The sequence below is a fragment of the Peromyscus leucopus genome, chromosome 3 (genome assembly GCF_004664715.2).
Source record: "Peromyscus leucopus breed LL Stock chromosome 3, UCI_PerLeu_2.1, whole genome shotgun sequence".
NCBI lineage: Eukaryota > Metazoa > Chordata > Mammalia > Rodentia > Cricetidae > Peromyscus > Peromyscus leucopus.
Window position 1 is genome coordinate 142,312,075 of NC_051065.1, and position 72,089 is coordinate 142,384,163.

The following is a 72,089-nucleotide window of genomic DNA, read 5'->3' on the forward strand; positions in this document are numbered from 1 at the left end:
GGGAACTTAGAACAGCTACAAAAAAAAACCCTTCACTAATGGGGGGAGTCATTTCTGATATTTAATATTTCTTATCAAGTCATATGTCTCCTGGAACTCACTAGACCTTTGAAAGAGCAGTGCATTCATTCTTACCTGTTAAAGTAAAAAATAGGTAAAGTTATAAGATGTCTATTATTCTTCTAAACTGTCCTCTGAAACCTTGTGACATTAAGAGCTTCACACACACACACACACACACACACACACACACACATTCATATGTGTGTGTATACATACATACATAATCACCTAATTATAATAGACTCAGATGAATACATCATACAGCTCGATTAACACAGCCAATCCAACACTTGCTGAGTCGCACACTCAGGTATCTTACCTAACTTCCATACAGTTAGGCTAGCCACTCAGAAGCTGTGGAGATTCAGGTGTGGTTTTAGACTTTATATGTCAGTTAAATGAACTGTGGCAGAGTTTAATCTAGAAAAACAATTCTCTTTGTAACCCTTTTTCACAACTTATGTGCCCTTTGCTGCATCCTGTCCTTCCTCATCACCTTACATCACTCTTCCTTGTTCTCCTTTCTAAAGTCTTACACCATGCTCACACTCAAATCTGTTTACACTGTACATCACAGGCTGGGACTGCATGTGACAAAGTACATGGGTCTCTTTCCTTCTAAATTTGGGTGACCTCATTTAATATCATACTTTTCCAATCCACCCACTTTCCTACAAAAATTTCATTTTTCTTTACGGCTGAAATATTATTCAGTTTTGTTGTGTTCCATATTATTATGAATTCTTCAGTAGATGAGCATCCAGGTTAGGTCCATTTCCTTCTATTGTAAATAAGGCAGCAATAAACATGGATGTGCAAAACTCTCCATGGTAGGATGTGTTCTCTTCATATATATCGAGGAGTGGCATAGCTAAGTCACACAGCAGGTCTATTTTTAATTTCTTTGAGGAACTTGCATATTGGCTGTATCAGTTTGTACTCCCACCAGCAGGAAATAAACGTCCTTATTTCTGCATATGTTTCTAACATCTGTTGTCATGTTTCTTCATAACAGCCATCCTGACTGGCTCTAACAAGAGCCAGCATATGTTTATATATAAGCTTAATGGTTGTGGTAGAATTATAAGAAGGTCTTGACCTAAGTTTTGGTATACAAGATCTATTTTGACCATGTCATGTTTTGCAAACTGGCATTTCTCTATAGTAAAATCCAGGCAAGTAAGGAGTTTTCTTTCTTTTGTCAAGAGAAAAGCTGGATATGAAGGAGGATTATAGGAAAGGAAGCTATAGAATTCCAGGAATCAGGAACAGTCCTAAGGGGCTGATGGCCTAGAAATGATTTCCTCACAGGGTATGGTGTCTTTAGTCCTTACACTCAGGAGACACAGCCAGGAAGATTACTACAAGCTCTGGATAAGTGCAGGCCACATGAGATCCAGGCCAGGCAGGGTTCCATCTCAAAACATAAAATACAAAGAAGGAAAAAGAAAGCTGTTCCTCGTAGTCCCACCGGAAGTCTCTGGATTGGTGAGCCTCATACTAGGAGGGGTCTTCTAATGATCACTTACACAAGTACAGTCCAAGAACACACCTCACTGGGATTTGGGTGGAGCCAAAGGGAATTGCTTCTTTATTATGTTTCATGGCACTGTCTGCATTTCAGAGAGACCAGTCAATAAGACCTGTGGGCCTTGCCATACCACCTGCCCAAGAGACTGGATTGGATTTGGAAGTAAATGTTTTTATTTTTCCGAAGACGTGAGAAGCTGGACGTTTAGCCAGACTTCCTGCATGGCACAAGAGGCCCATCTAGCTCGATTTGACAGCCTGGAGGAGCTGGTAAGAAAGGATCAGGAAATGGTTTGTTGTTCATTACACTGAGTGTGCAATTCCTTGAAATGGGGAGCTTAAGGCTGAAACACGAGGCAGGATCCTACCCTAGGCACCGGGGGACATGGGAACAGTGTGTGCCATTTGCTGATGTTATTGCTTCTGACTGGAACCCTGAGACATTTCAGAGACATGGTTCATGCAGTGTTCACAGTCAATATGTAACATCAGGCATGCAGTCTACTGAGATACCTGATGGTCATGTAAGTCTTCATCCATGCTGGCAGGTGTTGCACACTGAAGGTGACAACTGTTAAGAGCTGCAAGAACAGGCTTAGCAAGGGACTTTCCCAGCCACAATCAGATGGGGAGTCATCAGTGTACTTGATTATGGACATAAATTACATCCACTGAGAACTGAAGGCATTCATGCCTCCAAAGTCAGTAACCCCCTGTTACATCTGCTGCTTTCCATAAAGAAGGCTGTAAGGCAGAGACTCAAAGGTCATCTGAAGCTGAGAGATACACGTATTTGCTTTCTGTGTTTTATGACAGAATTTCCTGAAGAGACACAAGGGGGATTCTGACCACTGGATAGACCTGTACAGAGAGTCACCAGAGCACTCTTGGAGGTGGACAAACAACACTGAATATAACAACTTGTATGTTTGTAAACCACTTTTCCTCTGCTGCATTCATGTATTGTGTTTATGTGAGTTATGACTATAAGAGAGGAAAGACTGAGTCATGTGAAGCCAACTGTGCCACAAAGGTAGAAAAATAAACCTTAAGTTGGAGGTGTGCCTCAGAGGTAGGCCATGTGCTTATATGTAATAGATAATCCCCAGGAAATCCCACATCCCTGCCAATTTAAATTCTTCTGTGTGTTCCCATTTATTGACCATTATTTTCAAAGCATTCATTAGTGTGATTTCACTCAAGATCTTTAACATGATAATGGCATCTGGGGTAGATGTTGTCTGCTCATCACTAATTGAAAACTTTTCATTGATGATAGACACCTTTCTGAGATGTAGACAGAATCTAGGATGGGCAGTGAGGGATCTGAAACCCCAGGAAGCCACTGCAGAACAGCTGGGGTAAGACTTGTCAGACAGCTGTTTGCACAGCTGCACCTGTCACAGAAGCAGAGACTCCAGGGGCTTTGGGAACCTCCTCTCAAGTCTCATCATCAAAGAGCACCCCAGACAGCTCCTGGATGTGAGCATAGCTAGCCATTTTGAATGGAGCCATTTCACTGGAACAGTAAAGCACAGAGTCAGTCATGTCCATCATTAAATATCTTTCAGAAATTTACTAAGAATTGGATTTTTCCCACTTTCATACATGTGCAAAAATACTTGAAGACAGAATTGAAAAAATCACCCTTGTGAGGCCACCCATGGCAGAAGTTCATTTGAACATAACATCAAGCACCAGTCCAATGCCTTTTACATACTTTATAAGGTCAATATGGAGGAATGACAAAGATGTGGTGCTCAAACTGAACCCCAAGCACATAAAGGATGCTAGGTCCAACAAGTACAGGTGATTCCTCATGGACTCTGCCTTTCTTTGATTCTTATTACAAATAAGCAATGGAGATGGGCAAGATTACACTGCTGGACTGAGTCAGTATGAGCCTGTGCTGAAATTTTGTTTGTTTGTTGTTTTAGGGTTCCTATCCGCGGAGAAGGAGAATGTGTCTACCTGAGTGACAATGGGATCAGCAGCGGCAGAAGCTACACATACAGGAAGTGGATTTGTAGCAAGCCTCAGCTATCCTTTACAAGGGCCAATGGTTTTTAAATGCAGGGTAGGGAATGTGCCAAAGCATGCCTGAGAAACAGATGTCTGACCTGTTATCTACAGTTGCTACTCCACTCCTGATCTGCTAAAATCATCATCAAAATCCAATGATAATGTGTGTTGACAGCAAAGATGAAAACTCACTTAGAGGATTATACGTGAGGGTTCTTGGGAAAGCATGGATGATTCTAAACTAAATCAGTGTTTGAGCAAGAACCTAAATTATAGTCATATCTGTATTAGTTAGCTCCACTTTTATGACCAGATATGAAATTTGTTTCTTTGGTCCTTGCTTTGAATGCAGGGGACCTAAAAATACAAGGTGACTAAACCCATGGAAATGATTCAGTAATCACAAGAAAAGTGATAGTTGATCTGTGAACTCTAAGTATTTTTGTATGCATGGTTGATATTCTTTTGCAAAGTTCAACGACCAACACGAAGTGATATCTAGCCAGTATTGAAACCAATACTGTATACTCTGTGATTAACACATTGTGAACATTGTCAAAATGTTTTTACATGTTACTCCTCAGCACTCCTATTTTAATTACAGTGGACTAAGAGCATGATCCAAGCAAAGGCCATTTTACTTTCTTAATTCAACTTTTTTTGAGACTTTCGTGCATGAGTATGTCATTTGAACTTTATTCTTTATTAGCTTCACTTAAAACCAGCCTAGTTTGAAATGAAGCTAATGAAGAATAAGACAGTTAATTACTGGACATTTTAAAAAGCATTAGCTGCCTAATTTTGCAATCATTTACACACAGTTGAGTTTTAAGGACAAAATAATTTAATTTTTTGGTTATATGCTATACTGTACTGATGAGTCCTAAAAAGGACGAAATAAGAGGTCAAAGCATGTCTTCAGTCAATTCTATCTTCTTACTTTATTGACATATAGACTAAGCCTGATGATTTGAGTTCAACCTGGACCCACATGGCGGGACTGTGCTTGTTATGTTTGTTTTTGCTGTTTTTGCTGTTGCTGCTGTTGCTTCTGTTGCTTGGTTTTTGTTTTTTTGTTTTTTTTTTTTTTGAGACAGGATCTTACTGTGTAGCTCTGGCTGTCCTAGCTCTCACTATGTAGACCAGGCTGGCCTCAAACTCACAGAGGTCTGTCTGCCTCTGCCTCTCCAGTGCTTGGATTAAAGGTGTGGGTCACCATATCTGGCAATGACTATGCCTGTTTAGAGTCTGTATTTTTATTATTAGATAAATAAAAGCATATTTCATTCAGGAAAATACTTTTCTCAGTGGTTCTTGTCCTACTTCATTTAGCTCTTTTGCTTTGCAGTCCATTTTGTTTCCAATAAACTAACAGAAAAGTCCTATGTGTAACTTATTTTTGTATTCTCAAGAACAGCACAGTGTGTCAAACACATGAATGTTCAAACCATATGCATAAGGAAGGCAGGGTCTCAGGACTGTGATTGTGAGGTTTCTCTATTGGGTTGTATTCAATTAAGTTCTTCATGCAGAAACCTACTTTTCTACAAAAAAAATCAGAAAAACAGATAACTTTATACTATTAAACTATGTATGGTTGTTGTGTGACAGACTTTTCTGGGGAGATTCAAGACACACACACATGTACTCACCTAAGATAGGGAGGGAATGACAGACCAAAGTACAGATACCATCAAACTCCAACTTGGTGAATTTATAGTTTTATTAGGATTATTTCTAGAAATATAGGTGAGGAGTGAGGAGTTTTGTCTAAGATCAGAATTGACACAGAGATGCTATATCACCAAAATCCACTCTAGCATGAATGACCCCTCATAAAAGCTGGAACCCTTGAACATAATGAACAGATTTCTGGCTTCTCTGCTTCTCCCAGGCAGCTGGGCTTGTCTGAGGGTGACTCTCAGCAGTCACGTACTGCATATACATTCTTGAAGAGGAGGGGACTTGGAAATCTGGTCAGGTTGAGGGACCCCCTGAAACTATTTTGAGTGGTTTAACTTTTTGGTTTTTTTCAAGGTTGGAATGTTCTCAGAGGAAATTGTGACACTAGAAGATTAACTCAAAAAGGAATTTGATTGACACTGTGACCCTAGCTGGTATAATATTCATGTATAAACTGGCTTCTAAATCACATACCAAGAAAATTAGATTCTCCTATTTACAATCCAATACCTTGACAAATTTTATAACTCTTATTGCAGGATTTCTTCATATGCAAAATGGGCCAAAAGAGGCAGCATTACAAGCTTATCCAAAATGTGTCTCACTAGGCTCTGTAAATCTGTAAGGCCTAGTTCATCCCCTGTTGAATTATGGAGATGAAAATGAGAATAGCAGTAGTCTTCACTAGACTGTAGCCTCTGAGTGACACTACTGTCACTTACAGAGGACTGCTGTTCAAGCCATCTCATAGTCACTGGAATTTACCACTAGTTGAAGGAAATTATAGATGAGTTTTACTGTTTCCTGGCTGGTATTAACAGTATGTATGCTTCTGTCATACAAGGCAACAGCAGTGAGCCACAGAACCCAGACATCCACATATTCACACTGTTTCCTGTGTCTAGCATTGTTTAGATACAGTTATTGGACAAATTACAAAAGATATAAAAATTTATAATATAATGGTTTTAGGCTGAATGAATGCTTTTTATTTCAGCACCTGAGAGGCAGAACCACAAATATGAGTTTGAGGCCAGCCTGGTCTACATAGTGAGTTCTAAGACAGCCAGGGCTATATAGGGAGACCCTGTCTCTAAAATAAAAACCACAGCAAACAACCAAACCTAGTTTTGTATTAGCATTCTGACTTAAAGGCAAAATCTCACGGATGGTCTGGAGATGTGGCTCAGTGGTTTAAAACACTGACTGCTCTTGCAGAGTACTCAGGTTTTGTTCCTAACTCTCTGTAGGGGCCCATAACCATCCCTAACTCAAGTGTCAGGTGATCTAGTGCCCTCTTCTCACCTCTACAGGCACCAGGTATGCACATGATGAACATACATATCCAACGGGTAAACAATTATACACAAGAATATAAATAAATAATTCTTAAAAATGTATAAGTAAGCTTAAAACAACAACAACATGAATCTCTATTAGAGTTATGAAGACCAGAGGTTCAGGAGAGATCTTATTGGACTAAAATTTACAGTAGAGCCACATTCCTTTTGGAGGGTTAAGGGCAAACTCTTCCTTGACCTAACAGTCTCTAGAGACTACCTGCTTTCCATGGCAAGGGCCCTGTCCTTCCTCCATCTTCATAACCAATAGTGTAGCATCTTCAACTTTTTCTCTGGTGACCTGTCTTCTCTATTGAGGAACCCCATGATTAGGTTAAAACACCAGCTTGATTCAGAAAAATTCTCCATCTCAAGGTCTTTAATCACATCTGAAAAGTTGTTTTTCATATAAAGCACTCAGTACACAGGATGCAGGTGATAGCAAGTATGTCTGTGGGACCATCGCTCTTGTAACTACACATGTATGAATTTAAACAACCATCGGACTTCAAGGGTCATATTGAATGTGGTCGGCTTTTGCTCCAAAAGCTGTGGCCTTTTGCCTCATAGTACACTTTCCTTTATGTTCCTCATTCATCCAGTCTCTGTACCATGTCAGGTTGTCAAAAGCAGAGGATCCAAGGGCAGTGAGGCAGAGGTAACCTGGGCTGATAGTTTTCATGACATTTTGCTATTTTTGTATCTTTCCAACACAGTTTTTATGAGTCATCACTCACATATGTGTCCAGGACTTTTCTATAATGTATGGACCCAAAAGTCAACTGTATCCCTTGAGAAACCACATTCAACTCACTAGTTCTCTAAGCTGAACTGGGATGTACCTGTTTCTTTCATTTGCAGCTGACCATTCTGTGTGCAAAAAATAGAAATAGACTCCTGGGAAAGGTCACCTCTCCATTTAAGGTGAAATTGATCAAAAATGCATTTTTAAATGTCTGTACCAAAAGAAATACTGAAGAAAATTCTTCAAGCAGAAGAAAATAATTCCACATAGAAATTCAGCAAATAAAAGGGGGAAGGAGAAAGAGGATGAGAAGTAGCCATGGGAAGAATATTGTGAATCATGGTTTACTGTAGAAAACAACAATGAAGAATTACCATTGGTAAGAGGATGGAGATAGAAGACAGAAAACCAGGCAGTCATGGGGCATGGTAACAAGTCTCTTCATTCATATTTTAAGAAGGAGGAGAGAGAGAGAGAGAGAGAGAGAGAGAGAGAGAGAGAGAGAGAGAGAGAGAGAATATGAAGAATGATCGAATGATTTCTGCCCCCTACTCCTAGTAACTGTCAATTGTTACTCCGCAGTGAAGGGTGGAGCCTGGAGACCTCCTCCCCAAAGTATCAGATATTATGCTGGATATATCTTATGCAGCCTTATGCAGTTAAACCCAGCTGATGTGAGTCCATAAGATCTATAGCCATGTCAAGCCTTTGGGGAGCCAGATACACCCAAGACTTTCTCAGAGGCCCTTATGAGAGTACAAACAGAACTTGGGTTCTGTGTCCTTGTTCAAGAACACATTTGACAAGGCTTGTCTGATACCAGAGTCAATGTCTTGTAGGAGTCAAGGATGTTGTTTCTAGGGACCTGACATTTCCCCCTGAGCAGTGGTTATCAGTCCTTAGGCAGCTGTGCTTGTGGTGTCCTGTGTTCTCTTTGTTAACATTACCTGACTTAGCTCTCTACTGACCTTGACAAATTTTCCCCTTAAAATAGTAGATAAGATATTATACTTCTTAATAAACTTGCTTGGAATAAGTCGGTTGGGCTGGAGAGATGACTCAGTGGTTAGGAGCACTGGTTGTTCTTCCAGAGGACTCAGGTTCAATTCCCAGCACCCACATAGCAGCTCACAACTGTCTGTAACTCCAGTAAGCACACACTACCAGACTCAGTTGTGTGTCATTGAAGTTATAGAACCAGTGCTTGCTGCAATGTTCATAAAACTACTGCCACTTAGGATTTTGCTGAAGATGTTTTTAGCTTTCCAAATTTAATTATAAAAGTGTGAAACTTTAAAAAAATATTTTTGTAAGTGCCTACAATGAATTCCTTTGACTGATGAAAATGACTAGGCCTTTTCAGTTAAATAGTGGAATTCAAAATATCCCACCAAACCAGACACAGTGAAACATGTCTTTAATACCAACACTCAGGAGGAAGAGGCAGGCAGGTCCTTGATATCAAGGCCAGTGTGCTCGTCATAGCAAGTTCAGGGACAACCATGGCTACAAAGAAACCTTGTCTTGAAAACAAGTGTCCAAAATATTTTGGGATTAAAATAAATTTTTATATAATAATTCTTGTCCTAAAAATAAAAATAACAGATGAGGACAAAATTATAACAAAAGGTTTATAAAAGATAAGATTTAAAAACAACATATGTGTGATGAGTAAGATATTAAAGCTATACCTGCATACATTTAATATGCAAAAATTAAAAAATTAAAAGGCTCTACAAATGGGAAAATATAAGCAATTCTCTCTTTTACCTTTATGCTGTTCTTTGTAAAAGTGCCTGAGGAACCAAAACAAATTTGGGAAGCAACACTAAAGAGCTATAATAATTAAGAGCATGAATAAAAGCCTTTAACAATTTTTATTTCTCAATTAAGATAACATATGATATTATTTGTTTAATTAGTTTTATTTTAGCATTTAAATGGTTGGTCAATTTGAGTGCCAAGATAAAAGCTTTAGAAAAACCTGTCAAAGGAATTATAGAGATATTCAGACCCAGACAGAAGAATTTAAAGGCAAATTTATCTCAACTGTATTGAATAATACAGTTACAGAAAAACAGCCTTAGATTACCAAACAGCAGACTTTAATCTACCAGGTAACCTTACAGGGACTACCAAAAGCTCATGTACAAGCTATCTGGACTCCAGTGGAAATGTTAGATTTAAGGAGATTTAAAGAAGCTATAGTATCATATGGCATGCATTCTCCATTTGTTAAGCAATGTTAAACTTGTGGTCAACTTGTAATAGAATTATCCCTCAAGACTAGACAGATTTGGGTACAGCTATCCTAGAAGCTGGGCCACAGTTAAAATGGACAATCTACTGGAAAGAGGAAGCTAAGACTGTAGAACAATAATGTAGACCTAGAGGTATGGAAATTTCCCAAGATCAACTTCTGTAAAAGGCAATTATACTGATATACAAAGACAATCTTTATATGATGACCACACCCTAATTCTATGCCAAATTGAATCCCTGAATGTATGGGATAGAATTGAAGAAGTAGCAAGGAAAATTGAGTCATTTATGAAGTTATACAAGGCCCCAGAGAATCCTTCATGGATTTCTTACAAAGGCTGTCTTTAGCAGTAAATAGAATGTTATCAAATCCAGAAGCTAGACAGATAATAATTGAATCTTTGGCTTTTGAGAATGTGAATGCAGCAAGCAAGAGAATAATCAGGCCATTAAAGGCAAGATCAGCACCCTTGGAGTATTGGATCAGGGACACAATTAATATTGAGTCTCATAACCATGATGGTATGTGGATAGGAGAGGTAATATCAAGAATTTTCAGAAAAAATAATAATGTCAGATGCTTTAACTGTGGTTAACCAGGTCATCTAAAAAGGGACTATAAATAGGGCATTTCCAGAAACAATGTTTCTTCAAGTAACAATAGTAACAGAATACCCCTCCCTTCTGTATTATGCAGAAGGTCTTCTAAAGGTAAACAATGCACTAGTGAATGAAGATCAACAAGGGACAGACAAGGTAATCTTTTGCCTCTGCCATCAGGAAACTCCCTGAGGGGCCTCCCGCAGGCTCCCAAGGCAAATTCAGTTGAAAACTTTCTTAGCATCATAAAAGAAACCCCTTCTCAAAGTAATTAAATAGCCAAATGCCTACTGTAATAAACCAGACTGTTCAGGGTAATAGAACAGCTATAGCAAAGAAAACAGGAAATTCAGGAGAAATCATAAAGCAAATTTTATGGCAAACATCTGTAAATGAACAAAGACCAAAACTAAAAATACAAATAAATGATATTTTCTTGGAAGGTCTTATAGATACTGGTGCAGATGTCATGATAATTGTACCAGAATTTTGGCATCCAAATTGGCCTGTTCAGGAGGTAAATGTTCAGCTGTTAGGGATTGGAATATTATCTCAAGTGAAACAGAGCACAAGACGGTTTGATATATAGGGCCAGAAGGACAGAGAGGGAAAAAAAAGAACTAATACAGCTAGGAATTTATTAGGCCATGATCTATTACAATAATGAAATACTCAGATTAACATTCCTCCAACCTCAGAAACAAACTATAAACTAACATATGTTTCTTAGAGAAATATTAGAGGTTATTATAAAAAGTAGTCACTGGTCAGGCAGACTGTACAAAAACAGGGCACAACTGCTGATCCTTCAAAGACACCAACAGCTCTACCTTTAAAATGGTTAACAGATAAGTCTGCATGGGTTCAGCAATGGCCCTTAACAACAGAGGAACTGCAGGCTTTAGAAGACCTTGTACAAGAGCAGTTAAATGCTCAGCATATTGAAGAATCAACCAGCCCTTGAAATCCTCCTGTATTTGTTATTAAAAAGAAATCTGGTAAATGACGAATGGTAACAGACCCAAGAGCAATTAACAAGGAAATTTAGCCAATGGGCTCTCTACAGTCTGGAACTCCTTTGCCTGTTTTGTTACCTAAAGGATGGCCTCTTATAGTTATCAATTTAAAAGACTGTTTCTTTTCTATACCCTTACAGGAAAAAGACAGAGAAAGATTTGCCTGCATGGTGCCTACTTACAATAATTTTCAATGGGTTAAGAGATATCAATGGAAGATTCTCCCACAGGAAATGTTAAATAACCCAACCCTGTGCCAATATTTTTACAACAGCCATTGGAAGTAATACATAAACAATTTCCTAGATCTATAATTTATCATTGTATGGATTATATTTTACTAGCTGCCTGAAATGCAGGTAGTTTAGAAAGAATGTTTGAAGAAGTAAATAAAATTTTGCCTTGTTGGCAATACAAATTGCTCCTGAAAAGATACAAAGAGGAAATTCTTTTAATTATTTAGGATATGAAATGGTCTACAAAAAAATTAGACCCCAAAAGGTACAAATTAGGAGAGATCAATTACAGACTTTTAATGACTATCAAAGATTATTCAGAGTCATTTCCCAGTTATGGACTATTGGATTAAAAATGATGAACTGAGTAATTTGTTCAAAATCTTAGAGGTGACAAAGACTTAAATAGTCCAAGAGAATTATCAGCTGAAGTTGAGAGAGAATTGGCCTTGGTGGAAAAGAGTTATTAATGGAGAGTTATTCTTTATATATTAAGAAAGGTGTACCTGTTGGAGCCTATTTGTCCTAGTAGCTTTGAGTCATTAAAAGTCTGTAAACAATTTCTCCTAGTTTGCACCTTTTGGGGTCTAATTTTTTGTAGCTCTATTTTATATCCTAAATAATTAATAGGATCTCCTCTTTGTATCTTTTCAGGAGAAATTTGTAATCTCCAACAAGGCAAATTTTTCTTTACTCCTTTAAGCATTCTAAATTATTTGTATTTGAATCAAATAGTAAAATATCATCCATGTAATGATAAATTATAGGTTTAGGAAATTGTTTATGTATTACTTCCAATGGCTGTCATACAAAATATTGGCATAAGGTTGTGCTATTTAACATTGCCTGTGCCATTGAGCTCTCTTAACTGGCTGAGAATTATTATAAGTAGGCACCATGATGGCAAATCTTTCTCTGTCTTTTTCCTGTATTAAGAAGAAACAGTCCTGTATTAAGAAGAAACAGTCTTTTAAATTGATAACTATAAGAGGCCATCCTTTAGGTAGCAGAGTAGGCAAAGTAATTCCATATTCCAACCCATTGGCTGAATTACCTTGTTGATTGCTCTTAGGTCTGTTACCATTTTCCACTTACCAGATTTGTTTTTAATAATAAATACAGGAGAATTCCAAGGACTGGTTCATTCTTCAATATACTGAGCATTTAATTGCTCTTGTATCAGCTGTTCTAAGGCCTGTAGTTGCTCTGTTGTTAAAGGCCATTGCTGAGCCCATACATGCTTGTCTGTCAACCATTTTAAAGATAGATCTATCTGTTGGTATCTTTGAAAGATCAGCAGCTATTGTGACCTGTTCTTGTACAATGTAGATGGCTGGTGACTATTCTTTATAATATTTTCTAATATTTTTCTCAGAAACATGTGTTAGTTTACGGTTTGTTTCTGGGGTTGGAGGAACATGAATCTGAGTATTCTATTGTAATAGATCACGGCTCCATTAAATTCATAGCTATATTAGCCATATATGGCTTTAATTTTCTTCTCTGTCTTTCTGACCCTATAGGTTCAATGCATCTTGCACTCTATTCTACTTTAGATAATGTTCTAATTCCTAACAGTTGAACATTTGCTTCCTGAAGAGGCCAATTTGGATGCCAAGATTCTGGTGCAATTATTGTTATGTCCAGACCTGTGTCTACGAGATCCTCCAAGAGAATGTCTTTTATTCATATTTTTAAATTTGGTCTTTGTTCATTTATAGAAGATTGCCAAAAAAAATTGCTTTATGGTTTTTCCTAAGTTTTCTGTTCTCTCTTCTATTTCTGTTCTATCACCTCAAGCAGTATGGTTTATTACAATAGGCATTTGTTTATTTGCTCTGAGAAGGGATTTCCTCTATGATAGCAGGAAAGGACTGACCTGAATTTGCCATAGGTCCCTCAGGGAGTTTCCTGACAGCAACAGCAAAGGATTACTTTGTCTGTGCCTTGTTCATCTACATTCATTAGTCCAATGTTTGCCTTTACCACACCTTCTGCATAATCCAGAAAGGAGGAGCATTCTGTTGCCATTGTTCCTTGAAGAAACATTGTTTCTAGGAATGCCCTGTTTATAGTCCCTTTTTAAGTGACCTTGTTCACTGCAATTAAAGCATATAACATTATTATTTTTCTTCAGACCTCTTGAAATCACCTCTCCTATCCAAGTATCATCATGGTCCTGACATTCAATATTAATTGTATCTCAAATCCATTCCTCCAAGGGTGCTGATCTTGCTTTAATGGCCTAATTACACTTTTGCATGCTGCATTAGTATGCTCAAAAGCCAGAGATTCAGTTATTATATGTCTAGCTTCTGAATTTGGTATCATTCTATTTACTGCTGAAGACAGCCTTTGCATGAAATCTGTGTATGGTGATACTTTATTTGTATTAAAATGTTATTTGTATGTTAATAAATAAAGTTGCCTGGGGGTCAGAGCTATTAACAAGCCATAGGAAAGCAGGGCAGTGGTGGCGTATGCTTGTAATCCCAGCACTTGGTAGGCAGAGCTAGGTAAATCTCTGTGTGTTCAGGGATACAGCCAGTATTGAATACACATGCCTTTAATCTCAATACCAATCATAGAAAACCTGGAGGTCTATACAGACAGGCCATGACGAGGCGGTCATGTGGTTGGGTTTACAATGAATGAGAAGGCAGAACAGAAACACTATAAAAAGACAGACACACAGGAAGTAGCTCTGGTTCAGAGAGGTAGGACCACTGCAGGAGGAAGGGTAAGGTTTTAGCTCTTAGCTCTGACCTCTTGGCTTTCTTCTTTGCATTGGTTCTGTGTTTCTTATTTAATAAGACGGTTGGTTACATCTACATTTGGCACCCAACGTGGGGAGAATCCATTAAAAACCACTTGACTTGGCTTGGCGGCAGGTCCGGTTTCAGGCCTGGGCAGCCCGGCTCCCTAGCTCGGGCCCAGGTCTGACTGACCCACAGCTGGATCTGCTTGCAACTGCTACAAACAACTCAGGCCTGCCCTGCCGAACAGGGTCCCTGCCTGTAAAGCCAAGGCTTGACTCGGCTCAAGTGGCTACACTTTCTTGCTCGTTCTCTCTCTCTCTCTCTCTCTCTCTCTAGATTCACACCTCAAACACCAGGTGGCTGTTTTGAAATTCCATTGGATTTCTACTGTTCTACACAGACTTGGTAAGTCAATTAACATATCTATTTAAAAGAGATTTTTTTTCTACATTAAAAAAATGGGCTTTATGTGTACATTGGAAGAAAATTGGGCTTTGTTTGAAATTTTAGGCACTCTGACAATGGAACAACTATATGAGAAGATTAATATTGATCGAATTATTCAGTTTATTACTTTTCTTATCCTCATTTTACTATTTAAAAAGATAGTCAATTTAAGTGCCAGGATAAGTCTTAGAAAAATTTGTTAAACCTGTAAAAATGAATTATAGAGAAATTCAAATTCAGACAGAAGAAATTAACAGTGAAGTTATTTCAAAATTGGATCATAAGGTTACAGAAAGAAAGCCAGTTTTCACACAATCACCCTTAATTTATCCAGTAGCCATGCAGCAGCTACCTGGTGAAGAGAATGAATAAAATACTTGGATTCCAATTGAATGTTAGACTTATGAAGATTTAAGAAGGCAATAGCATCTTATGGCATGCATTCCCCATATGTAAAGCAAATGTTAAACACCTGGTCAACTTGTAATAGGATTCTACCAAAGGCCTGGTGGGATTTGGCACAGGCTGTTCTTGAACACGAACAAAATCTCCAGTGGAAACTGTGGTTCAACAATGAGGCTAAAAATATAGAAAAACGATGGATGGATAAAGGAATACAAGTCTTCCAGGATCAGCTTATTGGAGAAGGCCAATATGCTTCAGTACAAACACAATGTTTATATGATGTCAAAACCCTAGTTCTATGTCGAACGGCAGCCTTGAATGCATGGGACAGAGTTGAGGAACCAGGAAAAAAAAAACTGAGTCATTTACAAAGGTTATGCAAGGCCCAAAAGAATCTTTCACAGATTTCTTACAAAGATTGACTTCAGCAGTACAGAGAATGGTTCCGAATTCAGAGGCTAGTCAGATAATAATTGAATCTTTAGCCTTTGAGAACGAAAATGCAGCATGCAATTTGAAAAAGAATAATCAAGCCGTTAAAGGCAAGATCTGCACCTTTGGGAGATTGGATTAGAGAAACGGTTAATGTTGAGGCTTATGACCATAATGATATGTGGGTAGGAAAAGCAATTTCAAAAGGTTTGAGAAATGTTAGATGTTTTGGATGTAGCAAGCAAGAACATTTGAAAAGGGACTGTAAACAGGCCATTTCTAGAAACAATGTTTCTTCAAGGAACACTGGTAACAGAATGCCCCTTCCTTCTGGAGTATGCAGAAGGTATGGTAAGAGAAAACACTGGACCAACGAATGTAGATAAATAAGGGACAGACAGGGTAATCCTTTGCCTCTGGCTTCAGGAAACTCCCAGAGGGGCGTCAGGCAGGCCCCCACAGTAAATCCAGTTCAAACCTTTCCTGCAGTTGTAGAGGAAACCCCTACTCAAAGCAACTAAATAACCAAATGCTTATTGAAATAAATCATGTTGGTTGGGATGATGAAACAGAGAAAATAGGAAATTCAGGAAAAAACATAAAGAAAAATTTTTGGCAAACTTCTATTAATGAACAAAGACCAAAATGAACAATAAAAATGAATGGTGTTTTGTTGTCTGGTCTGGTAGACACAGGTGCAGACATTACCATAATTGCACCAGAATTTTGGCATCCAACTTGGCCTCTTCAGGAGGTGAACAGTCAACTGTAAGAAATTGGGACATTATCTCGAGTGAAACAGAGTGCAAGATGGATCAAATGTATAGGTCCAGAGGAAAGAAAGGAAAATTAAAACCATATATGGCTAACATAGCTATGAACCTGTGGTCAAGACTTATTGCAACAATGGAATACTCAGATTAATATCCCTTCAATCTCAGAATCAAATCATAAACTAGTACATGTTTCTGAGAGAAATATTAGAAGATATTATTCTAATGAGTGCTCACCAGCTACCCATGTCATACAAGAACAGGGCACAACAACTGATAATCTTCCAAAAACACCAACAGCTCTACCTTTAAAATGGTCAACAGACAAGCCTGTATGGGTTCAGCAATGGCCTTTAACAACAGAGAAACTCCAGGCTTTGGAGAGCTGGTAGAAGAACAGTTAAATGCTCAGCATATTGAAGACTCAACCAGCCCTTGGAATTCTCCTGTATTTGTTATTTAAAAGAAATCTGGTAAATGGAGAATGGTAATAGACCTTAGAGGAATTTAAAAAATTCAGCCAATGGTCTCTACAATCTGGAATTCCTTTGCCTACTTTGTTACCAAAAGGATGGCCTCTCATAGTTATTCATTTAAAAGACTGTTTCTTTTCAATACCCTTACAAGAAAAAGACAGAGAAAGATTTGCTTTCACAGTGCCTACTTATAATAATTCTCAACCGATTAAAAGATTTCAATGGAGGGTTCTCCCACAGGGAATGTTGAATAGCCCAACTCTGTGCAGATATTTTGTACAACAGCCATTGGAAGTGGTACATCAAAAATTTCCTGGGGGAAGGGGGCAGGGCCACGGAGAGATGAATTTGCTTGGGTTCGGCCCAGCGCGGGCAGTCATGGCGGCCTTCCGTGACATGGAGGAGAGACCCTGGCTGTGGAGGAGGAAGTGGCCCAAAGCCTTCTCGAATTGAAGGAATGCACACGCCTGGGAGGCACAGCTCCAGGAGCTGGAAGTGGAGCTCCAGAAGGCCAGCAAGGAGGATGCCTGTCTGCAGGCCAGGCTCTGTCAGCTCAGCACAGAGCTCTGGGAGCTCTGGGAGATGGAGGCGAACCTCCAGCAGCAGGAGAGAGAAGTGGATGAGGACACCACCATCACCATCCCTTCAGCAGTGTATGTGGCTCAGCTCTACCACCGAATTAGTAAAATAGAATGGGATTACGAATGTGAGCCAGGCACGATCAAAGGCATCCAACACGGCCCCACGGTGGCCCTGCCTATCCATCTGAACAGCGCACAGCTCTCACAGAAGTTTGTCAGCGACTACCTCTGGAGCCTGATGGACACGGAGTGGTAGCCAGAGCCTTGACCTCATGCCTTGCACAGAATTGGGGTTGATGGGGCCTGAGGGGGATCACTCTAAATATAAAAATCTATATGTAATGACAAAAAAATGTTCCTAAATCTATAATTTATCATTATATGGATGATATTTTATTAGCTGACTCAAATGCAGATACTTTAGAAAGAATGTTTGAAGAAGTAAAGAAAATGTTGCTTTGCTGGGGATTACAAATTGCTCCTGAAAAGATACAAAGAGGAGATTCTATTAATTATTTAGGATATAAAATAGAGCTACAAAAAATTAGACCCCAAAAGGTGCAAATTAGAAGAGATCGACTATAGACTCTTAATGACTTTCAAAGATTATTTGGAGACATTTCTCATTTAAGAACTATTGTTGTGTTAAAAAATGATGAACTAAATAATTTGTTAAAAACCTTAGTGGTGACAAGGATTTAAATAGTCCAAAAGAATTATCACCTGAAGCTGAGAAAGAATTGACCTTGGTAGAAAAGAAAGTACATGAAGGGCAGGTAGATCGTATTGATCCAAAGCTGGATTGCATTTTGGTTATTTTACCTTCTAGGCGGCCTCCAACAGGAATATTAATGCAGAGGGAAGATATTATATTGGAATGGATATTTTTACCAAATAAACCAAATAAAAAATTAAAAACTTATGTGGAAAAAATCTGACTTGATTTGGAAAGGAAAATTGAGACTTTGTCAATTAGCAGGAATAGACCCAGCAGAAATTGTCATACCTTTAACTAAGGAGGACATTGAAAAATTATGGACAGAAAGTGAACCTTGGCAAAAATCTTAGAGTAATTTTTTGGGAGAAATTAATAGCAAATATCCCAAAAGCGATAGAATTGATCTTATAAAGAGAGCTGATTGGATCTTGCCTCTAATTGTGCAGAAAAAAAACCATATCTGGAGTTCATACATTTTATACAGATGCCAACAAACAAGGAAAGGCAGGTTGTCAATCCAAAAATTCAAGTAATGTGGTTCAAAGTCCTTATAATTCAGTTCAAAAATCAGAATAGAATGCTATTCTGTTGGTATTAACGGATTTTTCAGAACCTCTCAATGCAGTAACTGACTCAATATGCTGAAAGGGTAGTATTACATATTGAGACTGCAGAATTTATCCCTGATGCTTCAGAATTAACTTCACTATTCATTCAATTACAAGATACAATCAGGAAAAGGAGTCATCCTTTATATTTAACTCACATTCGATCCCATACTGGTCTGCCAGGCCCACTAGCAATGAGATTGATAAATTATTGATAGGAAATGAGCTGGAGGCCTCAGAATTTCATTAAAAAAAATCATGTCAAGCTGGGCGGTGATGGCGCACGCCTTTAATCCCAGCACTCGGGAGGCAGAGCCAGGCGGATCTCTGTGAGTTCGAGGCCAGCCTGGGCTACCAAGTGAGCTCCAGGAAAGGCGAAAATCTATGCAGAGAAACCCTGTCTCAAAAAAAAAAAAAATCATGTCAATAGTAACGGTTTAAAAAAAGGATTTTTCCATAACCTGGCAATAAGCCAAAGCAATAGTAAAGAAATGCCCTACTTGTTCCTTCTACAATCAAATGCCATTACCAGCAGGATGTAACCCAAAGGGTACTCAGAGGAATAAAATCAGGCAGATGGACATGTTTCACTTTGCAGAATTTGGAAAATTGACATATGTACACCATACCATTGATACTTATTCAGGATTTCAATGGGCAACTGTTTTGAGTTCTGAAAAAGCTGATTCTGTAATCACTCATTTGCTAGAAGTTATGGCCATCATGGGTATACCTGCACAAATCAAAACTGACAATGCTCCATCATATGTCACTGTTAAAATGAAACAGTTTTTTGCTTATATAATATAAAGCATATTACAGGTATACCACATAATCCTACAGGTCAAGCAGTTATAGAAAGATCAAACAGAACTCTAAAGGATATGCTAAATAAACAGAAAGGGGTAACAAAAACTCCCAGAAATAGACTACATAATGCTCTATTAACTTTGAATTTTCTCAATGCCAATGAGAAAGGAACAACAGCTGCAGAGAGACACTGGATAATAGAAAAGACTACAGAATTAAATCAGCCTATATACTTTAAGGATGTGCTAACCTCAGAATGGAAACCAGGATATGTGTTACACTGGGGATGAGGTTTTGCTTTTATTTCTACAGAAGATAAGCTGTGGCTACCATCAAAATTGACAAAAGTTCGATTTGATCAAGAGAGACCTCTTTATTAGAGGAGGTGATAGTTCATCAACTAGCATGGACATCCAATTTAAACTAACTTATACCAATAACACATGCCTTTTCATTTAATCAGATAATAACTTGCCAAAAAGGAACATCCCCAAAAAACCTTGGGGAAAGGTTTTTGTTTTTGTCTTTTAGGAGAATGAAGGTTAAGGAATTTGAAGAACACTGGACAAATGAGACAACTGAAGAAAAGGGACAAATCATCTATCCCAAGAAACAGAATGAAATGGCATATGGGTATATATCATCTAAAAAATTTTATGTCTTCCTAAATGTTTGTTTCTGTTTTTCTTTAAAGATTTAACAATATTGATCTTCTAATAGTGCCAGTTCAACTAAAATTTAAAGCTGACTTTGGAGTTGGAGAATGGCTCTCTCCTTCTTTAAACTCAAGCACGTTGTTAAGAGGAAAATGCAAACTCCCTGTATCATGCCAGAAGAAAAGAGCTATCTTCTGTTATGGGACAGGAGAAAAGCCAAATTAATTAAGGGACAATTCTATTACTAATCTCAACTCATTGATTCTATTCTGATTCTTTAAAATTTTCTTAAAGTATGAATTTTATATCAAAATTTATAAGATTAATATATATATATATACATTTTAAACTTTGTTAAGATATGAATGGTCATATAGCGTACTAATTCTAAAAAGAAAAAAGGCTTCTATTAGCTGCATATATATGTCTTTGTGTTCGAGTCTCTTATCAGTTTTCTGCAGGAAATCACGGCCAGGCCTAACATCAACTGAAGTCTCCAGGAAGAATATGGGGACCCACAACAACAACAATTCCACGTGGACAATAAAATCACTAAGCTGACAAACATCATCTACAGATCAGCTTTGAACTACAAAGTGCTCAGAGCAATTTTGAGAGAACTAGCTGAGATGATCCAGTCTCAAAGACTACTTGAATAAGGATTTGAGATAAACCCTGAAAATTGGCATTATACACAGACTGGATAATGAAGGATATAGTTACCTTTCCTAGAATTTGACAATTAACCTAAATTTTTTCTTTTCAGGATAAAGATAACTTTGCCCATACCCAGCAGGAAGCAATTTCAAGAATACGATGCCCACACTCCCAAAGAGGTGGTGTGGAGTGGGTGGAATTTTTTTTTTTTTTTTTTTTGGTCTTTTAATGGGTTTTGGGTCTGGGATAATTTTTATGGATTAGGGGGGTTTTTTACAAGTTGTTGTCAAGGGTTAGGAAAAAGGCTAAGCAAAGGAGATTAGATTTAAGGTTCTTCTTTAAAAAAAAGAAAAGAAAAATGTAAATACTTTACATTGGATTGGATTGTTTTATATTGTATACAAATTATATATATTGAAATTAATATTGTTAGAAATGTTATATACATATTTCTAATTGTACTTATACCCTTCATTTAACAATGTAATACAATTTTCTGATCCTTGAATGTTGTTATTACCAACTATTAGAATATAAAGAAATGAAAGTTAGTAGTTAGGCATTATAATAGAACTTGTAGTCATATTAGGTATGTTTTCAAGATTGAATAGATATATTTTAGATAGACAGGTTATCTTCAAACCCTTCAGAGATCTACAGAACATAGCATTTAAAATGTTTTAATAACTTAGAAAATTTTTCTTTTTTGTCATGACTATGAGACATGTCGGCTCCTGGCAGTACCAATCTACTTCAGAGAAAGCATGGGCATTGAAAAAAATTGCAATTGGAGTTAACTTTCATTGTGGCAAAAGTTAGCCACTGGACAACAAAGTATCCTCGAATCAACTGCTGACAAACAGGACAGACAGGACACGAAACAAAGGACTACTAATTCTTGCCAAAACAAGTGTGGTTATGGCTTTATCAAAAGGCATCTTCTGAGGCCCGGACAATATGGCTCCATCCCTGAAGTGGCCTTTGCAATCCAAAAAAAGTACAGTGCCCTTTTCTTCGAAGGCAGCTTAATAGGCAGTGGGCCGATGGCTTCTGATGTGCAATGGGACAGCAGCTGAAACAGTTATTCTTGAAGAGTAATTAAGCTCACGCCTCTCAATAGTAGAATGGCATTTAATAGAGGGATGTGGAGAAGAACGGGATGCTGAGATGAAGCCACATACACACATAGACAAGAAGAATGGACAGCTGAATTCAAAAAACATCAACAATTTCCAGAATTTAAAATCCTGAATCATGACATGACACTAGTGGAATTCAGGTGTTTCTGGCACATGGACTGCTCTCACCCAATGTGAGGTTGAACTGTTGACCTTGTGTACATTCTACTTCACAAATGAATCTGTCAGATACACTAAGCCTATAGGCTGAAGATGATGCCCCAACACTGTGGAGAAACCTCAGATGACTGTCCAGGCAGCTGGTTGTTTCTGTCAACTCACAATTTTTTGGAAGTTGCTTGAATGTACTTCCTGTTTTTATTTTTGTTAGCTAATATTATTTCCTTCTTGGGTCTCTGAGGGAGTTGAAGATTAGTTAGTTATAGTTGAAGATTAATTAGGATAGAAAGTGAATTAGATACACTTTGTACTTACCAAAATAGGATAGATAATGGAATTATTTTCTCTGAATTTGTCAAATACAAATGAACTAGGCATTGTTTAGGTATTTATTACTTGTATATATTGTACGTAGTTATTGTACTTTTGTATATAGATTTTCTTATGTTAGTTATAACTTTTTCTTTTTTTCTTTCTATTAAAATAGAAAAGGGGAAATATGGTGATATTTTATTTGTATTAAAATGTTATTTGTATGTTAATAAATAAAGTTGCCTGGGGGTCAGAGCTATTAACAAGCCATAGGAAAGCAGGGCAGTGGTGGCGTATGCTTGTAATCCCAGCACTTGGTAGGCAGAGCTAGGTAAGTCTCTGTGTGTTCAGGGATACAGCCAGTATTGAATACACATGCCTTTAATCTCAATACCAATCATAGAAAACCTGGAGGTCTATACAGACAGGCCATGACGAGGCGGTCATGTGGTTGGGTTTACAATGAATGAGAAGGCAGAACAGAAACACTATAAAAAGACAGACACACAGGAAGTAGCTCTGGTTCAGAGAGGTAGGACCACTGCAGGAGGAAGGGTAAGGTTTTAGCTCTTAGCTCTGACCTCTTGGCTTTCTTCTTTGCATTGGTTCTGTGTTTCTTATTTAATAAGATGGTTGGTTACATCTACATCTGTGAAGGTTTCTTTTGGGCCCTATAAAACTTTTGTAAATGACTCAGTTTTCTTTCCTATTTCTTCAGTTCTGTTCCAAGCATTCATGGCTGCCATTGGGCATAGTATTAGGGTGTGGTCATCATATAAAGATTGTCTTTGTATATCAGCATAATCACCTTCTCCAAGAAGTTGATCTTGGGAAGTTTCCATACCTCTAGCTCTACATCATTGTTCTATAGTCTTAGCCTCCTCTTTCTACCAGGTTCTCCACTATAACTGTGGACTGGCCTCTAGGACAGCTGTAACCAAATCTTTCCTGTCCTAGGGAATAATTCTATTACAAGTTGACCATGAGTTTAATATCTGCTTTACAAATGGAGAATGAACACTATATGAGACAATATCTTCTTTAACTCTCCTCAAATCTAACATTTCTCATGGAGTCCAGTTAGCTCATATACAGCCTTGAGCATTTGGCAATTACTGTAAGGTTACTAGATAGATTAAGGTTGGTTGTTTGAAAATCTTAGGCTGTTTCTCTGTAACTGTATAATTCAATGCTGAGATAGGTTCACCTTTAAATTCTTCTGTATGGGTCTGAATTTCTCTATGATTTGTTTTAACAAGTTTTTCTAAAACATTCATCTTGGCACTCAAATTAATCAACCTTTTTAATGCTAAAACAGAAATTAACAAAAAAATATTCATAATTGACATTATGTAAATCCCATCAACATTAATTATCCTCTCATTTAATTGTTCCATTTTTAGACTGCCTAAATTTCCTCCATTGTAAAAATGTTTCCCATTTTTTGAATGTGGGAAATTTTTCTCTTTTAACTAATTTCTTCCTTTAAGATATCTTAACTTACTCAACAAGTCTGGCAACTGTGAAGAACAGTAGAAGTCCAAGAGAGTTTCAAAGCAGCTACCTAGTGTGGTAGCAGTCCAAGATGAGCTCACAACCTACCAGGAGAGAAGTCAAAAAGACTTCAGCCCACATGGGATGGAGACTCCATCAAGCTGTGGGCCTGTAAGGCCATGGGTTTGGTGGTATTCTATTTGTACTGAAATGTGATTTTAATTGTATGTTAATAAAGTTGCCCAGGGGTCAGAGCTATTAGAGCCATAGAAAGAGCGTGGCGGTGGTGGCACACGCCTTTAATCCCATAGATCTCTGTGTGTTCAGGGATATAGCCAGCATTGGAGACATACACCTTTAAGACCTAGAGGGCTGTACTTACAGGCAGTGACGAGGAAGTCATGTGTTTGGGTTTAAAACCAATGAGAAGGCAGAACAGAAAGACTATTTAAATACAGACACACAGGAAATAGGTCTCTTTCGGGGAGCTAGGAGCACGGCAGGAGGAAGGGTGAGATTTTAGCTCTGAGCTCTGACCTCTTGACTTTCTCTTTTACATTGATTCTGTGTTTCTTATTTAAAAGACGTTTGGTTACATTTACACATGGGAAAGCGGCTTTTTCATGAATATGTACCACAAACGTTGGGTTGCCAGATATTGGGGTAAAAATTGAGAGATCAGAGAAGCAGAAAGAAGCCAGTCACGTTCTTACCACTAGAAATCCTCAGAGCCACTTCCTGTATACCCACGCCTATATCCTTTCTGTACCCTGACATCTCAGTTCCTCTCTCCACCTAGCTACATCACTTTCTCTTTCTGTCCAGCTCTATCACTTTCTGTCTGTGTGTACAGACCTCCAGATCTCTATGGTTAACTAGTGCTGGGAATAAAGGTGTATACTACCATGTCTGACTCTGTTCCCAGTGTGGCCTTGACCTCACAGAGACCCAGATGAATCTCTGCATCCTGAATGCTAGGATTAAAGGCATGTTCTACCATTGCCTGACTTCTATGTTTAATATAGTGGCTGGCTTTTTCCTCTGATCTCCAAGTAAGCTTTATTTATTAGAGCACAAATAATATATCACCACAGTGACAAGAGACAGTTAATTTACTTTCTTCGGGTAGGTGTCATGGAAAAGCATTCCTACTAACATTCCTTTAGGGTTACTTGATTTCAGATCTAACACCCATGTGCAATGAATTTACCCATCCAGATGGTCTCAGTTCATCTTTGATAGCACCAGAAGGTTGGTACCAACACCATCCCAAGAGGTTGCATGCACATTGTCAATTATGGGAATATTCTCCTCTGATTTGTGTTCTGATGTTGTCATGTCACTGTTACCAGGTGACAGTTTCTCTGCTATTCTTGTCTTCTCACAAAAGAATTTGCACAAGACACAGTTTGAGAAGAAGTTTTTTAAAAAAGCAAAGTAACTGAAAATGAATGTACACTCCAGAGCAAGATTGGAACAGGCTGTCCTGAAGACTGCAGTAGCCCACTGAGCTCTGAATGGTAGAAATTACAAGGTTTCTTATGATTCCAATTCTATGATGTTATTGTTAAGTTCCCCTAGTGAGAACTTCCTCTATCCTGCATTAAAAAAATTGTTCCAGGGCCAAGATGGCCCCAGGGTTTCCCCTTCCCTGATCATTAGCATATTCATTGGTGACATGTGTGGTCAGTGGGAAAGTCCCCTGGCGACTTAGTTTCATATGTGGCATGAGGAGCCCCACTGCAGCTTCAAAGTGTCTAACCACAAAGGAACATTGCAACATCAGGAGACACAGCCTCCAGATCACAGCTGTCATTCCCTTGATTGTCTCCCCAGTCAGAGGGTACCTAAATAGAAAAAGGTGGGTGTGTATGACCCTGCCTCCCACCTACTTCTATCTGCCTAGCTGCATGCTCTTAACAGTTGAAAATTTCACTGTTGTTAATGACTGACTTATAGTGCTGCTTTTCTCTGTAAGGCTTTCCTAGATTTTTATCTCCTAAGAATTTTCACAAAATGAATTATTCTTTAATGTTTGATACATTTGAAAGTTATGATCAACAACAATATAAGTCCTTATTTCTGACAAGTAATAATATTGAGATTTCTGTGGTGGCTCTGCCATTAGTAGCATCAATTGCTCTTGCAGAGGACCAAGATTTGATTCCAGCACCCACATGGCAGCTTGTAACATCTATAACTCCAGTCTCATAGGATCTAATGCCTCCTGTTGGCTTCCAAGGGCACTGCATGGACACAGTATACATACATGTAAGCAGAACATCATACACAGAAAATAATGATTTCTAATGTAAAAATTATTTGTAAATGACATTTTATTTGGATCACAGTATATGCTTCAATTTCAGTAATTAAAGTTGACATTGAGTAATTAGATGTCTTTTAACAGGAATTGTATTATGCTGCCTTATAAAGTAAATTCAATTTTATTCTTTTTATTATATTGGAAAATATGGCAATAATTTTTTAGAATAGCAGACATCTGAGCCAGATGATGGTGGCACATGCCTTTAATCCCAGCACTTGGGAATCAGAAGCAGGTGGATCTCTGTGAGTTTGAGGCAAGTCTGGTCTACAAAATGAGTTCCAGGCTAGCCAGAGCTGTTACATAGAGAAACCCTGTCTCAAAAGACCAAAAACAAAAAGAGAGAGAAAGAAAGAAAAATAGACATCCAAGATATTTATCAGAATACTTATTATTTTAATTTCTCTAAATGAAGAATTGAAAAGATGTCATTTATTTTATGCTAAAATAACCAAATATTTAGCTGCATACTTCCTACAGTTTATGCATGAGCCATAAGCTATAGAGAGGTGTGGAAGAAAGATGTGATGAGAAAATTAAAATAGGAAGGTCTTTGGAAAGGTGGGAAGAGACAAGTCCCTGTATTAGTCCATTTTTGTTGCCATCACAGGAAATTGAAGGAGAAGAGACCCTCCTGTCTCATAGCTCTGGAGACTGACTAGCCCAGGGCCAAGCACCAGCATCTGCCCAGGTTCTTCTGGTACATCACCACAGGGTAGGAGGCATCACATGGACAGAGTTCAGTTTACCTAGAGTCACTCTCATTATCAGAACATTAGTCAATTATTAATTGTTTAATTTGGAGGTCTCAATCAAAACAAACTCTTCCCTTACCAAGCTCCTTAACTATGGGCCTCTGGTGTCAGGGTCAAGAGCAAAGACTTTTGATCTGTAGCCCAGATGTGAGATAGCTTGGGATAGGGGGTAGAGATGAGGACTTTGCAATCAATTTTCTGCAACCATCTTCAGATGACCTCATGCACAGACATCAACAAAGGCCACCCAAGGCTTCCAGTGCCCCCTGCTGGCCTGGGCCTCCATCTATAGAACATTCTCTTAGAATGGCCCATCCGTGTCTGTGTACATTCACATTTACAAAATAAAGAAATTGGAAGTGAGCAGCTGTAAGAGTCGTGGTGTTTTTAGAGTCCATGCTCTGTGCCTCTACCTACACTTGGGAGGGCTGATGGCATTGGCAGTTCAATGCAGAGATTGGGTGTAGATGGTAAAGCAATAGAGATGAGATTCGAAATCAGGAATCAGGACCCAGGATTTCAATCATGCTTCAGCTTCTTTTGGCAGATCCAACGGTTGTCTGCAGAACAGAAGTCAGAAAATACTTCTGTCTGTGAGATGATCGCACAGCTGTTTTCTTCATCAGTGCCCATGATTCGTAATCTAAAGAGCAAAGAATAGCTGCTCCTAGAACTTAGAATTTTCTTACAATTATCACATTAGCCACTATTTTTCTTTGGACTTTTAAGGATTCTGTAGACTACATAGTGTTTAACCGTAGTAAACACACAGTAACAAACATTATAAATGCATGTAAGCATTAAAGACACAGCTGATAGAAACTTCTAGAATTTTCAGTTTCGCCTTTCTGGAAAAGAATTCTTTCAGCAAGAATCTTTACAATAATGTGTAAAAAGGAGAAGGTTTGGGAATTGGAGGTGAAAACCTGGTTCTACTAGTAGCATGTGTAGCTAGAGTTTTCCTGTCTGGCCCACAGTCAGGACAAATCTCTCTCACCTGCCAGTCCCACAGCCGCTCAGACCTAACCAAGTAAACACAGAGACTTATATTGCTTACAAACTGTATGGCTGTACCAGGCTTCTTGTTAACTGTTCTTAAATCTTAAATTAATCCATTTCTATAAATCTATACCTTGCCACATGGCTTGTGGCTTATCGGCATCTTCACATGTGGCTTGTCATGGTGGCAGCTGGCAGTGTCTCTGACTCAGCCTTCCACTTCCCACAATTCTTCTCCTCCTTGTCCCGCCTATACTTCCTCCTGCCTGACTACTGGCCAATCAGTGTTTTATTTACTAACCAATCAGAGCAACACATATGCCATACAGAACATCCCACAGCAAGCATGTCATGTGATCATGGAGAAAGCATCTTCATTTTACTAAGCTACAGTTTCCTTAAATATATAGTGTATTACCAGCTGATGTTTAGGGAAGCCATTGGGATATACATGAATGTATGACAACACTTACACAGAGTAGGTACTCAGTAAATGCATTCAACATACAGAGTGAACACAGTGGGCCTACAGAATTGGATGTAGAGAAGAAAAGAACCTCAACTCATGTGGAAATGAATGGAGTTCCTACCTGTCTTATCCCAGAGCTGGTCTTTGCTTTATCACAACACTAGTCCCACATCCAAGGTTCCTGTGATCATTGTAGGTGGGAATAAGACCAGAAGTCAAGCACTAACACGGGCATCTTCTGGGGCGATTACAGAGAAGGGGTGAGTTCAAGCCTAGCCTGTCTCTAACAGAGGACGCCACATATTAGGCAGTAGGCAGGGCTACCTCACAGCTGATCTTTGCCTCCATTCATTTCTTCACAGATCCCCTTATCCCTAAGGAGAAAATTTGATGTAACCCTAGTGCCCAGCATGCTAATCAAACTATGAATGTCCCTCAACTACATTTTATTTTTTTTATCTTTTAGCTTCTTTCTTCAGTCTTCAAGATCCTTTTCTTCAAGCCAATTTGTTCAAATTAATGACTTGTTTTCAAAAAAACCTTTGATGGATTCTCAGGGCTTCCCCAGCCAGGATTCTGGTGAGGGCTCTAACATTATCTCATGTAATGCCCAAAATAATCCTGCTTGTAAAATTTTTATTTTCCCCTGTTTTCCTTACCTGAAAATCAGGGCTCAGGGAGTTAAAATAAATATTTACTTTGTGTATGTGTATGTGTGTGTGAGAGAGAGATGGGGGGGAGGGAGAGGGAGTTGGGGGAGGGAAAGAGAGAGGAAGGGTTAGAGCAAGTGAAGTCAGAGGATATCTTTTGGTGAGAGCCTCCCTTTCTACCTTGTTTCTACCACTGTGCTGTGCACTCCAGGATCACTGGCCCAGGTGCTTCTAGGTGATTCTCCTGTCTCCACCTCCCAGCTGTGATACAGATGTGTACTTCTGAACCCAGCTTTTTATATGGATTCTGTGGACTGAACTCAAACTGTGAGGTTCACAGAGCTAGAGCTTTTACCCAGAGCCATTTTTCTCAGCCCAGTTAAAACAAAAGCATAATTGGCCTCCAAAGTCACCTGGTCACTGCTGTCTAATCAGAGCGTCCTTTCACCTGAGTAAAATCAACAGCAGCTGAGCTAAGTCCTCTGCCTGACATGGATTTCTTCACTTATCATCATAGTTTTACTATGAATCAAAATTAAGTAAGCATTTTACATCATAGCACAATTAAGACACACACACACACAAATAAAACCTTACTATGTAAGAAAATATTTTTAAACATCAATGTCTATACTGATTCTGCCCAGAGAAATTCATTTCATGACACATAAAGGTGCAGCTTTGTTACCACGACTTTAACATGCTGCTGAAGAATTTCTGTGTAGGGGATGGAGAGATGGCTTAGCGGTTAAGAGTACTGACTGCTCTCAAAAAGGACACATGTTCAAAGTCCAGCACTCAACAGGGCAGCTCACAACCATCAGAAACTACAGTTTCAGGAAATATAATGCCCTCTGTGAGCTCCTGCAATACATTGTACACATACATACACTCAGGCACACACACATAAAAGAAAAGGAAAAAATTTAAATGCTGTGCAAGTGTCAAAAGTATAAAAGTGAATAAAAACTATGTATTCCAGATAGATTTTTTAAAATATTTTATCTCCAACCCTAAGAAGTTAATCTATTTCTTGTCCTTTACAACTCTATTGAAAATAAATAAATACACACACATACTCTATTATAAAGAGTTGATATCTACTTGTACATGAAAAAATTCAACCAATCTTGGAACTGTCTTTTCAGGCTATTCTGACCCTCTCAAGAATTTATAGACTTAATTAAAATTACAAAATTAAATTTTCAGTGAAATGTTTGTGAATTGAATATTCAAATTAGCTCATTTAATACTTACAGATGAGGATTTAAAATAGAGCCGTTTATCCACTTCCAGATCTTCTGTGCTGGCACATAATTTAGTCCAATAAAAAATTGCTGTCCTTTTCTCTTTGAGAAATCATGAATGAATCTCTATAATCAAAGCATAGTGGGAGGCTTAATCTACATTCTATTTACTCATGACTTACTTTCTTCTACTAAACTTCTAAAACACTATTACTCCTATTTGGAGTCCTTCCTAGCTCCCCACCAGAATAATTCTCTCTTCTTTGTGAAATTTGTCTTTCTATATTTGTACTTTTAATTGATTCATCCCACTATAGTCAGTTATTAAATTATAAGTCCAATTAGTCTCTCAGATTATGAGGTGTTTAAAATCCAAGTCTTAACAATTGGTTAAAGTCCAGAGATGTCAACATAGCTTAATGAAAGTGTTATGTTCTACTGAGCAATTTACCAATTCTTCTTCATCTTCAATGAGTAGCAAAGTGGCTTCTTTCACAGAGCAATCAGCTAGACCTTCAGCCCAAGGCCCAGAAGTTTGAGACATAAATAAGCATTTATCCCGATATGGATGCCAATGTCTCAGGCATGTTAGTATGGTTGATCTCCCTAGATTAAAAAAGAAGAGACATTCTATTTCTGCCCTGTTCTTGCTGCACCACAATTAACTACACACAGTAGTTGCTTTATTAGCACATGCTAGAACAAGGTTAATGCTGCCATATGTCAAGAAATCATAATTAATGACAAAGGATTAATTTTATGTTTTGTTTCTACTGATTAATGTAGGACCAAGTAAACTGTTCAACATGTTCATTAAAATAACCAAATATTCTACTTTTTAACTTGATGTCTGCTTATTAGGGATTATGTGCACCAGCAGCTTGGGGCAGCCTGGTCAGGTGCCTAAGATCATTAGACATCAAGGTCACACAGTTTCAATGAAATTCCCAGCACCCACAATTATAAACTGTGTGACTCCATGAGTTCTTAACATTGTATGGTTGTTTTCTCAGACAAAACCATGGTGATATAATGGTTCATGGAGGGCTGTTTTGAAAGTTGACTGAGGTAACTCACAGTCTGTATCAAAAATCACCTCTTATTCTCGGGAAATTCAAGCCACACAATACCTGTTGATTTGGTCCTGTTCTCTTGAGCAGCCACACTGTATCTTTCTATTGGTGTTTTTTGCACTAAGAATCGCACTAACAAATAAGAAAACAAACAGAGAGAATTAAATGCTGAAACAGATGTTGGAATGTGTATTCTATTTCTCCATTGCAGGATAATTGATCACACTGTGAACCCCAAGGTTGAATTACTGAAATAAAATCAACCATAGGATCAAGCAACCAGTTGACTGGAAGTAACCATAGAGAGTGAAGGAAAGTCAGAGGGTTGGAGAGAGAGAGGCACAGGAAGTACAAGGGAGGGACATCTGGTTGGAGGAGATTTTGTTTCAGATGGAGTAGGAGAAACTATTTCTGGGACAACAGCTGTAGCAGGCTTTTTCTTTGGGTGCCAGCACACAAATAATGACATGGAGGCTTACTATTTATTATGAAATCTCAGGCTTAGCTTAGGTTTGTTCCTAACTAGTTCTTATAACTTAAACTAACCCATATTTTTAAATCTATGTTTGTTTACATGGCTCAGTTACCTTTACTCTGTATTGCCCATCTTGCTTCCTCTGTGTCTGGCTAATGACTCTGCCTTTCTTCAACCCAAAGACCTCTCAGTCCCAAGAAGTCTTTCTTAACCTCTTTCAGCCTAGCTATTGACCATTCAGCTCTTTATTAAACCAACCACAATGACACATCTTCACAAAGTGTAAAGGAATATCCCACAATATTTCCCCTTTCTTGTCTAAATAAAAAGAAAAGATTTTTTTACTCTAATATAATAAAACTATAAACAAATAAGAAAAATTATCAAGTAGGAATTAAATTCACAATGTCTAGTCCATTTGTATTTGACATATTCAGAGAAAATACTCTTTTATCTATCTTATTTTGATGAATTTAAAGTTTTGTAACAAAACAATTTCCTATCATAACTTGTATTACTATCTGAACACTGTTTTTTTAGACCTCAAAATATTTTCTTAAATAAACAATGTAAGCTTTCATGTCTCTCAACCTTATACATTTTATACCTCTTTTGTGAGTTTCTTTTTTTGAATTTAGTAACAAAGAAATCTGTAACTATAACTATCTCATCTTCAACTCCATCAAAGACCCAAGAAGGATATATTACCTGAGTAAACATGGAGTGCAAACCAAGCAACTTCAAAAACTATAGAAATGATAGAAGCACCTGGCTGCCTGGACAGTCACCCAATGTTCCCATTTAACATTGGAGCATTCATCTTTAGCCTACAGGCCTAGAATACCTGACAGATTTTAATATAAAGCAAGAATTTTCGAAAGACTGTCCTACCCTATCTTGGCAACGTTTGGCAGTTGCTTTCTTTTGTGTCCTGCTTGTCCATTTTGTACAGCATACTGTCAACAGTCAAGGCAAGGGCAGTTTCTTGCCCAAATGGCTAGTTTTTGCCTCAAAGAAAGCAAACTCTGTATGAAGGTTCTTCTATGCCCATCATCCTTTTTGGAAGTAAATTGGTGTTACCAGGAGCAGATGAGTTTCACTGTCATGAAAAGCCTTATGTAATTAAAACATTTTAAATGCCATATTCCATACGTCTTTGAAGTGTTTGAAGATTACCTATCTATCTAAAATATATCATGAATAACCTTGAAAACATAACTAACATGACTATAAGTTTGATTGTTATATATGACTAATATTAACCTCTTTTTTTAATTAACCTAAATACCTTTCAAGGACTAAAATGACATTTTTAAATGAGCTGCATAGGTATAATACTTTAAACAAGAGTAGAAAATATATACAATATAACTAAAATAACCTTAAATTTGTATCAACATACAAAAAATCCATACCAATGTAACATATTTGAGACTAGTGGTTGTTCAAAAATAGACTAAACAATCTACCCTTGTATCCCATCATTTCTATAATATACCCCCCTTTTTCCTATCAAAAAGAGATCCCTGAATCTAATCTCCCTTGTTCAACTCTTTTCCTGATCATGACCAGTAAAAACTTATAACCAACTCCCCTAAATGATGACAAACATTCATAACCCACTTATCAAAACCAACTCACCCCACCTCTTGGGAATGTAGGTGGTGTGTTCTCTAGACTGCTTCCTGATGTCTGGGGGCAATGGAACCTTTGGAGTACCCTGAGAAAACTAAGATGATGGTCAAGTTCTGGAAAAACTAGCCATAACATCTGTTGCCCAGTCTCTGTACAAAACAATATGTGTTTGTAGTACTGGCTAGAATACTCTGTGAGACTGGGCCATCTCAACCAGCAGCATTGAAGCTGTTCTGGATGTAGAACTCTGAGGAAACCACAACAGAGGCGCTCTGAAAGGCTGGATCACCTGGGCCACCCCTTCACATTGTGTCTGGTCCCCTTGCTCTGAAAACACACAAACTTTCAAAGGTAACATACATATCTGCATAAACACAAGCATGGCATGTGTGTTGTACACAACCCACCGAAGATGATTTTTTGTTTTATGTTTGAGCAGGTCACCTATCTTGTAGTTTTTTAGGTCTATTTATTTATGTCTGTAGTTAGGATTTTCAGGGGGTCTCACTCAATCAAACCTGATTCTCTTTAACCTTGAATGAATCTACAGCCTTTCACTTTCTGTGGAAACAAAAGCCTAACCTTTTCTCCAAAGCAATACATTTTCTGACTTCCATTTTAAAGTTAAGGCATTTCTAAAGTATATAGGCTGGTTTAATTCAGTAGTCCCTTCTACAGTCAAATGTCTCTCAGCAGCCATAAGTTTCTGTTTATTAGCTTTCAAAATTTTCAAAGTCAACAAAGCACCATATAAGATCCAAAGTCCCTGTGTTATAATATTTTTCATCCTTACATGGCTTATTTTTTTATATTACTTTACTCTCCTTTTTTAAACTTTATTATTTTTAAACTATTTTTATGATTGTCTATATCCATTTTCTTTTCTTTCTTCTGCATCTAAGCACAGTTTTAAACATACTACACATTTTTAGAGGTTTTCTGTGTCTGGATCTGGCTGTACTAAGTGCCTGCAGCATTTTCTGACTGCATGGGACGAATCTTAACAGCTGTGTTAGCCATTGTGCAGCTCATTTTAGCACATGGTGCTGGCAGCTGGCTCTAGCCCATAGGAAATTGCTAGTAGCTTGTCTCTGTATGTTGCCAAGCCTACCCAGGAAGCCACATTTGACTCTGAGTTCTGAACTTTTTTAAAGCTTTCTCAAGCCTTATGTGGATATACGTGGCCAGATGCTATGTGCCATGTGTAGCAAGCTTTTTCTTTGAGCCACCAGCTCACAAATAATGACATGAGACTTATTATTGATTATGAAACTTCTGCCATAGCTTAGACTTGTTCTTAAATGGTTCTTGTTGTTGTTGTTGTTGGTTGTTTGTTTGCTCGTTTGTTGTTTTTTTCAAGACAGGTTTTCTCTGTGTAGCTTCGGCCTTTCCTAGAACTCACTCTGTAGCCCAGGCTGGCCTCAAACACTCACAGAGATCTGTCTGCCTCTGCCTCCCGAGTACAGGGATTAAAGGTGTGCACCACCACGCCCAGCTTAAATGGTTCTCATAATTTAAAACAATCCATAGTTTTTTATCTGCCTTCTTCTTTGTGGCTCAGTTACCTCTACTCTGTACTGCCAATCCTGATTCCTCTGCATCTGGCTGATGATTTTGCTTTTTTTCTTCCCTGGAACCTCTGTCCCCAGAAGTCCCACCTAATCTCTTCCTGCCTACCTATTGACCATTCAGCTCTTTATTAAACCAATCACAGTGACACATCTTCACACAGTGTAAAGGAATATTCCACAACAAATAGAGAGAAGGAAAGTGAGCCAGCTGCTTTCTCTGCCTCTCTGAGCTAGCAGATTTCACACCAGTGTCTGGCTCCTGAGTCTTTATTGATATAATAAAAAGATGAGACTTAATCCAAAGCAACATTTGCCTCCCTGCATGGAGGTGGCTGAGGCAATGGCAGAGCTGGGCAGTGGGGTGTGAAGGTTCCCCTGGGCCACAGCCTGAAAAGCAAGGCCACAGCTAGGAAGGTGTAGTCAGCAGCTGAGGCATTGGTAGGTTGAGGTATAGACACTGTGCTACAGATAATACAATATTTCTCACGTCGGGAAATCAAGTTATTTAAAAAAAATCTGAACATATGGACTGAGGATAAAATATTAGCAAACTGAATTAAGGGACAAGTACGGAGGGAGACAGGATATATGAACAAGAAAAGCACAGAACACAGATTCAAACAGCTCTGAGGTTGCATGTGATCTGATTGACAAGTCAATCTGTGGTTACTGCTGAAACTCTCAGATTCCTCACAATCACATCTGAGCTTGCTGATCTTCAATCACATTCACCCCAAGGGAAGGTTTAGAAAGCATGTAATAAGTTAAATATGGGGACCTTTTAGTTTTCTTCATTTCTTTCATATTTTTGTCACTCATAACTTATTTTTCTACAGTTTTAGATGCACATAAGACACACCCCATAATTTTTCTCAGGAAAATTAAGAAACATGAAAGAATTGTGAAGTTTCCACAGTGGACAAGGGATGTTGTCCTGTAACATTTGATGTTATTGACCTTTCCCTAGTCTCAAGGTGGCCAAATGCTGTGAAGAGGACTTAGTTTATGCAGGAAATTTTTGAAGCAAAGGCTCTTGCCTCACTTACCTAAGACACTGAGTCCAATCAGGCTCAAGAAAAGAAAGATCAGCCCAGCACAGCTGAGTTTCAGAGCCAACCGATGCCAATGTGGGCACTGACAGGCATCTAGGAAGTGCAAAGAATACACTTGTTAAATCCACTTGAGTACAATTTGGATAAAAGTCTGAGGTGGTTTTGTCACTACACAGGACCTCCCTTAACTATAAGGACTCTTTCCAGCACTCCTAGTGGACTGACTGAAACTGGAAATAGTGCTACACTATGTGTGCACTGTAGTGGGTAGCCATTCCAGCTTGGATCTGGAAGTTCCAACCCCCATTGAGACTCTGGCAACTGTCACGCCTACGAGGCGGGGCGAGGGGAGGCGCTAGGAGACCAGAGAGCTGGATGGGCCAGTGCTCTCTCTGTGCTCTCTCTCTGTGCCAGGACTCTGAATGGTGGAGTTTGATTGAGCAGAGCTCCAGAGAATACCGCTGGACTGCAATACACCTTCCCCAGACCCTGCGACCTACCTATTACTTAATTTGTGAGTTACGCCATTAAATAAATATCCTTTTTTTTCTTTTTTTCTTTATTTTACAATACTATTCAGTTCTACATAATAGCCACAGATTCCCTTGTTCTCTCCCTTCCTGCCCCCCTCCCCTTCCCCCCAGCACACTCCCCATTCCCACCTCCTCCAGATCAAGGTCTCTCACAACCAAAAATAAATATCCCTTTAACTACGTGGAGTGGCCAAAATAATTTCTCCAATAGTGCACTGTTTTACACACACATACGCACACAGTTTTCCATCTTAACTAAGCCCATACTACATCTGGTGGTTATAACTTTCACAATTTCACCTGTGACAGTATAAACAAATTTTCAGCTAAATGGAGTACTTTGTACTATCATCACCTTTTAAAGGAATGCATTATGGCTTCTCTTTGGAATGACTGGGCTCTTGGTATTTCTACTTTTGCAATTTGGGGCCATCACTGAGTGAGTGAGGGTGACTGGGACATAAGCACTGGTGACTAGTGAGTTACTTCTTGACCTAGACACTGTGAGATCTCATCATTGCTTTTAAATTCCAAAGCAAAGTGTCTGGAACAAAGCACTATTTAATGAACAGTCGTTTTCCTTCCTTCCTTCCTTCCTTCCTTCCTTCCTTCCTTCCTTCCTTCTTTCCTTCCTTCCTTCCTTCCTTCCTTTTTTCTTTCTTTCTTTCTTGAGTGAATGCATGAGCTCCGCGCACATTTTATCTGTCCTACTCTCAAAGCAAACTTTTGGTCATTTGGCCACAAAGCAGGTCACTGCCCACTCCCTCTTTCTGTGTTTGTTTGTTTGTTCACTGAGAGATCTACTCACTAAGCTGTGAATTACCCACAGTTTGAGCTGTTTAACTAATGGGTCAAGGTGTTTTCATTTCTTTCACTACTGGGTCAGTGTTTTATCTACACTGGTTTTGCTCTGGCTTTATTCTACTGCTTGTGTCCTTCCAGTTCCCATTCAAGCTGATGGTTTGTAGAATAATAATCACAATGAGGGTAGACAAATTTTTCAGTCTTTCAATTTGGGATCATGGATAGTAGTGTTGAGGAAATCTCATTGTCTTTCTCAACCTTCATTTTCTTACATCCACTTCAACAAGGCCTTTCCCATCCTTTTGCTAGGCATGACCACAAGGAAAATAAAAGCATGCTTCTTCCTATCGTTCTGGCTCACTGGAACCCCAGCAGGATCACAGCCTCACTTTCTCCTGACCCTGATGTGAAGAAGATAATGAAGCTGATTTGATGACGCTAAGATGTTTTCCTGGTTTTAACTTTTACAATTTAATAGTTTCTAACCAAAAGTCCTAAAATGTTGATAATCACAGTTTTCAAAATACAGGAATGGTGTCAAATTGAAAATGTTGCAATATTACTGATATTAGTAAGTTCAGTTAGGTCACAGAATGAAATATTATCTCATGACAATTTGACACATTTTCTACCTCAGTTTCTGGTCCCTTTTCATACTCCCTCATGTCATGTTACCCTTTGAGTATTACCTCAGTCTTGCACATTTCTTTCACTCCAATTACTGAATTCCCTGGCAGAGGAGAGGGCTGGTTTACCCAATGCTGACTGCCAGGGTTGCAACTGCAGTAGAGCTGAGTCAAAATGTTTGTTCTGAACCTGGATCTGGAATGTGCAAGCTATTACAGCAAGTCTTCAGTGTCTCTAAAAACACAATTCTGTTCATATATGGAAAATATTATTTATTCAGGGTCTTGTAACTGAGGCTGAATAGGAAAAGCTTCATTCATGTTCCATGAAGGCTACTTGAGTAAAATGTCAATGTGTAAGCTTTTTCTCTCTAAAGTTGCAGTTATCTGAAGGCAAGCTGTCCTACACTAGTCAACACTCACAGAACCATTGCTCTAGAGCAATAGTTTTTTAGTTAATTAGTGTATGTGTGTGTGTGTGTGTGTGTGTGAGAGAGAGAGAGAGAGAGAGAGAGTATTGCTTGTGAGTGCATGAGTGTGAGTGTGTATGTGACTGCAGGTGTGTGTGTGTGTGTGTGTGTGTGTGTGTGTATGACTGCAGGTATATGTGTAAATGAGTGTGTGTGTGTGTGTGTGTATGTATTGGTATGTGAGTGTGACTATAAGTGTATGCCTCACTGAGTATAGTTGCAGGTGTGTGTGTGTGTGTGTGTGTGTGTGTATGTGTGTGTGTGTGTGACTGCAGGGGTATGCAATGCCACACTAAGTGTGGAAATCAGAGAACAACTTTCAGGAGGAGATTCTCTTTCTAACAAAGGTATTGGGAATTGAAATCTGGTTGTCAGGTTTGTGCAGCAAGTGCTTTTATCTGAGGAGTCATCTCACCATCCCAAAGCAGTCATTTAAAACTGAAATACAATGAGAATCTTAACTCTAGAAGATATCCAAGTACTGAAAGGAGAAATAAAGGCACTTACCTGGGTGAAGAGATGGGGGTGATACATACTTATTCCCTGGAGTCTTAACTGTCTTTACACTGCCATAGACTCTTGATGTGTCCATTGTAGATTCAAGATGTGAACTGTGAACAGTGACAAGTTCTGTGAGGCCAAATGAACAAAAGGAAATCCACTGAACACTCTGTTCTCTGCATCCTCACCCACCCCTACTTGTAGCTAAGGATTTCTCCACAGTTACTGAACTTGGTGACCAACTGTGATCACACAGTTCACACGTTATTATCTTTCAAACCGAAGATATAACATGTCATCTACTCTGAACTTTTTGTCCTTCTTTCTTTAATTGCCTGTTTTCAGTTACTTTCTCAGGGCACAAGCAATCAATACCGATTTAAAACTTGAGGAATCCTCCCCACCACACTCCCAGGAAATATGCTGTACCATGTTGTAAAAATAAAAATATGTGAAAGTCCCTGGTGCTATTTGACATGAATTGAAGCTATAAAATCCTCCTGAAATATTCATGCTGTGAAGGAAGCTGTGAAATGTGGAAATAAAAATGTGAGTGTGGAACTAAAAATTAATATTAAAAAAACCCACGTGACTAACACAATAGGAAAAGCAATGAGGAGGAAGCCACACTTGTCTTTCAGATTGTCCTGAAGGTCCATGCAGATGCAGTTAAGGATTTCATCTGTCAGAGCTACAGAGAGTGGAGGACACACGTCTATGGGACGTGCTAACTCCTCCAAGGATTTTCAGGCCTAGAGCCTTAGACCAAGTACTACAAATTCCAAGCCAGACATTTTCATACCACAAGTGAAAAGGAAGAAAAATAAGCATTTCCTTAAAGTCGCTTTCTGTGGTCAGAGTGGAATTGTACCAGGTGCTCACCATTTCATGACAGTGGCATCAGTCCGCTGGCTGTGAGTTCCGGGGGTCAGGTGTGTACTCACAGCACGGGCGTCACACCCACTCCCCAAGACTGATGATTACGAAGTGAGGGGAAGCATAGGTGAGGGTCTCAGATTGCATTTAAGACTCAGGAAACCTCCTCAGTTATCATTCTTTGATGACAACCGTTTTACTCAATGCCAAGCATAGGGTTCTGCCTCATTCTTCAACCAAACCTAAGATTTCAACAAGTGTACAGGACTTTCCAGAGTTGTTTATCTCAAATTATTCTAGAAAAAATTCTAGAAAAAAATGATCAACTCTAGAAAATAGAAATTTCAATATATATTGTATAAGAGTCTCAGGTTTTATTATATATAATAATCACCTCAAAATTCATTAATGATGCATGTTCCTGTCACATGAACTTCCTTTGTCAAGATAGTGTAACCTTACACGGGGAATATGTGAATAAACACTCCAAGGATTAAGTCTATTCATGGCACACACTTGAGTACGCAATCCTGCAGCCAATGAAAGCTGTCGGGAAGAATTAGAAATATCAGTAGAGTGAAGAGAAGTCTGATGCTCTGAGCAGAAGATTCAGATGAAGCTGTGAGGACACTGAACTTTAGCTGTAAGTTCTGAAGCCATCTGTGGTTACCAGGAATCCACCATAGCTGTGCTAAGAATGGCAGATTTGAGGTGAGAAGATCTCTACTAAAGATGCTTACAAATGCCTCTATGCCACAAAGTGTGAACTAAGTGGGAAAAAAACTGGAGATGAGCGTCATTTGTCCACATGAGTGTGAAGCAAACTGACCACTTGTCAGTTACAGAGTATCAGGGGCAACACCAACTACCCTATAGTTATGCGGCCATCTTTGCACAGGTAAAAGTTAAAACCCTCCTGAGAATGCACTCTGTGCTAATGATGTCCTTTGATCACCCGATTGCCAGAATGATATTTTAGTATATTATTGGGATGTGCGTGTATATATAATCAGAATTCAGAGTTACCTTGATCTTTTCACAATAAAATAGATGGAGACAGACAGAGAACATGTGAGAGAGATTACAACATGATGTTACATACAAATAATGCGATACTACATCAAAGTAAGTCAAATGCTGAGTGATTGTAAATACTCAGGGTTTTAGAGTGTGGAAATAGAGAAAGTAACACTGAGTGTCTCAAGAAGAAATAAAGACAAGTTTTTAACTAGAAGCCTCTTTTCATATCAGACCCTTCCAGGTTAGCAATGGAAGCTGGGATGTATAGAAAAGTGAGTAAAATATAAACAATAGAACTCTCAAATGTGAAAATGAATGTGATAATGTAATCATTTTATGCAAGAAGGTAAAAGTATGGGCCAGAAAGCAGTAATTATGAGGTGAGATCACAGGCTTCAGGCTAAAAACACAAAGGAATGACGATATGAGCAGAATGGCTCACCAGGAAGCCACAGACCCTCCTCCACAGAGGCATTGCTTTAGAGACCAGAGCACCTCTGTGGGAAGTTTGGGGACTATCTGGGAAGCTGCAGACCCAGTGTGCTTTAAAACCAAGGGGATACATTACAGAGAAGAGGGCAGGCAACTAATGAAGCTCTCTCACGCTTTTTCCTTCAGAAGATCTAGAAGGAAACATCTGACACTGTTGAAATACAGACCTACTTATATCTTAATTTGGGTTTTTATTGCTGTGAAGAGACACCATGACCACAGCAATTATTACAGAGAAAACATTTAATTGTGGTGGCTCACTTACAGTTTCAGAGGCTCAGTCCCTTATCATCATGACAGGGATCATGGCAGCGTGCAGGCAGATGCAGTGGACAGGGAGCAGACAGTACTGCGTCTTGCAAGCAACACACAGTCAACTATAAGTCACACCAAGGGAAGCTTGAGCAAAACAGAACTCAAAGTCTGCCCCCGCAGTGACACACTTCCTCCCACAAAGCCATACCTCCTAACAGTGCCACATCCTTTACAGGCCATTTTCTTGTAAACCATCACACTGTCAAAGGCTTTCTCAGAGGCCCTTTTGAAAAGACAAAAGGAACCTAATTCTGTGTTGTTGCCTAGAGTGAATTTGGCAAGACCAGTCTGGGGCTGGTGACAGGGCCTCAAAGGACTTAAGGTTTCAGTCACTGAGAACTTGGCTCTTCCCCTACAAAAGGCTGGAGTTATCGGCCCCTAACCCATTGTGTCCTTGGACTGTCATGCTCTTTCAACATTCCATGCTCCCTTTGTGCATCACTGGTTATCTTCCTGCTGATTTCATCCCACTGTATGATAGTTTTCTTCTGACTCTGAGCCATTTATCCCCCAGGAATAGTGTCTAAGATGCTGTGTTTCTTAATAAGCTTGCTTGGAATAAGACAGCTTCTGCAAGACCTCCCAAGCTCACCTGTTCTATCTTCTTTGTCTCTGATCTCGAGGACCTTCCTTCCCAGGACCTGTCACTGAAGAATGACCTGCTGATCAGGGTCACCACAGAGAGGCTCCTTCTTTTCAATGAAACAAAACAATGGGCATGAATGAGATTTTCTGGTTTGTTTGCTTGGGGATACCTGAGAACTCCTTCTGTCTTACCATACTTGAATTGCCAATAGGCATGCCCCCAGTTTGGAGCCCACAGATAATAGAGGAAAGCAGCATGTTTGAGACAAGGTTCATGGGCAGACAGTACAAAGAGAAGGAGGCAAGAAACTAGGTTTGAAAAATAAAGTAACCTCAAACTGATGAAAATTTACCTCAAAGAGCCCATGCGAAGACTAAGAAAGATGGTACTGGCTTTTCAGATGCCCTAATCATAGAAAAAAATTAAATAGTGAGAGATGGTTCAACAAAAGAAAGGAAAAATACTTCTTAAACTAAAGCACCAAAATTGTATAAGCTGCTTGTGACTTAATTTCATTCCTGTTTTTGCATGTGTGTAAGGGATGTGTGCATGTGTATATGTCTGTTCACATGTGTGTAGGTGCACATTTATGGTACATGTGTGTGCATGTGGAAGCAAGTGTTTAATATCAGATGTCTTTGATCATGCTCTACTTTATTTACTGAGTCAGGGTCTCTTAACAAATGCAGAGCCCATTGATTCCATTATTCTAGTTAGCCAGCCTGTTCCAGCGGTCCCCTATCTCCACCTCACAAGCACTGGGGTTGTAGGTGAGCTGCCACACCTCCCAGTTATTTACACAGGTGCTGGGATTCTGAAGTCTGATCTTACTGCTTACACATAAATGATTGACCTACTGAGGCATCTCTCCAGTTCCTGAACACAAAATCTTTAAAACTTGTCATAAAGATGTTCATTGACATCACAGAGAAACAACTGAAGGAAAGCAATGCATGGTTGAATTATATCAATGAAAATGTAGAAACTGTAAACAGAACCAAACAGAAATTCTGGAATGAAAAATAAAATAACTGAACTAAAAAATATGTTAGTTTTAAAAAAAGGGTGGAGCTAGGGGGCTGGAGGAGAAGAGAGGTAAAGAATGGGCTAACTAAAATTAAGAATGTATGAGAAAACCTTATTGAAGCCCAATAATTTATAAGTATGGTAGTTGGAATGTAATTGGCCCCCATAACCCCATAATCTCATAGGGAGTGGCACTATTAGGAGGTGTGGCCTTGTTGGAGTGGGTGTGGCCTTGCTGGAGTGGGTGTGGCCTTGTTGGAGGAAGTGTATGACTGTGGGGGTGGGCTTCGTGGTTTCATATGCTCAAGATACAGCCCAGTGTGTGTCAGTCGACTTCCTTTGGCCTGCGAGATGTAGCACTCTCAGCTCCAGCACCATGTCTGTTGCCTGCACGCTGCCATGCTCCCCTTCCTTATCATAATGGACCAAACCTCTGAAACTGTAAGCAAGCCACCCTCAATTAAATGTCTTCTTTATAAGAGTTGCCATGCTCATGATGTCTCTTCACAGCAATAGTTAACCCTAAGACAGTAAGTCAATTTAAATTTGATATATTTTTTAAAGGAGTTTGAACTGAGTTATCCTGCATAGGTAGATAATGCTGCTCCGAGGAGACATGGATTACTAAACAAACATCTCAGTGCTAGGCATGGGATAGACTATAATTTCTTGGTCAGGGAGACCCCAGATGTCCCCAAACCAACACAGGCTACTGCCATTGTTCTTGATTGTCCACAATACCATTAGGTAAGATCCTGTTGCTGAAGATAACACATGATTAGCACATAAATAAAACAATCTGTAATTGACCGGGAAACCTCCAAGCTCTGGTAAGCTTCCATAATGCTGGAAGGCACTGTTCAAGCTGCTGAGGGAGAAGTCATCAATGATCTTGCCCTATATCAACCACCCACACTAGTGCAGTATTGACCACTAGTACAAATGCTGGTATGAAGGTTATGGGGGTAAACAACTGGTTCCAGAATAAGTTTGAGGTCTCCTACTCTACAGGAGAGAATTCATGCTTGGTGCTGTAAATGTATTAAAACACATTTTGAATCTAATTGGCCCCCATAATCTCATAGGGAGTGGCACTATTAGGAGGTGTGCCTTTGTTGGAGTAGGTATGCCTTGTTAGAGAAAGTGTGTCACTGTGGGGGTGGACTTTGAGGTTTCCTATACTCAAAATACTGCCCAGTGTCTGAGTCCATTTCCTGCTGCCTTCTGATCAAATGTAGTCAACACCATGTCTGCCTGTATGCTGCCATGCTCCCCTTCATACTGATAATGGACTGACCTACTGAACTGCCAGCCACCATGTTAGTTAAATGTTTCCTTTATAAGAGTTGACCTGGTTATGGTATCTCTTCATAGCAATAGAAACCCTAACTAAGAAACATGGCTATGGAGATCATAGGCCCAAGGTAAGAACCTATTGTTGTACTTTTGGTAAATGGTCATGTTGCCACACTACCTTCTAAATATCTAGGTCTATCCCCATAGATTAATGATGCTCTCCATCTTGGTCCGTGAAACCTTTTTTGTTTTGTTTTTTTTTTTGGTGGGTTTTTTGGGGTTTTTTGTTTGTTTGTTTATTTGTTTGTTTGTTTTTGGTAGCCAGCAGTGATCAATGCAGGTATGAATGTAACTGCTCAAAGGGTTGAGAATAAGTAACTGTGAGTGCTTTGCCTTAAATGGGATGTCTATATTAATTCCCACACAGGGAATCCATGGAAGAAGCAGGTGAAAAAATGCAAAAGTATCCTAAAATTTGGTCTTCTGGATTTGATATGGTCATTGCACTCACAAACTCACAGCAGCTGTGGTTATCCACACAAAATCAAGCCAGCCAAAATTCCAGTATGGGACAAGCATAGTGGCACATGCCTTTAATCCTAGCACTTGGTAGGCAAGGACAGCATGTTCTCTGTAAGTTTAAGGCCAGCCTGGTCTATATAGTGACTTCCAAGGCACCAGATTGCAGAGAGATACTTCCTAAAAAAAAAAAAAAAAAAACAGCATGGTTGGGTGAGGGGCTCACAAGGCTCCACCCTTTCTGAGAAACTTCTGGTGGTTTATTGCTGTTAGGAAGGAGAGAGTCAGTTTTCTTGTGGGTGTGGCCACTGGTGAGTCCCTCATGCTCCTGTGATGGCCTCACGCCTATGCATATACAGGCAGCATTAACAGAACTCAATGGGTTATAAATTTAAAAGGGAGAACAACAGCAAAGAAAAAGCCATACAGTTGGGAGAGGGTGTGTTGAAGAGAGGTCTGGGATGAGATAGAGAGGAATGATGGGAGGGGTGGATATGATCAAAATGCATCATGTGCATCTATAGTTCTCAAAGAATGAAAACCTCCATGTCTGTCTCACACTGTCAGTCTCAGACATACAGACAAACTCGTTAGAACTGATGAAGTAATTTAACATTTGAGGATATAAAATTAAAATGCAGAAATCATTATCTTTCTGTACAGCATGCATCATTTAATAGCAATTTAAAAGGAAAATCTTTTAATTTCATTTCTAATATCATGAAACAGGCTGAAATATTTAGAAATGAAGCCAATTATAGACCTGAAGGACTTATACAGTGAAAATGGTAAAACAATGTTGGATGAAAGTTAGCAAACACTAATGAAATCTTGAGTTAGTGGACTGAATGGCAATATTATTGGGACTATCATATTACACAAAGTATCTATAGTTTCAAAGCAATCCTTATCAAAATCTTAATAAGATGTTTGAAGAAATAGAAAACAAAATCCTGAAATCTAAATGGAATCTCAGAGGGTTTAAACACTAAAAACTGACTCAGAAGACACATGCTGCCTGATTTGAAAACATATTAATAATCTACTAGTAATCTATTAGTAATCAAAATGTGTGGTACTAGCATAGACACAAACAGAGCAAAGGAAAAGAGCACAGAACAGAGAACAGGAATAAAACGTTGTGCGTATGTTTAAATTATCTTAGCAACTGATGCAATGGGGAAAATAGTCCCTTCAATGAACAGTGTTTAGAAAACTGGGAATCCACATACAAAGAATGAAGTGTGACTCTCATATTATATATACTATTATATGAAAAATTAACCCAAATGGATTAAACAGCTAAACACAAAGCCTAAAACTATAAAACCCCTATAAGCAAAGATAAATACCCATGACATTGCACTTGGTAATGGTGTGTGACAACAAAAGCGAAATAGACAAGTGAGTCCACACTAATCTAAAGTGTTTTAAAAACAAGGTAAACGGAATATGAGTAAGACAGTTTGGATAAGAATGGACCACATATATTTGAGTGCTTAGTCCCTAGTTGGTGGAACTGTTTAAGAAGGATTAGGAGAGGACACAGCCAGTTCCCGGGAACCCCCACCCAACTCTGCCCCAGTTGCCAGCCAGCAGGGAAAACTCCTGCGGGAAGGCCCTCCCCACCAAAAACTCCCATCAGACCCTGCAATCTACACATCATGCCCCAATACCCATCTGCCTGAGACCCCAGTTACTCCCTGAGGCATGGAAGCCAAACTACTAGCTCTCGTTGGACCAAGAATAACTTCCTGAGGTACGGAAAGCAAGCCTCCAGCTCTCATTGGACAAAGAGCTCTCATTGGACCAAGAGTAATTCCTGGAGACAGAGAATCTGCCAGCCCTCATTAGACCAAGAGTGGCTTTCTGAGACATACAATCTGCCACCTCTCATTGGACCAAGAGAGGCTTCCTGAGACACAGAATCTGTCAGCTTTGACTGGACCAAGAGCCCTGATAAGACCTAGAGAGGCTCTGTGAGTCACAAAATCAACTAGCTTGGGTTGAGCCAAGAACAGCTCCCTGAGACACAGAATCTGCCAGCTCCAATTAGACCAAGAGCTAAGATTAGACCCCTGAGACACAGACACAGCAAACACAGAGTGAACCAATAGCAACTCACTCAGACACAGGCACCTCTTATACCTATTAGAAGAAGAGATGGGCAGGTGTCAGTGCAAAAATACATACAACAACATAAAGAGCAATACAGCATCACTAGAACCTAGCCCTCCTCCAACAGCAAGACCTGAACATCACAAGGTAGAAGAAGCAGAAGAATGCGACCATTAAAAAAAAATAGCTTCATTAAGATGCTAGAGGCCTTTCAAGAAAAAATGAAAAATTCCCTTAGAGAAATTGAGGAAAAGGCAAACAAAAATTGGAAGAAATCAATAAAGAAATAGAGGAAAAGACAAATAAAAATTGGAAGAAATCAATAAATCCCTTAAAGAAAGCCAAGAAAACCATGAAAAAGCAATTAAACATGTGAGGGAAGCCGTTCAAGACCTGAAAAGGGAAATAGAAACAATGAAGAAGACACAAACAGAGAGAATGCTGAAAATAGAAAATCTGGGTAAATGAACAGGACACACAGATGCAAGCATAACCAACAGAATACAAGAGATGGAAGAGAGAATCTCTGGTGTAGTGGATACAAAGAGGAAATAGATTAATCAATCAAAGAAAATACCAAAGCCAAAAAAGTTATAACACAAAATGTCCAGGAAATCTGGGACACTATGAAAAGGCTAAACCTAAGAATAATAGGGATAGAGGAAGGAGAAGAATGTCATCTCAAAGGCACAGAAAATATATTCAACAAGATCATAGAAGAAAACTTTCCCAACTTAAAGAAGGAAATACCTATGAAGATACAAGAAGCCTTGTATAGAACACCAAACAGACTAGACCCCCAAAAAAGTCCCCTTGCCACATAATAATTAAACAACTAAATATAGAGAATAAAGAAAAAATATTAAGAGCAGCAAAGGAAAAAGGCCAAGTGACTTATAAAAGCAAACCCATCAGAATAACACCTGATTTCTCAATGGAAACTTTGAAAACCAGAAGGACCTGGACAGATGTAATGCAGACACTAAGAAACCATGGATGCCAGCCTAGACTATTATACCCAACAAAACTTTCAATTACCATAGATGGAGTGAACAAGATATTCCAAGACAAAACAAGATTTAAACAATACCTATCCGCAAATCCAGCCCTACAGAAAGCACTAGAAGGAAAATTCTAACCTGAGGAAATCAGATACACCCTCTAAAACACAGACAATAGATAACCCCAGAGCAGTAAATCCCAAAGAAGAGAAATACACACACACTACCACCAAAAGATAATGGGAATTAACAATCACTGCTCATTAATATCTCATAATATCAATGAACATAACTCACCTATAAAAAGACGCAGGCTAACAGAATGGGTATGAAAGCAGCACCCATCTTTCTGCTGCATACAAGAAACACATCTCAACTTCAAAGACAGACACTACCTCAGAATAAAAGGCTGGGAAAAGTCTTTCCAATCAAATGGTCTTAAGAAGCAAGCTGGTGTAGCTATCCTAATATGCAACAAAATAGACTTCAAACTAAAGTCAATCAAAAGAGATCAAAAAGGACATTACATACTCATCACAGGAAAGATCCACCAAGATGAAGTTTCAATTCTGAACATTTATTCTCCAAACACAAGGGCACCCACATATGTAAAAGAAACATTACTAAAGCTTAAACCACACATAAAACCCAACACATTAATAATGGGAGACTTCAACACCCCACTCTCACCACTGGACAGATCTGCCAAATTGAAACTTAACAGAGAAATAAGGGGCTTAACTGATGTTATGACTCAAATGGACTTAATCGATATCTACAGGACATTCCACCCTAACAAAAAAGAATATACCTTCTTCTCAGCACCCAATGGAACCTTCTCTAAAATCAACCACATGCTCACTCACAAAGCAAACCTCAACAGATATAAAAAAAAAAAAAATTGGAATAACCTCCTGCATTCTATCAGACCATGATGGTTTAAAGTTAGATTTCAACAACAAAAATTACAGAAATCCTACAATCTCATGGAAACTGAATAATGCTCAACTGAATCACCAATGGGTCAAGAATGAAATAAAGAAAGAAATTAAAGACTTCCTAGAAATCAACGAAAATGAAGACACCACATACCCAAACCTATGGGACACTATGAAAGGAGTGCTAAGAGGAAAGTTCATAGTACTAAATGCCCACATAAAGAAGTTGGAGAAATCTCACACTAGTGGCTTAACAGCACACCTGAAAGCTCTAGAACAAGAAGAAGCAAAGTCACCAGGAGGAATAGACACCAGGAAATAATCAAATTGAGAGCTAAATAATATAAAATAAAATAAAATAGAAACAAAGAGAACAATACAAAGAATCAGTGAAACAAAGTGTTGGTTCTTTGAAAAAATCAACAAGATAGACAAACCCCTAGCCAAATTAACCAAAAGGCAAAGAGATCCAAAGATTTTATACTAATAGAACAAAAAAAATGCCATAAATCAAGACACATTTTAAGTATGGTGGAAACATTGGATGGACAGGTTACAGCAACATGGGGAAACCTCTGATATAGTTCTCACATGCTACCTGATGGAATTCTTCACATTGTGGTTGGTGGAAGCTAGGAGTCTGTCAACACTTTCCAAACAGGTTTCACCTATCAGCTGCAAGTATGTCAAGTCAGACACATAGGTGGGCAGTGAGTAGATATCATTTTAAAGAAAAAATGTAATTGGTCTCTGGACCTGCAATACCCCTTCCTCTCCATAATCACTTAAGTTCTAATCAGTCAATCAGGGTTTGTAGAAGGTTCAAAGTGCTGTGTAAGTTTCATTGCACAGTATTTAGTAAGTTCTTTACAGAAAGTGATGACTTCACTAATACATGAGTCTGAGACCTGGACAGGCATAAGAACATGGCTTGCTCACTGACTCCCCAGACAGGAAACACATGAGACTTTTTTTTTTCTAGCCATTGAGGTGACTGACAGAGTCTGAATCATGTCTGATGTTTCCACTGGTCTCAATTCACTCACTCCTTATACAGAAAATTAAGAACTCCATCAGGCTGTGGGGGTGCCATGGATTGCTCAGACTTATTTGTCATTTCCAGAAAGTTTGCTATATTTAAGTTCAGCTTCTTTTCCTGCTGTCTGTTCTTCAGGAATATCAACTTTACACTCCCAAGATCTCTTAACTCTTTCAACAATCACACTTCTCATTGCTTTAACTTGGCTGGTAGGATCAACTTCATGGTCCCCATTTCCAATGGAGTCCTCCTTTCTTTAGTCTTTATTGTCTTTCATGTCTCTACTAACCACTGAAGGCTCATTTATTCCTCCACCATTGAGCTTTATTATCTCAATTTAAGCTGCTATGGGTGTGCTTTTATTGAAGCTATCTCTAAGTTATTGGAGTGTGAACTTTCCATATGAGTATATTTTATTTATCCTAAAATGTTTATTCTAATGTAAATTCTTAACCAACTTTCAGATTTCTTTCCCCCCACATTCTGATGCAGTTTGTGGTAAAGGAATGTCAGAGCCATATCTATGCAAAGTCCCCAAGCAATTTATTATTGTAATTACATGATGTGTGCATTGTGTGTGGAAATGTCAACAACCACCTGGCTGAGTGTTCTTTCCTCCACCTGCATAGACAAGAAGTTCTTCCATTTTTTTATGTAGATGTGAACCACAGCAGCTGTCTGGGAATCATCAGGAAATTGTGACCTCAATTGTTCAGTCCTTGTGCAGACCTCAATGATCATGACCCTCAGCCATCAAGAGTTCAGACCCCAGGGCTCTGGACCCTTAGCCCTTGGCAGCTCTCAATCCCAGGTCTGAAACCTTTGTTCATGAAGTGTTGATAGCTCTTTGGGACTTTTCCATCAACAAGGACCTGTGGTTTCTCTTCACTTGCTTTTTACAGCCTTTTATACCTCTCTTCATACTCATCTCCACACCCTTTGTCCTCTTTCCTTTGCCCTTCTCCCTTTCTCCCACCTGCTCTGGTTGCTCTCAAACTGATCAACTGCTTCTTCTTCTTCTTCTTCTTCTTCTTCTTCTTCTTCTTCTTCTTCTTCTCCTCCTCCTCCTCCTCCTCCTCCTCCTCCTCCTCCTCCTCTTTCTTCTTCTTCTTCTTCCTCAACTGTCCAGCAGCAGCTCCCTTGCTCTGTTCACAGCATGGCCTGCCTACACTCAGCTTCCCTGCCTTGATGTTCTGTGGCCTCAGCCATCACCTCTGCTCTCTGCTGTCCATAATGCTACTTCCTTAGTGTCACCAGCTCAGCCTGAACTGCTCAGAGAAGGCAATCTACAGGGAAAGCCTTTTTGAGGACTGATGTTGCAACACCCAGGGAGGCAGCACTGGAGTGCATCCAGCAGACTTGGTGATACAGAGCAACCTTCCTGAGTAGCCTGAGAAAAGGCCTTTGGACTGTCATGGGTTTCTGACCAGTCACAGCACTTTGTTTAGATCAATCACAGCCTTGGCTCACCAATCACAGGTTTTGAGTCTTACTATTTGAACCAATCATCATAGACTGGGCTCTTAGCATTAGTCATAGAAGTAGTTTTGCTAGACTAGCCGGATACATATTTCCCTACGACCCTAGGTGAAAATGGTTGCAGTGGTATATACCCATAGGATTTGTTCAATGAGGCAGAGGCAGGAGGAACAGAAGTTCATGGACAGCTGTTAATCCCTCAGATTGAGAATAAGAGCACTACCATAATTTAAAGCCAAATTTGAAGCAACCTTTAGTTAAATACTAGCCAGGTCCATCTCTGATTCCCCAGTAAAAATTGGCCCCAAATCAAATTTGCAACAACTTAAGTATTTCCATCAAGTCCAATCAGGGGCAAGCATATATCCTGACATACCTCCAGCCTACATCCAATCAGGGGCAAAAGTACATCCTAATGTATTTCCTGCCTATGAACCTCCCACCCACATATGATCAAGCACATCCAGTGCAGATGGGTCCAACAAACTTGTTTAGGGGAGTGTAAACATGTGGCTTGTTATCTCCCATAAACAATATAGCCTCCAGCATTTCAGGAACTCTCTGTCCTTGGATAAGGGGCTTGAAGATCAGAGACATTTTTGTTTCAGGGATCTCTTAACTCTCCTCTGTAACTTCCTACTAAAACTAGGACATTGCTGTCAGGACCAAAGGCTAGAATGCTACTCAAAGTCAAGGAGGGAATTTGGGCAATGAAGTATTCATCAGAAAAATCTGGTTCACTGACCCAGCTATAGAGACAAGGAGCAATCACATTGGCTGGACTGGTCCACATCAGCTTTCAGCAAGTCTGAGGCTCACAGTCATTTGGAGCAGGTTATAGTAAGCAGTTGATGTTTGGATGTTGTCTGTCAGCCTAGTGGAAATCTTCTGAGAAAGATATAGACTAGGGACAGAAGTTAGATTTAGGAAGTTAAAGGAAAATCTTAGATTTGTAACTTTCAAGCCCATTAATCCTAGTAGTTGGGTGAGGGGGGGAGCTCAAGGCCATGAGAGAGAAAGAGATCCCATACTCATGAATAGACAGGTAGGGAAACTTAGGCTGTACTTATCAGGAGTCCTTTTGACCTGTAAAAGGTGTATCTAAGTCTTAGGACTCCCTAGAGTCTCTGAAGCTTAAATGAGTTTTTTTAGTTTACAAAAAGATATAAAAGGTCCACCAGCTCTGACGGGACCAAGAGAGCCTTCATGAGTGTGTGTGGGGGGTGTGTGTCAAGATCATGATGGAGAGATCTACAGAGACAACTGAACCAAGCTCAAAGGAACTCACGAACTTTAGACTGACAGCTGTGGAACCTGCAGGGGACCGGACTAGACCCTCTGCGTATGGGAGCCAGTCATGTAGCTAGGACTGTTTGAGGGTTACCTGGGGCTAGGGCCATGCAGGCAGTAGCTGGAGCAGTCTTTAGTCTTTAATTGATTAGAAATCTGCTGGAATCAATGTATATTAAGGGCAAGAAATAAAGTTAAGGAGTCTAGTGGGGGGAATTTTTTCTTAAGTGTACATTTGAAACTTTTAAGTCCATGGACCTGGCAGCTGAGAGAGGATTGCCCCAAATGGGGGGAAAAGTAAGAGGTCCCATTTCTCAGGAATAGGCAGGTGGGGAAACAATTGTTGATTGGCAATAATTCTTTGGAGTCCATTTTGACCTGGGAGAAGTGGATCCAAGTCGATCTCCTGAAGCTTATAAGAACTTTTAATTTATTTATGTTTTTAGAGGCAAAAGTTCCAGATATGTAAGCATGTTAGCATTATCATTGTTTGCAATCTGTACTGAAATTCACACTGTAGAAAAGGCAGTAGATGTATGCCTTTGAGTCATAGTAAAAGTTTGTGAACCTAAAAATTTTGGTTAAAAGCATTAACATTGTTTCTAGAAGACTGGGTATAAATAGATTAGACAAATGTACTAGTACAATCAGAACCATTTTTAACTCTATATTTAGAAAATAACCAAAGGGAAATTTAAAATCTTGAGCTTATGACTATGATAATAAAAGTCAGTGTTTACCAGAGTTAGATTATTAGTTTATCAGAGCTTTATTGATTAATGTTGAAACTTTGAACCTTTGAAGTTTTAATATAACGATAGCATGGTGAAGGAGAGAAATCTGAAACATTTTTATAGTTCTTAGGCCATCTTTTTATACCCTCACAAATTATAGCCACATCCCTCAAAACACCTTTTCAGACCGTCACCACCCAAGCCTTCATGTCCTCAGACCTCTACAGCTTGTGTTTACATACTTTAAGTTACAGTTTTGACCTTAAAACACTTTTTAGAACCTTACAGCTTATGTTTTTATATCTTTAGACATTGTATAAGCTTTACACCATTTTTTTATCTAGTTGTTTACTGTGAGACGTAGGTGGTTGATTACTGAGCATTTATTGTAAAGCAAGTTACTTGAAATAAAGGAATAATACAAAGTTACTTTGAAACCTTTTGGTGAATTTATCTCTTTTTGGGATCTGGTAGCAAAGCAAACTTTTTCTAGACCTAACAGTAGCTTTAGGGAAGTGAGGCCTGTGGCTTGACCTTTACATAAAAAGAGAACTGAGGAGACAGCTGAAGCCTTGTGAAAGGAACTGGGTGCTTGTTGCTCTTAAAAGTCAATCAATATCCTCGGATACCTGAAAAAAGACAAAGTATAACTGGAAATATCATCTAAATGGTCTATGTATCAATTAAAATGACAGAGGCCTAGACAGATTACCCAGACTCCTGTGGTCTCCATTGCTTCATGAAGGGCAGTAGTTGTAGGTCATACAGGACAGCGTTTAACCTTCACTGTCACACAGAGCAGCACAGGCCTTTGGCTGCCAGAACCAGGTCTGGGATTTTTTTTTTTTTTTTTTTTTTTTTTCTGTAGAGGAGCACCTTAAAGAATTGACTTCACTTTGACCAGGCAAAGTAGGATGACCAACCCCAAAGTGTCCACAGTTTGAGCAAAGCTCTGGCAACAGGTGAGGTATGGGGCAGTTGTGTCTATGGTGGAAGCTTAAACATTTTAAATGTCATATTTTGTAGGTCTCTGAATCATGTGTCTGAATAGAAACTGTGGGGTTTTTTTCTAATTGCTTGTTTTAGGCTTAACTTTAAAAACTTATACAGAGGGTTAAATAGGGCTTATTTTTAAAATTAATTACGTTAGTATTAAACATTACTATAAGCATAATTTTGAAAATTTTAAATAATTTGATCATTTATAAGGTGACTAACCACATACTTGTATATTTTTAATTATCCTTTACAGTTTATAATAAGTTAATAACTTTCAAAAGACCAAGATTTTGTGTTCCATCTCTGTTAGGATTAGTCTTCAAAAATAAATTATTTTAAATTGAAGCTCTTCTAACATCAAAATAAAATTTTTAATCATAGGTAGTCCATAGAGAGACTGGCGACTTTACTAACCCTTTTACAGTGTACCATGAATGAAAATGGGATCAGCAAAGAACCAAGAACAGCCATCCCTGCGTGAAAAGAGAAAAGGTTTACTCCAAACTGCCCAGGCTGTCTAAGGAAGGAGAAACGACAAGGGAAAGGTTTTTTGTTTTGTTTTGTTTTGTTTTTTGGTTTAAATGAGAATTGGAGAATGTAAACAGCCCTTCGGGGAAAGTGAAGGAGTTCCAGGAAAGAGCTGAGAACAGCTATGAGGAAGCAGAGGATCTAAGTGTCGCGGTGACAAAAATTTCAACCCCGGATGTCTCCAAACGGACTGAAAGACCTGTCAAGAGAGAAATGTCCCAAAATCACAGAGAAAAGGTGTCCCTTTCCGTGTGATGGGAGCCCAGTAGAGTGAGTGGAAGCTTCCTGGCATACCAGTATGGATTTCATAGTAAAAGTACACAATGCAGGAAGTAGGAGGGGAGAGACAAGTGGTTAGAGCGGAAGGGGAGGAAACAGCTGGAGAGATGAATAAGGAAAATTGTCCCGAATGTTGGGGTTAAAGTAGGGGTAGCACATCATCTATTGGAATTTCCAGTTTAGTGTCAGGGGTCTGGCCTAGCACAGAAGACACTGTCAGCCAGGATTCCTTTGTTAATTCTAGCCAAGTGGCCATTCCAAGAGATTTTCCTACCCATAGCATTTTGTGAGTTAACTTTTTCTTTTCTCCCCCACCCTATGAATCACCCTGCTAGTGGACCAGATGCACAGCAGGAAATCCCATGGCCCCTTTTTATGTTTCTCAGGGGGTCGTGTGGAGTGATGTTCAGTCAGGCATTGCAGGGGGTGCCAATCAGAATTAGGATACTTTGCTGCCTCTTTCTTGGATCCTGTGTGCTTCCTCCACTGGAAACCAAAGGCAAACTTTCTGAGTAAACTGTAAAAACTCCATGACTTGACTAGTAGAAACTTTTAAACCTTTCGCTTTAACCATATCCTTAATAATATATGTATAAAGTAAACTTTTTTTTTTTTTTGAACCATGCTGTCCCATTTCTATTGGAACAGGGCACTCAGTTCTCAAAGTTTTTTGCTTACCTGTCCATCCCTAAAACGAGGGCCTCTCCTGGTGGTTGTGCAGCACCCTTTAACAGGATCCTATTCCCTTCAATTCCAATACATACCGCCATCAGGTCCCTGTTCGGGGGCCACCCTGCCAGGGTCCAGCCTCAGCTCGGGTCCAGGTCCTGCCTCAAGGAAAGGGCAGCAGCAGCAGCACAAGGAAAAATTCTGACCACCAAGTGAATTGCCTCCAGGTGGCCCCAAACAGTGCGAGCTATCGTTATCTAATACTTAAGCAGAGTTTTTCTTACCAGGGTTCATTACAGGTTTATTATTGGCTCCTATTTTTGACTTTTAAGAAATACATCATATTTTAAGGAATATATTGTAATTGTTATGAAAACCCCCATTATGGTGGTATTTTATTTGTACTGAAATGTGATTTTAATTATATGTTAATAAATAAGTTGCCTGGGGGTCAGAGCTATTAGAGCCATAGCAAGAGCATGGCGGTGGTGGGACACGCCTTTAATCCCAGCACTTGGTAGTTTTAATCCCAGCACTTGGTAGAAGAGCTAGGTAGATCTCTGTGTGTTCAGGGATACAGCCAGCATTGGAGACACACGCCTTTAAGACCTGGAGGGCTATACTTACAGGCAGTGACGAGGCAGTCACATGTTTGGGTTTACAACCAATGAGAAGGCAGAACAGAAAGACTATATTAAAGATAAACACACAGGAAGTATATCTCTCTCTCTTCTCTCTTCTCTCTTCTCTCTCTCTCTCTCTCTCTCTCTCTCCCCTCTCCCTCTCCCTCTCCCTCTCCCTCTCCCTCTCCCTCTCCCTCTCCCTCTCCCTCTCCCTCTCCCTCTCCCTCTCCCTCTCCCTCTCCCTCTCCCTCTCTCTCTCAGAAGTAGGAGCACCACAGGAGGAAGGGTAAGGTTTTAGCTCTGAGCTCTGACCTCTTGGCTTTCTCTTTTACATTGGTTCTGTGTTTCTTATTTAATAAGACAGTTGGTTACATCTACACCCTCATTGTTCCCCTTTATGCTTCCGAAATACACTTTCCCACTCCCTACATAGCCTTATTCTAGACATAGCGTTTAGCTATTTTTTTTTTTTTTCAGGCTTAACTAAATATCGAGTCAGGCACATTCTGCTCTCACAGCACTTAAGTCAGCTGGCTGCTACTACTTGTAGTTACCAAGTTAAAAAGTAATAGACTTGGGTAAAAGTAATAGACTTGCTTTAAGGACAACAATATTCAAACCCAAACAATTCTTTCATGTCTGCAAGATATGCTTTTATACAGTCCCCTTTTCTACAAGAGAGTCCCATGTCTTAACCTCTCTGTAAAAGGCAGACTTTGATAAGGAACTCTTTTCCCATCCCACTATATCATACTTCTTTTACCAATATAAGCTCCTGTGTCTGATAAAGATGGATCTATCCATCCCATATTTTACATTGCCTTTTCCCCCATTGGATCATACTAGACTCTATCATTGATTCTATATGCTTAGTTTCTATGGGATAATGTTCTTGTTGTTTTTTGTTGTTGTTTGTTTGTTTGTTTTGTTTTGTTTTTCGAGACAGGATTTCTCTGTGTAGCTTTGTACCTTTCCTGGAACTCACTTGGTAGCCCAGGCTGGCCTTGAACTCACAGAGATCCGCCTGCCTCTGCCTCCCGAGTGCTGAGATTAAAGGCGTGCGCCACCACCGCCGGCGGGATAATGCTCTTGTACACTGTAAAGATTTGTCACTCGTAGAAGAATTTCTAAATGGTCTTATTAAATAAAAAAAATGGAGCCAGAAATTGGAGTTAAAGCCTGAGAGAGATTAAAGGAATAGGAAGAGCCACCAGTCAACCTTACCTCACCAGCTCCACAGCTTCCAAATGAGAAATACTTCCTGTCTACCCACACCCATATGCCTTGCTGTTCTGCCCTCTGATTGGCTCTCTCTATCCAGCTACATCACTTCCACTTCCTGCCTAGCTCTGTCACTTCCTGTCTATCTGTACAGACCTACAGACCTACAGACCTCCATGGCTAACTAGTGTTGGAATTGAAGGCATGTGCCACCACACCTGGCTCTGTTCCCAGTGTGGCCTTGAACTCATGGAGATCCAGACATATCCCTGTCTGCCAAGTGATAGGATTAAAGGCATGTGCTAACATTGCCTGACTTTTGTGTTTGCTTATAATGGCTTGGTTTTTCCTCTGATCTCCAGGCAAGCTTTATTTATTAAAGCACAAATGAAATATCAACACATTTCAGCACAAACAAAATATCACCACAGTCATTTGAATTGGTTTAATAAAATGCTGGTTGGTCAGTAACCAAGCAGGAAGTATAGTTGGGGTGAGCAGACTAGAAGAATTCTGGGAAGAGGAAAGGCAGAGTCAGGAGTCGCCAGTCAGATGCAGAGGAAGCAAGATCAGAATGCCAGACTGAGAAAAGGTACCAAGCCACATGGCTAAACATAGATAAGAATTATGGGTTAATTTAAGAGAAAGAGCTGGTTAGTAATAAGCCTGAGCTAGTGGCCTATCACTTATAAGTACTATTAAACCTCTGAGTCAATTATTTGGGAAGCAGCTACCAGGTATTTGGGGGTTGTTAGCCGGACACAGAAACTTCCATCTACACTTAGCGTCTAGGGAACTTACTCTCAATAGTTGGCATTAAGTGTATTCTTGAGGCTTTTCCCCTTTTCTGTGTATGCACACATTCCTTCCTCTCCTTTCCAGAACTGTGAGACATGGTTAATGTTCCAAGTGCTGTTTTCTCATATGTACTTGTCTCCATTGAGTCAGAAAAGTTCCCAAGACTAAGAGTTATAGTTAGTAATTCCAGATAAGAGATTTAAGAAGCATTAGCCCCCTGCTGAATCTTAGGGGGAAATATTTGAGAAAGAACAGAACTTCCACAGAAAATTACAACTGTTGCATGCATGACTGACAAAGTAAAACTAAACGCCTCCCAAAGAATCACCAATATAATGAGAGAAAAAAGAGCCTGCAAGTTGCACGTATTTTGCAAATTCATATGCTATCCTCACTGGTCCTTGCCAAGTGAGAGTCCATTTTCACAGGTGCCTTGCCCCTAGGAAACCCATTGGTCAGGTAGTCATATGCTGATCTGAGACTAGGCTACACAGTTCCTGATAGTTGCCTAACACAGATGGGTCTTGTTCAGTGATGTGTGGTATGCACATTACATTTTTTCTATTCTGCTATTAATGAGCATCTATGTTTCTGGGTTGCCTGTTAAAATTAATGCTAAGATGACCATTTTGTACAAGTCCCTCTGTGTACATGTAAACAAGTAAAATTACTACAACATGATTTGATAATACTTAACATTAATAGCTATGTCAAAGTCTTATCACATAGTTACAAACACTTATTCCATCAGCTGTAACATATCACTTCTAAAAAACTTATATACTGGTCTTTTTTAGCCAGAAGAATGGGCATTTAGTGGTCTCTATAGGGGTTTATTCTTGTGCGCTCTCTCTCTCTCTCTCTCTCTCTCTCTCTCTCTCTCTCTCTCTCTCTCTCTCTCTCAGAACAAACACCTGCATCATCATTACATTGTTGGGTGTAGCAAGACATTGCCCTCTATTATCACTGCTCATTCCATTAGGGTACTATAATACAATATGCTTTCCCTAGTACACTGCATAAATTACATTTCCCAGCATGCACTGCATGTTCATTCCTCTCTTATCCGTTGTACTTAGTTCTTTTTGTACTCTATCACACCACTGCTATGAAGGTTGTATCCTTCTAATAAATCACAACACAATGAGACCTCTCATACAGGTCTGGTTCTATACTTTTTGTGGAGCACTCATTGAGGGGTGGAGTTGCTGATCCCTGTATAGGTCATGGCTCTGTAGATGTGTGTTCCCTTTATTTGCATTTCAGAGCTCCCTCATTCTTCTCCAAAATATCATAATTATTAAATATTATCAGACTAGCCACATCTAAAGATTCTATGAGTAACAATGTTCCAAAATTAAAATATATGGTCTAAGTGTAGTGGCTTGTATTTTTAATGCTAGCACCTATGAGTCAAAGGCAAGCATATCTCTATGAGCTTGAGTCCAGCCTGGTCTGAGGCTAGCCAGAGCTACAAGGTGAGAACCTATTTCAAAATAAATACTTTCTCCAATTAATAACAGCAACTTCTTCAAAGCAATATTTCTCTTGAAGAATCCATAATAAGTATGGAATATTTTCAAATTCTAGAGCATTTATCTGTTTTATTTATTGTGCTTAAAGTCTGTTTAATTTCATGTCACAATCTCCTACTTTGTAATTCTGTTTCTTTCAGGAACAGATGACTATGTGCTGAAAAGTGACATGTTCATGACTGGTAAGGAGTGGTTAATGAATCACCCATTTGGGATGAGCATTCAAAGTGCTTATTAGGATCAACATACAGAAGACAAGGTTTTTTTCTCTCTTCACCTCCCCCACACAGTCTCAAGTTTCAAACCTCCTCTTGAATTCAGTTGAGTGTCTCCCTCTTAGCTCACAGATGGGTGCTGCAAAGATTGAAGAGGTTTCCATTGGCATGCTAAAGACAGACCTCACTACCCCACATAGCCTGCAAGAGATAGAAACAGGTATGTATTTTAATGCAACTTGATTCAAGCTAAAAGAGAAGAGATTCACCAGGGACCCTCAGAAGAGTTGAACCCCCTGCCTGTTAGCCTGTTGTGGTGGATCTCTATAAATGTGAAGATGCTTGGAGGCCTCTGTTATATTAGTTACTCTATCAGAATACATGATACTTGAGTATTTCAGGGCAAGAGAAATGAACAATTAATTACAAGAGCCTAAGTCATAGTTTTTGTTTGCTTGGTTTGGGGGGTTTGTTTATTTGTTTGTTTTTGTTGTTTTTTGTTTTTCACTTGTTTGGGTTTTTGTTTGTTTTTGGCGTGTGTGTGTGTGTGTGTGTGTGTGTGTGTGTGTGTGTGTGTGTTTCTGTAGCTTGCTTTCCCAATCTGGTAATTTGCATTCTGGTGAGTTACAGGAAGTTATTGTAAAACATGCTTCTTTGTGTCCCAGAGTGAAGGAAACTCTAAGAGCACAGCTTTCAGTGTGCACAGCTAAGGACCGTCCCTGTGGGGCTGGAGTCTGTAGTTTGCAGATCTTGTATAAACTGTGATTCAACATAAAGGTGGGGAGGGGAGGTGCAGTAAGAGGCTGAAACCCCCCCCCCATATCCTCTGGCAGTTTTGGTTTATGGTAAATTGTGGAAATGAAGAATCCTGTGAGATTTCTGTTTCAGTCTTAAAAAGGAAACTGTCTTCTGTATCTAGAAACTTTTATTTCTTCTGTCTTCTTCCATTGTTTTAATTTTTGTTTGTTTGCTTGTTTGTTTTAGTGAAAGAACACTGGGTTTCCTGGCAAACAGTATTCATACTCACCAAAAAAGCATGGTCAAGAAGAACATAGATTTTTTTAGATGAGCCAAATATTCCCATAACTGAAACCATTTTTGTTTGCTGCACAGATACACATACACATCCCACAGTTCTGTGAGACAGATTAGGCCAAGTTGAGAATTTGTCTTATTGGTTTTTTTTTCCTATTTTTGCATATGCTTGAGAGTTTCCATAAGAAACATTAAGGGAAAGAAGGAAGAGGAGGAGGAGGAAGAGGAGAAGGAAGAAGACGATGACAATGACAAGGAGGAGAAAGGGAACAATGAAAGCCAAATATGCAAGTAAATAATTAATTAAATTTCAGAAGTGAAACACCCATATGGGTCTTGGGGGGTATTTAAAGGAAAGGTTGGATACTACCTTATTGAAAAAGAAAGCCATCATGGAAACCTTGATGCACTGAACTCAAATGACATCTTTGTTTAATGTACAACTAGAAATAAAAAGGGGTTGAGAAGTTTCTATGGAGCCAAACTCCAAAAGACATGCTATATGCTGTCCCAGAAATTTTGGAGAACTCCACATTTATCAAGTAGCAGCATGGAAAATCCGGGGAGGTTCAGAGAAAGAGCAAAAAGGCCCAGCTTTGTCCAAAATCCAAAAGCAGTAGAGAATCAGAACACGGAGAAGCTAAGATCCTCTGATTTAGAGCTCAGAAAAGCCAGCGAGCTTCACAGACTGCTTGGCTGCTGCTCCACAGGTGACCACAGAGTGGAGTTTCAGGGAAGGAAAAGCACATTATCTCATTAAGGGAAGAATTTCCCTGCCACCTCTTTAGCTTTAGATGAACCAGCCTTCTTGAGGGGTGGTCTCTTGGCCAGGTGAATGACAGACCCAGCAGGACTAACTCTTGTGATAGGACACAATGGTGTGTTATGTCTTTTCAGTACAAATAGATTCCACTCTTTTGTCAGGAGGAAATAGACTCAACAGAGCACTGATATCCTCAATGGTCTTAAAGGCTATTGTAACATTTCATGCTCAGGAGACCCAAAAGTCATTTAAGTTATGAGCTAAACCTGAGGAATTGATACAATGTATTTCTGCTAGGAAGGTCTAGGGATCCATTTTTAAAGCTGTTCAGCAGACATGCTTAGTATCATTTACACCCTCATACACAGCACCCAGGCAGGGAGCTCACTTAGAAGAAAAAAAATAGGAATTACTTCTGAAATCTGGACTGGAAAGAATCCAAGACATTTCCTGTTTCAAGGAGAATCGGAACTGCTCACCCTTGGGACCTCTGCTTCTAAACCGTCTTGCCCATTTCTTTCTCCTGTCCTCATCAGCTTCAGCATCCAGTTCTATGCCTCAGTTTTTCCCTTAGTTTAAGCTGAGACTCCCTGTTATCTTGGAGTTTTGTGAAAATGAATAAAATGTGGTGATTAAAGTCAGCTGGTACTTTTTAAAATGTAATTTATATTCAATAAAGTTTATTCATTTGCTGTACATGTCCATGAAATTTGAGAATATGTATAATCATGTAGTCACCATCACAATTAAGATGCACAAAATTACTGTTGTGCCCTTATCTCCTCTGTACGTTAATACCACAGATGCAAAGGAAAAGAACACTGACCAAATCATGGTGAAATTAATTAAAGCAAGCTTTTTTTTTTTTTTTTTTTAGCACAGGCTGTCTCTACTTGAGGAGGGGTTCAATAAATCAGCATTGGACATGGAGATGATTCTGTATGGCAAACGTTTTGCTCTGATTGGTCAATAAATAAAACACTGATTGGCCAGTGACTAGGCAGGAAGTATAGGGGGGACTAACAGGAGAACAGAAAGAACAGGAAGGCAGAAGGCGTCACTGCCAGCCACCGTCAGGACAAGCAGCATGTGAAGATGCCAGTAAGCCACAAGCTGCGTGGCAGGGTATAGATTTGTGGAAATGGATTAGTTTAAGCTATAAGAACAGTTAGCAAGAGACCTGCCACAGCCATACAGTTTGTAAGCAATATAAGTCTCTGTATTTACTTGGTTGGGTCTGAGCGGCTGTGGGACTGGCAGGTGAAAGAAATTTGTCCTGACTGTGGGCCAGGCAGGAAAACTCTAGCTACAGGTTCAAAAAATCAGCATTGGATATGGACATGATTGTTGTGAGATAATCTTTTGTACACTGTCTTGGCCAAGGTACCTTCTGATTAGTTTAATAAAGAGCTGAATGGCCAGTAGCTAGGCAGGAGAGAATAAGCAGGACTTCCAGGGAAAGAGATGAACTGAGGATGAATCTAAGTTCAGGGAGATGCCAGTGAGACACAGAGGAAACTGGATATACAGAATAGAGGAAAGATTTAAACACACACACACACACACACACACACACACACACACACACACACACACACATAGATTAATAGAAACAGGTTAATTTAAGTTATAAGAATTAGTTGGAAACAAGCCTAAGCTAAAAGTCAACCTTCATAAATAGTAACAAGTCTCTGCATCATTATTTGGAGGCTGACAGTCCAAAGAAAATCTGATAAGAAAGACAAGCTACAGCAGATAAGCTTTTTTTTTTTTAATATATATATAGTTCAAGAGTAAGGAATTTCCAAATAGAGGATTTGTCAAAGCAAATAAGCCAGGTTACAGAAGCCTATCAGAAGCATAATAAGGTGGTCATAATAACTTTTTTAAACAAAGGCATGATTGCTGTTTCCTGGGACAGGCAGTACAGAACCATTTATAGTTAAGGTTATAGGTGAGACACAGCCTGATCCTTGAGAAAGAGATTTAATCATAAATAGGAATGAAACTAGTTTGTCTTTATTGTAAGATGGCTTTTAAGACCAAGATGGTGGTAGGCTGATTTAATCAACCAATCTATGGCACCCTTGCCTTTTCTGCTCTTACACACTTGATTTTCAAGTACCGTGTAGCTGGATCTCTGCAGAGGTAATGTAATGGAGATTCATCCACAGTGCATTTAAAGTGTGTGTCAAATACAAACACAGTTGGCCAGAGTAGAAGATTCCAAAGCATAAGTGATGAGAGGCATGAGCTGTGATTTCAAAGTATGCATCTCAAAACCTAGTTAAAAAAAAAAAAAAAAAAAAAAAGTTTTACAAACAGGAAAGTGGTGGTTAAGAGTGTGAGCAGAAAGAGAACAGTTGGGTGGCTGTTGAAATTTCCCAGCAGAACACCACTGCTCTGTGGTCAGATTCTCCAAGTAAATGGCAAGGGGGAATGGGTGGGCTTTTGTTGTTTTGGTTTTGGTGGTGATGGTGCTAGTGAGAAGAACTATTTTGACCATGCCACATTTTGCAGGCTAGTGTTTCCCTATAGTAAAATCCAGACAGGTGAGTTTACTTTCTTTTGTCAAGAGAAAAGCAGGATGCGAAGGAGGATTGTGGAAAAGGAAACTGTAGGATTAGAGGAACCAGGAACAGTAGTACTAAGAGGCTGATAGCCTAGAAATTATTTCCTCACAAGATATGTATCTTTAGTCCCAGCACTCAGGAGGCACATCCAGGAGGATTACTACAAGCTCCAGACAAGTGCAGTCTACATAGTGAGATCCAGGTCAGGCAGGGGACACAGTGAGATTCTGTCTCAGAACACAAAACACAAAGAAGAAAAATAAAACATTTCCTCTGCTGTTTGGTTCAGTGCAGAATTCTACCAGAATTTCAAAGAAAAGCTAATACCAGTACTTCTCAAATTGTTCCACACAATAGAAATAGAAGGAACACTGCCAAACTTTTTATGAGGCTGCAGTTACCCTGATACTGAAACCATACAAAGATATAACAAAAAAAATAGAATTACAGATCAATTTCCCTCATAAACGTTAATGCAAAAAATACTCAATGAAGTACTGGCAAACCAAATCTAAGAACACATTAAATAAATATATATCATCCACCATGATCAAGTAGGCTTCATCCCAGAGATGTAGGGATGATTCAACATATGAAAATCCATCAATGTAATCCACCATATAAATAAGCTTAAAGAAAGAAACACATGATCACCTCATTAGATGCTTTAAAAGCCTTTGACAAAATCCAACACGTTCATGATAAAAGTCTTGGCGAGATCAGGAATACAAGGAACATACCTAAACATAGTAAATGCAATATACAACAAGCTGCCAGCCAACATCAAATTAAATGGAGAGAAACTCGAAGTGATTCCACTAAAATCAAGAACAAGACAAGTCTGTCCACTCTCTCCATATCTATTCAATATAGTACTTGAAGTTCTAGCTAGAGCAATAAGACAACAAACGGAGATCAGGGGATACAAATTGGAAAGGAAGAATTCAAACTTTGCTATTTGCAGATGATATGATAGTATACATAAGTGACCCCAAAAATTCTACCAGGGAACTCCTCAGCTGATAAACACCTTCAGCAATGTAGCTGGAAGCAAAATTAATTCAAAATAAATCAGTAGCCATCCTATATACAAAATGATAAAAAATTCAGAGAAGCATCGCCGTTTACAATAGCCACAAATAATATAAAATATCTTGGGGGTAGCTTTAACCAAACAAGTGAAAGATCTATATGACAAGAGCTTTAAATCTTTGAAGAAAGAAATTGGAAAGGATAACAGAAAATGGAAAGATCTCCCATGCTCATGAATCAGTAGGATTAACATAGTAAAAATAGCAATCTTATTGTTTTTGATTCAAAGCAATCCCCATCAAAATTCCAACACAATTCTTCACAGATTTTGAAAGAACAACACTCAACCTCATATGAAAAAAAAAAAAAAACAACCTCAGGATAGCTAAAACAATTATGTATAGTAAAGGAACTTCCAGAGGTATCACCATCCCTGACTTCAAGCTCTACTATAGAGCTATAGTAATAAAAACAGCAAGATATTGGCATGAAATCAGACAGGTAGATCAACAGAATCAAATCAAATCAAAGACCCTGATGTAAATCCACACATCTATGAACACCTGATTTTTAACAAAGAAGCCAAAATTATACAGTGGAAAAAAGAAATATCTTCAACAAATGGTGGTGGCATAGCTGGATGTTGGTATGTAGAAAAATTAAAATAAATCCATATCTATCACACTGACACAATTCAAGTCCAAGTGGTTCAAAGACCTCAACAAAAATCCAGTTACACTAAAGCTGATAGTCGAGAAAGGGGAAAGTAGCCTTGAACATATTAGTACAGGAGATTACTTCCTGAACATAGCCAGTAGCACAAACACTGAAATCAACAATTAATAAAAAAAAAATGGGACCTCCTGAAACTGAAAAGCTTCTGTAAGGCAAAGGACACTGCCAGTAAGACAAAATGGCAGCCTACAGAATGGAAAAATACCTTCACCAATCCCTCATCTGACATAGGAATGATCTCCAAAATATATAAAGAACTCAAGAAACTAGACAACAAACCAAATAATCCAATGAAAAATGAAGTATAGATTTAAACAAAGTATTCTCAACAGAAGAATCTCTACTGGCCAAGAAACACATAAAGAATTGTTCAACATCCTTAGCCATCAGGGAAATGCAAATCAAAATGACTCTGAGATACCATCTTACACCTGTCAGAATGGCTAAGATCAAAAATACTAATGACAATCTACGTTGGAGAGGATATGGAGTAATGGGAACACGCTTCCATTGCTTGTGGGAGTGCAAACTTGGACAGCCACTTTGGAAATCAGTATGGCGGTTTCTCAGAAAATTGGGAATCAACCTACCTCAAGACCCAGCCGTACCAATCTTGGGCATAAACACAAGGATGCTCAGTCATACTCACAAGGTCCTTGCTCATATGTTCATAGCATTGTTATTCATAATATCCAGAACCTGAAAACAACCTAGATACCCCTCAATTGAAGAATGAATAAAGAAAATGTGGTACATTTACACAATGGAGTATTACTCGGCAGTTAAAAAAAATGACATGAAATTTGTAGGCAAATGGATAGAACTAGAAAAAAATTATCTTGAGTGAGGTAACCCAGACCCAGAAAGAAAGACAAACATAGTATGTACTCACTCATAAGTGGATATTTATTAGCTGTGAAGTAAAGGATAACCAGGCTACAATCCACAGCTCAAAGAAGCTGGGTAACAAGAAGGACCCAAAAAGAGACACATGGATTTTCCTGGGAAGGGGAAATAGAAGAGATCTTCTGGGTAAACTGTGGGGGTGGGGAGGGGGAGTGGGGATGGAAGTATGGGAACATGAGGGATTGGGTGGGTTGGTGGTGGGAATGATGGAGAGAATAATGAAAGAGATATCTTGATGGGGGGGAGCTTTTAGGGTTAGGGAGAAACCTGATGCCAAGGAAACTCCCAGGAATCCATAAGAATGGCCCCAGCTAAGCCTCCTAGCAATAGGAGAGAGGGTGCCTGAACTGGTCTTCTCCTGTAATCAGATTGGTGACTACCCTAATTGTCATCAGAAAGCCTTCATCCAGTAACTGATGGAAGCAGATGCAGAGATCCACAGCCAAGCACTGGGCAGAGCTCAAGAGTCCTGTTGAAAAGAGAGAGGAAGAATTGTATGAACCAGGGGAGTCAAGTCCATGACAGGGGAACCCACAGAGAAAGCTGACCTGAGTTCATGGGAGCTCACCAACTCTGGACCGACAGCTAGGGACCCTGTATGGGACCAATGTAGGCCCTCTGCATGTTCTGACACTTGTGTAGCTTGGTCTGTTTGTGGGGCCCCTAGCAGAGGGATCAGGCTCTGTGCCTAGCACTTGAGCTAGCTTTTGGGAACCCAATGCCCATGCTGGATTGCCTCATGGAACCTTGATGTAGGGGGAGGAGCCTGGTCCTGCCTCAACTTGATGTGCCATGCTTTGTTGACTCCCATGGGAGTCCTGTCCCTTCTGAAGGAAGGAGGAGTGGATGAGGGGTGTAGAAGGGAGGAGGGAGGGGAAACTGGTTGGTGTGTAAGATAAATGAAAAAATAATAAGAAGAATAAAAAACAAATGAGAATTGACTCAAAGACAGCTACGTCACCAAAGCCCAGATCAAGATGGGAGGAAGGGGGCTCACAAAAGATAGAAAACTGAGACACACTGCACAGCCTGCAGACAGCATATCAGGCTGGAGACTGTCTGTCTTAATTACTTTTCTATAGCTGTGAAGAAACAATGATCAAAGCAACTTATCAAAGAAAGTGTATTGCAAGCTAGCTTAAAATTTCAGATGGTGAGTCAATGACCATGGGGGGGGGTCATGAACCCCAACCCCAGTGACACCTCAAATAAGGCCACATTTCCTCCAACAAGGCCATATCTCTTAACGTTCTCCAAACAGTTTAACCAATTGCTGACCATGCATTCAAATATAAGAGCCTACAGGAGCCATTCCCATTCAAATTACCACAGTGTCCTTTTCAGGGGCTCAATTGGTCTGTGCCTCTTCTATGCGATACTGCTGGTCTCTATGTCTCCCAGGCAGCCGGGCTTGTGGTGGGTGACTCTCAGCAATCACTTACTGCATATACACTCTGGGGGAGGAAGGGAACTAGTGAATCTGCTAATGTCAGAGACTTCCTAGAGCTGTTTTGAGTTGTTTAAAACATCCTTCCTTCCTAGTTTCCCTTCAGAAGAAATTGCATCACTACCACATTAACTCAATAGAGAAATTTGGCTGACATCATGACCCTGGTTGGTATACTATTAATGTACAAACTCGCTTGTAAGTCACACACCAACGAAGTATAGATTACCCTATTTATAATCCAGTACCTAGAAAACTTTTGAAGCCTCTATCACAGAGCTTCTTCATATATAAAATAGGTCAACAGATGGTAATATCACTGGCAAGTCTCAGTAGATGGTGAATGTCCTGCAATGCCACTATTGCATTTTGCAGATGAAAATGAAAGGAATAGTCTTCACTAGACTGTAACCTCAAAGTGAAACTGCTGCCACCCAGAGGTGACAGCTGTTCAAACCACTTTTTCATAGTCACTGGAGTTCACCACTAGTTGAAAAAAAATGAAATTTGAGTTTTGCTGTTTCCTGGCTATAGGTAGACAATATGTATGCTTCTCTGTGCAAGGTAACAGAAGTGAACTGCAGCACCCAGACAGCCTCATGGTTCCCTGTGGTCACCATTGTTTAGATGCAGTTATTGGATACATTTCAGGGGGTGTGTGTCTGTGTGTGTGTATGCAGATACAGAGAGAGATGTATAAATGTTTTATATTACAGTATATGAAATATAACATGTTTTATAGGCTGGGTGCGATAATAATAGTTTAATAGGCTGGGTGCAGTGGTGCATGCCTTTCCTCTCAGCACCTGAGAGGCAGAAGCAGAAAGATCTCTATGAGTTTGAGGCTAACCTGGTCTACATATCGAGTTCTAGGTCAGCCAAGGCTACATAGTGAGATCCTGTCTCCAAAAGAAAGAACACAGCAACAAAACAAACCGAGTTTTATACTAGTGCTCTAACTTAAAAGTAAAATCCCAGTGAGGGGCAGGAGAGATGGCTCAGCAGTTAAGAGCACTGGCTGCACTTGCATTTGGTTTCCAACACTTCATGGAGGCCCACAACCATCTCTAACTCAAGATCCAGGGCATCTGGTACCCTCTTCTGACCTATGCAGGTGCCAGGTGTGCACATGGTACACATACATACATGAAGGCAAACACTCATACACAATAAAATGAAATAAATAAATCTTTAAAATGCATAAATAAGCTTAGAACAACAACAACATGAATCTCTATTATAGGTCTGAAGGCCAGAAGTTCAGAAGAGATCTTATTGGACTAACATTTACAGTAGGGCCTTGTTTCTTTTGGAGGGTTAAGGGCAAACTCTTCCTAAAGACTGCCTGCCTTCCATGGCAAGGGCCCTGTCCTCCATCTTCAGAACCAATAGTGTAGCATCTTCAACTTTTTCTCTCATGCCCTGTCTTCTCTATTGAGGAACCCCATGATTAGGTTAGAACAGAGATATTTAAAAGCATCTCTATGTCTCAAGGTCTTTACTTCACTCACATCTGAAGAGGACATTTCACTGTGTAAGGCACTCGGTACACAGGATGGGGGTAAGGACAAGTATGTCTTTGGGACCATCGCTCTTGTAACTACACATGTATGAATTTAAACAACCATGAGGCTTCAAGGGTCAGATTGAATGTGGTCAGTTTTTGCTCCAAAATCTGGGGCCTTTGCCTCATAAAACACTGTCCTTTATGCTCCTCATTTGTCCAGTCTCTGTACCATGTCAGGTTGTCAAAAGCAAAGTGTCCAAGGGCAGTGAGGCAGAGTAAATTGTGGATAATAATTTTCATGATGTTTTGTTATTTGTTGTATCTTTTCAACACAGTTTTTGTGAATCATCACTCAAATATGTGTCCAGGACTTTTCTATAATGCATGGACCCAAGAATCAACCTTGTCCCTTGAACAACCACAGTAAACTCTCTGGTCCACTAACCTGAACCGGGGTGTGCTTGTTTCTTTAGTTCACAGCTACCCACTCTGGGAAGAATAGAAATAGACTCCTGAGGCTCACTGTTTAAGGTGAAATTGATGGGAAATGTGTTTTCTTTGGGGAGGTTGTAAGTATGATTCAGCTTTATGAATAGGAAGAGATAGAAACCACTCAGTGCATAAGCATTAACCTTAAATTTGTATGTAAAGACTAACTACTTTAAATGCACAGAACAGAATGGCAAATTGAGGCTCTACCCCACACGAAGAACTACAGGCAATCAAGTAATGCCTAGGGGAAAGAGCACACCAGTTGTTTATCCAGTGCCAAAGAAAACACACATGCAAGTAACATTATACAGACTGAGGACGTTCTCTTTAGAAATATGTGTATGCTTGCATGCAATAACAATTAATGCAAAATAGGTGTTAATTTGAAAGACAGCAAGGAGGGTTTAAAGGGAGTATTAGGAAAGGAGAAATGTAAGTATAATCTCAAAAACTTAAGTTTATTTGAATTGTAATTGGTTTAACCATTTTATTTTCATTTTTATTTATTTATTTGACTTGTCTTTATTGAAAGTGAATTTTTTATTCAGTATATTCTAATTTCAGTTTCCTTCCTGCCCCAACTCTTTCCAGACCCTTCCATCTCCTACCCACCCAAATCCATAGCTTTCTTTCTCTCTCTCATTAGAAAACAAACAGGAATATAAAAAAATAAATGAATTTAATAAGGTAAAACAGAAAAAAACAAGACAGAATAGGATAAAACAAAGAGAAAAACTAAAAACACAAGAAATGAGTACAGATGCAGAAACACACATTTGCATACAAAGGAATCTCATAAAAACACAAAATCAGAAACCATAACAAATAACCAAAAGACCTGTAAGTTTAAAAAAACTTTATACAGCCCAACTACTACCAGACAAAAACACCTCC

General features: G+C 39.2%; 2 protein-coding genes, 1 long non-coding RNA gene and 1 pseudogene across 7 annotated transcripts in view; 3 read left to right on the plus strand and 1 right to left on the minus strand.

The window, feature by feature from the left end:
- LOC114701419 (C-type lectin domain family 2 member H-like) overlaps window positions 1-4,235 on the plus strand; it is a 10,052-nt gene extending 5,817 nt beyond the window's left edge. Inside the window, exons 3-5 of the mRNA XM_028881506.2 lie at window positions 1,688-1,863; window positions 2,410-2,516; window positions 3,531-4,235. Of these exons, the coding sequence (XP_028737339.1) occupies window positions 1,688-1,863; window positions 2,410-2,516; window positions 3,531-3,663 (416 nt within the window). The 3' untranslated portion in view covers window positions 3,664-4,235. The remainder of the gene's footprint in view (window positions 1-1,687; window positions 1,864-2,409; window positions 2,517-3,530) is intronic.
- Window positions 4,236-16,790: 12,555 nt separating this feature from the next.
- LOC114701423 lies at window positions 16,791-17,626 on the plus strand (annotated as a pseudogene).
- Window positions 17,627-26,622: 8,996 nt separating this feature from the next.
- On the minus strand, window positions 26,623-41,888 carry LOC114701418 (killer cell lectin-like receptor subfamily B member 1F). 5 transcript variants are annotated; one of them, XM_028881505.2, is made up of 7 exons: window positions 41,763-41,888; window positions 39,116-39,219; window positions 36,170-36,268; window positions 31,500-31,574; window positions 30,821-30,975; window positions 30,380-30,495; window positions 26,623-27,647 (listed from the first exon to the last, which is right to left on the minus strand). In XM_028881505.2, the coding sequence occupies exons 2-7, from the start codon at window positions 39,198-39,200 to the stop codon at window positions 27,524-27,526; spliced, it is 654 nt and encodes a 217-aa protein (XP_028737338.1). In that variant the 5' UTR covers window positions 39,201-39,219; window positions 41,763-41,888; the 3' UTR covers window positions 26,623-27,523. The 5 variants fall into 5 exon arrangements, with proteins under 5 accessions (XP_028737338.1, XP_037059990.1, XP_037059992.1 ...); XM_037204095.1 differs by having other exon boundaries at window positions 39,116-39,238; XM_037204097.1 differs by lacking the exon at window positions 41,763-41,888 and adding an exon at window positions 39,992-40,070 and having other exon boundaries at window positions 26,623-27,564.
- A 13,551-nt stretch (window positions 41,889-55,439) lies between these two features.
- LOC119087662 lies at window positions 55,440-61,165 on the plus strand. Its single transcript, XR_005091171.1, has 3 exons — window positions 55,440-55,635; window positions 60,631-60,672; window positions 60,831-61,165. It is a non-coding gene; the product is annotated as an uncharacterized LOC119087662 (long non-coding RNA).
- Window positions 61,166-72,089: the final 10,924 nt, after the last annotated feature.

Excerpts from the sequence above, each read along its gene's own strand:
- LOC114701418 (XM_037204094.1), bottom strand. Across the intron at positions 36,269-39,115 it reads ACCCCCATCTCTTCACCCAG|ATGCCTGTCAGTGCCCACAT; the intron begins GTAAGTGCCTTT and ends TGCACTTCCTAG. Across the intron at positions 30,976-31,499 it reads GAACAGGACCAAATCAACAG|GGAGATCAACCATACTAACA; the intron begins GTATTGTGTGGC and ends TTTTTAATCTAG.